At 39.7% G+C, this 70967-nt stretch overlaps 4 protein-coding genes across 6 annotated transcripts in view; 2 read left to right on the forward strand and 2 right to left on the reverse strand.

Annotated features, from left to right (window-relative positions):
* Positions 1–3405: 3405 nt before the first annotated feature.
* LOC113990940 lies at positions 3406–27606 on the reverse strand. Of its 2 annotated transcripts, none has more exons than XM_039386587.1 (8): positions 27502–27606; positions 16703–16824; positions 15518–15656; positions 14542–14663; positions 12711–12821; positions 8121–8227; positions 6691–6781; positions 3406–4835 (listed from the first exon to the last, which is right to left on the reverse strand). In XM_039386587.1, the coding sequence occupies exons 1-8, from the start codon at positions 27596–27598 to the stop codon at positions 4719–4721; spliced, it is 906 nt and encodes a 301-aa protein (XP_039242521.1). In that variant the 5' UTR covers positions 27599–27606; the 3' UTR covers positions 3406–4718. The 2 variants fall into 2 exon arrangements, with proteins under 2 accessions (XP_039242521.1, XP_039242524.1); XM_039386590.1 differs by lacking the exon at positions 27502–27606 and adding an exon at positions 26902–27221.
* A 346-nt stretch (positions 27607–27952) lies between these two features.
* Positions 27953–44096, forward strand: SRP54 (signal recognition particle 54). 2 transcript variants are annotated; one of them, XM_027726843.2, is made up of 16 exons: positions 27953–28080; positions 30931–31039; positions 32369–32460; positions 33035–33119; positions 34041–34145; positions 36920–36986; positions 37073–37130; positions 37832–37982; positions 38860–39008; positions 40346–40446; positions 40555–40641; positions 41059–41132; positions 41380–41488; positions 42236–42406; positions 42903–42998; positions 43633–44096. In XM_027726843.2, exons 2-16 carry the CDS (start codon positions 30962–30964, stop codon positions 43722–43724), a joined length of 1515 nt encoding a protein of 504 aa, XP_027582644.1. In that variant the 5' UTR covers positions 27953–28080; positions 30931–30961; the 3' UTR covers positions 43725–44096. The 2 variants fall into 2 exon arrangements, with proteins under 2 accessions (XP_027582644.1, XP_027582645.1); XM_027726844.2 differs by lacking the exon at positions 27953–28080 and adding an exon at positions 28130–28571 and having other exon boundaries at positions 43633–43798.
* A 3605-nt stretch (positions 44097–47701) lies between these two features.
* On the forward strand, positions 47702–64255 carry FAM177A1 (family with sequence similarity 177 member A1). Its single transcript, XM_027726846.2, has 5 exons — positions 47702–47859; positions 51898–52074; positions 59037–59103; positions 60780–60877; positions 61722–64255. The coding sequence occupies exons 1-5, from the start codon at positions 47773–47775 to the stop codon at positions 61932–61934; spliced, it is 642 nt and encodes a 213-aa protein (XP_027582647.1). The 5' UTR covers positions 47702–47772; the 3' UTR covers positions 61935–64255.
* Positions 64256–64777: 522 nt separating this feature from the next.
* The window catches only part of PPP2R3C (protein phosphatase 2 regulatory subunit B''gamma), a 15200-nt gene continuing 9010 nt past the window's right edge, over positions 64778–70967 (reverse strand). Inside the window, exons 11-14 of the mRNA XM_027726832.1 lie at positions 70211–70347; positions 68446–68583; positions 65876–65935; positions 64778–65217 (exon numbers count right to left, since the gene is read on the reverse strand). Of these exons, the coding sequence (XP_027582633.1) occupies positions 65029–65217; positions 65876–65935; positions 68446–68583; positions 70211–70347 (524 nt within the window). The 3' untranslated portion in view covers positions 64778–65028. The remainder of the gene's footprint in view (positions 65218–65875; positions 65936–68445; positions 68584–70210; positions 70348–70967) is intronic.

Here is a 70967-nt window from a genome sequence, read left to right on the forward strand (position 1 = left end):
AGAAGCATGAATGCAAAAATCCTCAGATAGGGTCTAGAGATAAAGCAGTACCATAACTGCAAGAGGGGCTGGGACATCACACAGGCCATGCAGCAGAAATAAAAAAGGGGGGGATGCAAATGCTTAGTAGAAAACACAACTAAGAGTGAACTTCTGGGTTTGGGGTTTTGAGATCTCTTTGTTGGAATTGTGGGGAATGACTCCCACATTCATTCGCATAGGGGACTCCTGCATTACAAGCTACAAGGGACTCTGGAGGTGATCAGCTCTAAGTCTTCAAGCACACCACTACCTTCTTCCTGTCGGAAAAGACTCACCCCTAGGGCTACACAAACATGTCATTTTTTTAAATGATGCAAGCTGCACAGAGTGTCACAAATTTAAAAATATACATATTTAAGCATCATGTTCCATCTCTTTTCCTTCCTCAAAATACTGTGCCACACGAATCTGCTCTCAAATAATGAATAAGTGAAGTACAGACATTTCCAGAAAGAGCATTTAACATGCAGTTGTTGGCCAGGCAGCACTGCCTTCTTCTCCCACTTATTTCTACAAACACTATCCCCTCTACTGCAGAGGGCTTGTGACATCTCAAGGGCACGTGAGAGGCCATTTGTTCAAACGCTGGCAAAGAGCAGTCGCATTGTGTATGCCAACTCCCACTTTTTACTGAGGCAGGGGAGCTGGAGCCTGGGTCTATTGTGAGCTCTCAGTTGAGATGGAACAGGTTCTGCTCATTTCACTGGAGTCCCTACCAAGAATTCCTGGACAGTACAAAGCAGCCCCTTAAAAATGTTTCCATCATTACTCCAGTCTTCCTTGAACCCTAAAAGTTGCTCAACTGAAGTTACCAGTCATGTTCACTATTATTGTCTTCTAGTAACAGAGAAAACATGCAGGCTGAAGCCACGCTCAGGCAGAGCTCCTGCATGCCTCCTGCTGCACCACGGGCCAGTCCTGGCACTGGTAGCAGGGAGAGAGAATATGGCTGAAAAGAGACGAGAGACAGGAGAAACCTAGGAAAGAGAGGAGGCTGATGCCACAGACGGTGAGGAATGAAAGAGTTGGATTTGGTTTTTTTCAAGCTTGCCCCACTGTCAAGTTTTCCCAAGCATATGTCACTAGCTCCTTCCAGTATTGCTTACTGTGAAAACAGACACATGGAAAATTACCTTTGAGAGCCAGGCTGCCTTCACCAGGCATTGGGTGATTTTTTGAAAACACAATCTCAAGCAAAAATATTTGCAAGGTTTCTTGTCTGCAAAGTGAATCTTTCATTCTTCCAGATTGACATTTTTGTGCTACTACAGTGGATCCAGAAAGTCTTCTTTTTTTCTTCTTTTACTACTACAGAAGTAGTTCTCGATCAGTTTGAATTTCAAATAGCTCATTCTGCGGAAGCCAGAGTACTACATGGAAAGTTATGATGCTGGGGAACAGCAGAGCTCTCTTCTGCGTGACAGAAACTCCTAGTGGTTACAAGCACTGCAGATGTGCATCTCCCTCACGTTAATTTGTTCTAACTCAGGCCTACAAATGTGAAATGTTGTGATTTCTGAGTTGTTCATGACCACAGCATTTTGCTGTTGTAGCTGGGGTTAGGACTTCCATCAGGTCATACATAGAGCTGTCTTTCACGTGAGGATGTAGCACACAAGCAGTGCAGCCCCCAGAGCTGTTTGAGGCAGTGAAAAGCTCAGGCTGACAGTTTCCAATAGCCACCATGCCATCTGTAGTAGCTGTCACAGACCTGCCCTGCACACAAACCCAAAAATCTGGAGACCAGTGGGGTTTGTTTCTCCCCTCTCCCCTCATCCCAACATGCATGTCCACCTAACAGCAAGGGCAGTATAAAAACTGAGAGCACTAGGAATTAATTATTTACGCATTTTTAACGCTGTAGTGTGGTTAATCTGTGCTTCCTTTTCAACGCTGTTACATGAAGAAAAGAGCCAGAAAGTATCTCAGAGAGGTACTTCTATTTTCTTTGCCTTTCAGGTCTTTTAAATTAGGTCAGTTTACAAAGAACAGCTCAGCTGTTTAACACTTTTTATATGACAATCTCAAAGCAATTGATAATCAATTAATTCACAGCCTTGCTTTGATTTTGGATTTGTTATTTCTATTTTCACTGTAGACATCAAGGCAGAGAAAAGTTCAATCATCTGCCAAATACCACGCAATTCGGAAGTAGCAGAACCAAGAACAAGGACTCGGCATGCTGGATATACCCTTGGCAGCTTCCTCAAGCTGAACAAGCAAAACCTGAGTTGAGGCAATGCAGCTCACGTCCGAGGCCTTCAGAGAGTGCACAGGGAGGACAGATTTGCCCACTTTCACACAAGGTTTTGCAAACATCATCATACCTTACCTTTGCTACCCTTGTGTGTGGGAATATATAACAGGACTAAAAGCGGCCAGCTGGAAAAGAGACAATTAATACCCTCTTTCACACACTAGTTGTTTCTAGCTTTCCAGTAGATGAGTTAAGCAGCTCATAACATCCTTAAGAATGGCCCTAAAAGCTCTGGCCCTGTGAAGCCAAGTTAGAAAGGGGCTTCTAAAAGGACAGAGGAGTTGTATTTCTGAGCATGAGTTTAACAAACCCAAACTGTATTACCACCACCTCTTCTCTGTGAACATGTTGAGGTGAGGGTTTTAATCAAGAACCCATTAAGGGCAGGAGAGGAAAACACACATTTCAGCAGCTTGAACTCACCTCTTGAGTTTCTCCTGATGTATAAAAAAGACAGGGGGAGCTTCCCTGTTGCACCCTCTGTTGCATATGAGCTCCAGATGTGTGCATGCTATTTCCAGAGTCAGAGGATACAGATGTCATTAAATATGCTGGTGATCTGCTCCAGTCTATTGAAATTTTTTTATCTGAAATCAACACTCAAAAAAAGCATTTGAAGACTCAGCAAGAAGAGGGGAAACAACTGCAATGAAAGTTGTAGTTCCCGTATTACCAAAACAAGGTGCAGGGCACAGATCAAACCCAGTATCATGAGCCCTACGTCCTGACAATTGATTCGGGAGATCTTGCAGGACCTCTGCAAAAAGTAAAAAACATTCCGACACGGTGTTTTCTTCTCACATGGTTGTAGGGTTATGAAATGGTTTTTTATGACCCATTCAGTCTTCCTTTTATAGCAGCCTATTTATACACTCCAATTCAGTCACAGCTTCCACTGTACTGATTACTAGAGTGCTCATTTCCTCATTCTGCCTCGCACACACATTTCTTTTCTCAATTTTTATTCTGTTCTTGTTAGATCTATTAGCCTTGCGTTACCTCCACTCTGTTGGTTAGCCTCTCCTAAGTTTCCTTTCTAGAGGCACTTGTCTCATGGACAGCTAAGTAATCAACAGTTCAGTTATTGTACTTTAATAAAATAAACATTTTAAGAAAAGCTTTCCATCTTTGTTCGTTTTTAAATGCCTGAAGTATAGATTCAACATAGTATTTGGGCAGTGGTTCAGTATCACTCAAGTTAAAACATCCTCTTCCACTTCAAACAGACCATGAAAATAAGACTTCTTACCACTCACTATTCTATCTACAGTGCCATTTACTTACTATGTCAGTGAGTGCCTAAAGGCCACTGATCTTTTTTGCTTACAGCATATATTATTAAGGTCACTGACATGTAAATAATTTGAAGACTGAAATCCAATTTAATGTTTTCCCATTTACACTAGACAGAAGTTGTGCAGCAAACTTTTTAACAGTGCTTCTAAATTCACAATATACTTAGTCCAAAACCCCTGAAGTTAATATTTTTGCACTTGGATTGTTAATGTTTGCTAAAACCCAAAACATTCTTCAGCTGACTAAAAGCTTCACATCCTTAGAACGTAAAATCTAAATATAAATGTGGTGGGCGTATGTGGATCTTTTCTCTCTGAGGAGGCTCTGTTACGAATTTCCAATGTTTTACGCCATCACCAAGCCTCTGCTAAGCCGTGACACCTGTTCAGAATTTTCAGCTTCTTAACCCCTTATTATACTTCCTACCACCCCCAGCAGAAGTGCAGAAGGTGCAAGAGTTCCATTGTCCCAGACTTGCTGTATTAATTCTCAATGGCTCCTTGGTGTCTTTTAGTATTTTATATTAATACCCACCTTAAGGACAACTAACTAAATGGATGAACTTGCTTCTCTCATAACAGATGCCAGTAGACACTCTGGTTACCAAGCAGACCCTGGAAAGAAAACCTACAAATTCCATAGGAGGAACACTAAAGATAATACTGCTGACAGTAAATATTATTACTGATAATAATAAATGGTCTATACCAAAATGAAACAGCACTACAGCTTTTAAGTAACATTATGCTAAATGCATTCTTATCATTCATATTAATAACGATGCACTATTCTTAGGTTTGATATATTTAGCAAACATTGGCAGTGCACAATGCTAGTGATGAAAAATTCTTTTACCATCAGTATGTAGCCACTCTTTCTACCGTTTCTGCAAAAATTAAACCATGAGCATATCTTCTAGTTAAAAGTCAAAATACTCTGTTGAGATAAATGCCTTCATAAGAAAACCTGTTTCCAAAGACTCTTTTTCATTACAAACCACGTGTATGACTCAGATTAATCACAATATAAATTTTGATCTGATTTATTCACACAAATCAATCCAAATTCATTTCAGACCCAAAATATATGATATTATAAGGATACTAGTAAATTTTTCCAGGTACTACAGAATCTTGTATAAATGTATCTGTTCAAGTGCTTCTCTGTCAACATCCTTTTCCATATACACATCATAGTTTAGCTGCATCTCTTCGACCCATTGGCTGAGCTGTACATCTGTCTGAAACAACGAAAACAGATCCTTAAATTAACACCATGTTGAGAAACAGCGGGAGTTTCAAGGTCAGTACAACATTAAGAAAGCAAGACATAATATGAGAGATTAGTCATTCCAAATTATGCAGCAATGATAAATTCATTTCTGGAAATGCCATTTTAACTTATATAGGTGAGAATAAAGACAATTTTAAAAAACTATCTCAGTCAATAGTCTAGATATTTTGCTAGCATATTACAACTGCCTCTCTATATGCATTTGTATAAGCCTCAAACGTCCTGATCAGAGGACAACATTTTGAGGGAGTGCTGAGGGAGCAGCTAACAGTACCATGGAAGAATCACAAGTATTTTCTTGTTTTACACCCAGGAAGTATTGCATTAAGGCTACAGAGGACTTCTCAGCTGCTGCGTGACTATGGCTTGCTCCAAGATAAGGTCAAATGACACCACTGCTGCTCCTGGGGCTGAGGATCTATTTCACACATCAGCATACAGGCAACAATTGATTCAATTTCTTTAAAGCTGACTACTGTGGTGAGCGAGTCCCTTTATAAATAACCTCGTCATGGATGGTCAGTGTTTTGTTTCCTAACTAAAGCCAGGCCACGTAATTTGTGTAGGCATCACACACATTACCAATGACCGATGGTAGAGTGGACAGAGAGCAGAGGTTGGTCCATCAGAAGCAGTTACTACTCAGGGAACAGCAGTAGCACAGGGCATTCAACATCTTTGGAAGATGCACTGTCGTTGTGTCTGTTTCTAACCCCAATTTAAAGCCGATGTCACTGATTCAAGACCCCTGATGGTAATCACTTGGCTAGCTGGGAGACCACATCTCTCCCTAATCTGTACTTCCAACAGCTCATACTGCCATATTATGAGTACTTCTCTATGCTGACAGCAGGTTAAAAAATAGAGTATCCTCAGGGATTGTCCTTCTTTAATATGTCCCTTTCTCTCAGTTTGTCACATTTCAAGGCAATGTGCAAATGCAGAACTAAACAGAGACAAGGTTTTGCCTCTAGAAGTCTCTAAATACCTCTGTATTTCTGAAGTTCTACCCCTATACCTGAAAAAACCCTGATGACAGTGTGCCCAGGTGGCCAGGAAGGCCAATGACATCCTGGCCTGTATCAAAAATAGTGTGGCCAGCAGGACCCTCTGTACTGAGCACTGGTGAGGCTGCACCTCGAGTGCTGTGACCAGTTCTGGGCCCCTCACTACAAGAAAGACATTGAGGTGCTGGATTGTGTCCAGAGAAGGGCAATGGAGCTGGTGAAGGGTCTGGAGCACAAGTCCTGTGAGGTTTTTAGCCTGGAGAAAGAGAGGCTCAAGATTTACCTTACTGCTACCTGAAAGGAGGTTGCAGCAAGGTGGGGGTTGGTCTCTTCTACCAGGCAACCAGTGACAGGACAAGAGGAAATGGCCTCAACTTGTGCCAGGAGAGGTTCAGGCTGAATGTCAGGCAGAATTTCTTCACTGAAAGGGTGATTAAGTATTGGAAGGGGCTGCCCAGGGAAGTGGTAGAGTCACCATCTCTGGAAGTGTTCAAGAGTTTAACCTCACAGCTAAGGTATTTTTTTAATAAAACACATGATAATACAATGATTCATGCAGTGTATTGATATAGGCAGAGATTTTCATTTTACAGGTGAGGACAATCAAAGTACAGGAAGATGTCTTGGTGGTCACCCTGGACATAGAATCCAGAGTCCTATACCTTTTAACCTCTGCACAAAATTAAATATCCTTCCTTACAGCAATACTGGCAAGCAGCTAATCTCAGCTAAAGAACTGCCACTTTGATAGAAAATGACAAAGTGTGTCGGCTAAAACTGGCTGAGGGAACTTACCTGGAGCTTTGAAAGTGATTCTTGAAGACTGGGAACTGTCACTAATAAGGACCCTCTTTTCCTTATATTACAAGCAATAAATTCCCAAGCTCTGAAACATATTTAAAAGTAGGTCACCAATTTTTAGGGGAAAACTCCCCACCTTTGATATAAAATGAATCTAACATAGTTTATTGGGTAGAGGTAGACTAAGCTTAAGGACTTGCCATACATGCTTATCAGTCACTATAATTATCTAAGTAAATATCTTTGCATGAACAAAATCAAGCTTCTTATTAAAAACACAGGGAATATACGGTCTTACAATGTCAGTAGCTTTTTAACTCTGATACATACATGTATGCCATTTGGTATTGTCAACACCATTTTGAACTAGGATTAAACATCGACATTTGGCCCCTTTAAACTTTTGGGTTTGGAGAAAATCCAGTCTCTAAGCACAGTATTCTATTAAGCTTCACGACAAGCTGCTCTTTACATAAATACCTTGCAGTCGTGACAAAGTACTTCTCTTAAGACACTAGTAATCAGAATATTTAAATATAGCCCCCAGCATTCCTTTTTTTCTGATTTTGCAAGTCAGATAATTTCTAACAGCACAGCAATTCAGACTAAAAAGAATTTAATTTCAAGCACTTTTCAAATGTATTTTGTCTTCACACTACTAATGCAACACTAAACCACTATCTCCGAGTTACCACAGAATCAAATGAATTCTCATTCATGTGTCTGGAAATGTATCTCCTTACATTTTGAAACAACCACTGCCCTTCACCCATCCACTCTGTTGACATTACCACCTGGTATCCAGGGCAGTAGGAAAAGCCTTAGCTGAAACTAAGACTTAGCTGGGACAGTGGAAACCCAGGTACTCCTTTTTGACTGCCCATTCTAAAGGAACAGTAACTTCAGATGATCAAGTTATTTACATCTTAAACTGATGCTGCTGGATTAGCAAAAGCTTTTCTGTGAGGGTCTTGTACCTGAAAGAAAACCTTAGCCACGTGTTTGTTTGCTACCACATGCTTATGAAGATATATTAGAAATATTAATAACCATGCATTGCAGTGCATCTATATTAAAGCTCTGACATCTACTAGTCGAGTGACCTGTCTTCTTCTGAAGATTAAGCTTTATGCTGATACACTAATTTCAGATCCTTTAGCAGCAAGATACTTGTTTAACAGATCAGTGCAGAAATTCAGGGCAAGGTCTGGGTAAACAAAGCAGCAGTGTTTAGTGAGTTTAACAATACATACTGCCATTACACCTTAGCAGTGTAACAATTAAGCGTAGGCAGTTTAAAACAATTACCTGATGTAATTTATGTATGTGACTTCAAAAAGCACAACCTTAAGGTTTGCCATAACTCACAAGGTTACACACACATTGCCAAAGAAATAGATAACTTGTCTGGACACAGAGCTTACCTGACCTGTTCCTGTCTGTCAAGAAAATATTCAAAGACATTATTCATTACAACAACATCAGCCTTCTGAAGAAGTGAAGCCTGAGTACAGATGTCTGCATGAACCACCTGAAGGAGAAAATTTTCACAAGGCATAAATTAAGAGACAAATACAGCCTTCATGTAGTCATGAAGCTTGTCAGTGTAACACAGCACCTGCTACCACCATTTTGAACCAGTCACAAAAACGGGCATTTCACTGGCTTCACCGTAGATAAAACTGAAGTAAATAACCAGAATAACCTTTAAAAAATTTTTAAAAAAGATTTATCCAATTAAAACACTTAATCCATTATGTAAAGTGAAATAAAGTACATCTGATTTTTGGTCTGGAACTCTGTGTGCCATGTGATGGCTGTTACATTTAACTTGCCTATATTTTATGAGAAATGTTCACCAATTTCAGGAAAGGAGCTAAGATAGTTGAAGCTATTTTGAGGATATTAAAAGGCATCTCACAGGGTCAGTGGATTACTGAAAGATTATAGCTAGAAAAGACACTACAGACTCAGACTTGACAGATGAATTCTCACAACACATGTTGGGACTGGGAATGCTGGAAAGTCAGGATGCTCAGTGTCACTGGACAACAGCAAATGCTTTACCTTACTAAACAACTACCTCTCCAGTCAGCATAGGAGGAGCTGTTTTGATTTCATCTACCTTCACCTAACAAAAAGGATATTAGCACATCATGTCATTTTTCAAAACAGGTGAGACAGGAAAATATAGATGTTCATTAACATTCTGACAAGATGTGTTTGACTTCCTCTTAAAGACAAAGAAGTATATCAATCTGACTCGATGACCCTCATCCTTGTGGGTCGCTTTCAACTCAGGATATTCTATTATTCTGCATCCCCAATCTGAGGAGAAATATAAATCAGAACAACTTTCGAAGGGATAAGTAGTAATCAGCATGGATTCACTAGAGGTAAACCATGCTTGACCAAACTGATTGAATTCTATGATGAAACAACTACCTGGAGGGGAGAGCAGTGGATATTGTCTACCTCGACTCCAGCAAAGCTTTTGACACTGTCACAACATCCTCATAGGCAAACTCAGGGTTTGTGAACTGGATGAGTGGACAGTGAGGTGAATTCAGAAGTGTCTGAACAGCAGAACCCACAGGGTTGTAATCAGCGGCACAGGGTCTAGCTGGAGGCCTGTCAGTACTGGTGTCCCCCAAGGTTCAATACTGGCCCCAGTATTGCTTAGCTCATTCATCAGTGACTTGGATGGAGAGGCAGATGCCTCCTCAGCAAGTTCACTGAGGACACAAAGCTGGAGGAGTGGTTGATACCCCAGAGGGCTGTGCAGCCCTTCAGAAGGGACCTCAACACGTTGGAGAGACGGGCAGAGAGGAACAGACTGAAATTCAGCAAAGGCAAATGCAGGGTCCTGCACCTGGAGAAGAATAACCCTGGGCACCAGTACAGGCTGGGGGCTGAACTGCTGGAAAGCAGCTCTACAGAGAAGGACCTGGGGGTCCTGGTGGACAGCAAGGTGTCCATGAGCCAGCAGTGAGTCATATGGCCAAGAAGGCCAATGATATCCTGGGGTGCAGCAGGAAGAGCATTGCCAGCAGGTTGAGGGAGGTGATCATGCCCCTCTACTCAGCCCCGGTGAGGCCACATCTGGAGTGGTGTGTTCCATTCCAGGCTCCACAGTACAAGAGCTCCTGAAACTGGTCCAGTGGAGGGCTACAAAGATGATTAAGGGACTGGAGCATCTCTCTTAAAAGGAAAGCCTGAGGGAGTTGGGCCTGTTCAGCCTCAAGAAGAGACAACTGAGAGGGGACCTCATCAATGACTGTAAGAATCCGCAGGGAGGGTGTCAAGAGGATGGAGCCAGGCTCCTCCCGGTGGTGCCAAGCAATAGGACAAGAGGCAACCTGCTAGAAACTGATGTACAGGAAGTTCCACCTGAACATGAAGAAGAACTTCTTTACTGTGTGAGTGACTGAGCACAGGAACAGATTGCCGGAGAGGTTGTGGAGTCTCCCTCTCCCCAGGGGAGACATTCAAGAACCACCTGGATGCAATCTTGTGCCATGTGCTCTGGGATGACCCTGCTTGAGCAAGCAGTTGGACCAGATGACCCAATGTGGTCCTTTCCAACCTGAACCATTCTGTGATTCTGTGATAAGAGGCAGAAAGTCTATCTGAATATTGCATTCCACAAATTTTGTTTGAAAGTGCATCCCTGTATGTTGAAAATTGTCAGAAAATCTGAACAACTTATTTTCTTTCTTGTGTGACCTATTACTAGGTTGAGCTGGGAATACACTAATCTGATGGATTCAACATTTCACATTTTGTCAAATCCTACCGATACTGGAGAGAAAAGCTGAATGTTAGTATAGATTTTTATCAGAACACCTGTTGAAAAACATTTTGCCCACTTAACAATATATCAATACTTGTTCTGAGGGTAAATTATGTATTTCTCCTCCTAACAAACTCTCTTTAATCTCTTATCCTTAAAGGGAAAAAAATAACAAACCCACAGAATTTCTGTATAAAACCCCCCACCTGAGCAGCTGTCCTTTAATCTATACAATGAGTGGTGAACTGTTCCACCAGTGGACTTCTTGCAGCACAAGAAGTCATGATTAGCACTAAATTTTCTTAATGCTCTACTAATGGCATTTCTAATATTTTAAGCCACAATTCAGAAAGATGTTTAAACTACTGGGAAACTGTTAACGTTATGTTGATGTTTCCTTGACTTGAATGATACTTAACTTAAAATTACTCTGCATTTACAGAGTAGGCGACTGAGCTGACCAAAGTCACCTAAGCACCTCATTCTCCACAAACATATCCTCATTCCTGTTGGGGAATGTGGGACCACATAAGCATGTGTGGCTGCACCATGAGCCAGACCAGGTACTGCTCTAGTCAAAACCCCAGTATTGCTGGGTTCTTTTTCAGCTGGACCGGTTCCCTGATCTGCTTGGCTGTGTGCTGGCACAACAGAGGAACCAGCAACTGATTTTAAAACTACCCTGTTGCCCCATGGAATACACATCAAGCCTTTCACAATTACAGGCAATTTCTGAATTGAGGTCTCAAGTTTCCTAAGATCTGTTGAACTGTTTACTTTCCTCACAGTATTTAAATGTTTGCTCAAATGGCAAAAGATGCTGAGCAACCTTCTATGTACTTTAACAAACCAAGTGTTGACCAATGAAACCCAAGGTTCACTCAGAGATTTAGCCACTAAAAATATCATTTCACTTTGCTGTCCTTTGAGAACACGGTCTAATAAAAATTCAGAATATCTTGAAAACAACAATTGCTATTTAAGAAGGGTCTCCTAAAAGTTTTTCAAATGTGTGTCATAAATTATTATCAGCAATGGGATTCTCACTGTTTTTCAAGCTGGTATTCTCTCTGGAGAGGATTCATTTGGGGGTGAAATAAAAATCTAAGATTGAAATGTTCAAAGCAGTGTGATAACAGGAGTCACATGACCAATTCAGTCTAATGAGACTCAAATAGCTAAGTCCTCAGGCACTGCTTTGAAAACATATTATCTTCTTATCTTTATGCTCCAAAATGAATACTTCAGCAGAATTACAAGGTGTGAAGGAAAACCAAAAAAACCTATAATGAAGAACATATAAGGTTATGAAAAGTATACTTACAGGTCTCCAGCTCCACTGAATTAACTTGACAGAGTTCCTAACTGTACTTTCAGTTTCATCACAATAAGGTGTTATGAACACAAAACATATGCAAAAGCCAAAGGTTCTGGATCAACTGTCAGCAACTGGGATTGAATTGAGCAACCTAATGATACGGCTTACCCTGTGTTAAATATTTTACATTTATTATTTATTTCTAGTTTAAAATTCTTTGATTCCCAAGAAATTACTATACTCGGCAATTTGTGTGAATTCTTTCAAGAGCACATGCATACAAAACTGGATTAAAGCCAGTATTATACCCAGCATATTCTACTTACCAACTTTTGCTGGTAACAAAATAACTGGTATTCTCCAGAAAGGAATTTTTTTCCTCATTAAAATATTAGTAGTTATTCCCATAATGGGACTAGGGACATGGTTCCCATAATGATATCACATTGTTTGAAACACATTTTGTTTGTGGAAGGTACATATACACTGACATTCTATATAAGGCAATACCAATAGCTCTAAGTCCTACAAACATCCTTCTGCTGACAACAGCAAATCACAGACGTTTAGTTGTGTATTAGTAACAGAAATTCTTCATACACTCAGTTTCACAGAAGTGAGTGGCAATAATGTCATTGATTTCACTGGGAGAAACAGATATATATGTTTTGTGTGAGCCAACGGGTAAGTCCATTCAGGAAAAAGGCTAAGTGAATCATATTTTGATAATTTCCCTCTTCTGCTATGAGATTTTTTTTTCCCTAATGCAAAGCCTTTGTTTCAGACCAGAACAAGCAAAGGCAGAAACTTCTAAGATTGCTGATTTACCAGCCATTCACATAAACAGAATACCCAGTACATGGTGATTAAAGGTACATAAACTAAAACATTATATTTACTTACCTTTATTCTGTCAATGAACTCATATTTTGTAATCATAAGTTCTTGCAACTTGCAAAAGTCTGCATTCATTTCTACTCCATACAGCTGGGATGCTGAGCTATAAAGATAACCCTACATTAGGAAAAGGAAATTTAGTAACTGCAATGCCTTTAAAACAAGTTCAAAATTTTCAATTAAAAAGAAAAGAATAAAACACAAGTTAAGATTAAAAAAACATTTTAAAACAGGAAGTTGAGAAATGTCTTTCAGTGGACGCGATGTATTTTTCAGAGCTAAGCCCCTGATTTGGCAATTCCCACTTACATCTCTTAAATTTTAGTAAGAGATCCAAAATGACACATCAAAATAATAAAAAGAAGAGGAAAGTTCCAACTTCACTTTAATTGCAAAAGAGTTGGAAAACAATCTAAGAAGGAAAAAAGCTGTACAAAACAAGTTATAAAAATAGTGCAAAAGGAAAAGAATGCATAATTTTGTTTCTTGGGAGAACGGAAGAAGAAAATAGCACGAAAAAAAGAAAACAAAAACATGAGACATAACATATAGTCAAAATGAGTGAAAATAGAGGACAACGTACATGGGGTATTTTGATCCAAAGTCTTTGTCAGCACCTCTAAGTTATTGTATTACTAACATTTTCAGATGCTTCATAGAGGTATATATGGGGGAAAAAAAGCTAAATTATGCCTTAATAATAAGCCCCCCCCAAAATAGCTTCGGTTTTGGACTGAGATTTTGGAAAGTTGTTGGAGATGTTAGGGAAAGAAAAGTACAAATACTTGAGCATACAGGGCCCTAAAGAAGACTCTGCTTTAAGTGCCACTGTCTCCACCGAACATAATAATTACACTTTGCCAACAATGGCAAAGACAAGCAAACAATGCTGAAGATACAGAGTATCTGAGATACCCATGTACTACAACTTAATTATTAATGTTTTCTGAAACCACTCAACTCAGAGAGTAGAAAAGCAACCTGCGAAGGTGAAGTCACCCCTCCTCCATGGCAAGAACATATTATAAAGGAGAACTCTTTTTTAAAAGAGCGCTTTATTTGAGAATATCTTCTACTATAACAATACAAGCATTTAAGTACTTCAAAACAAATTCAGCCTAGCAAAAGTGTTACCATTTAAGGACCCAATGCTGCAAATATTTACAAATGGGAGTAACTTTCCTCATTTGAGTAGTCCCAAAATTAGATTATTCAGATGAGTAGAATTACATGCTCAAGTGTTTCCAAGACTGAGCCCTAAACAGCCACTGACTTTTTAAAGAAAATAGTAATGTGTGTTTTGCATTGCTGTTGGCCATATGTTGCACCAGCCATGCCAAAAGCAATCAAAATTGCACTCAAGTTTCTCAATGAAGTATTTTATGTGCATTTTAAAACACAGAGCAGGACAATATGTTTTTGCAGACAAGTTCATATCAAAGTCTTCCTTTGTACAATTTAACAGTTTGTCAGCTTCATAAAGGAATTTAACATAATGAATCTATATATAGGCATGGTCAAGATATTAGAGGACAAACTTACTTATGAAAGAGACAGCAGGAACTAGCAAAAGAGCAGCATGTGTGACAGCAATATGCTATTCTGTTGGACAACAGACTTTTCCTCTCCGTAAGCAAGATCATTTGTATTCCCTCTTGTGAGGAACACAGGAAGAACTGAAATTGCTAGTAAACAGCACCTTATACTACGCAGAGAGTCAGATCAGAGGTGCCTCTCAGAATGACCCATCCAAGATGGAGTAAAAGAGTAGGCAGTCAGAGAAGAGGGAAAATATTTGTCACAGTAATAAAATATGAATTCCTGTGCTGGAAGTTACCGCAAATAGCACTGCACCAAGCCTGGAGCCAACGTCAACCACTACCTTTCCTGTCAGGTCAGGCAGTACATGTTGATAAAGAAACTTCAGTTCCATGAGGGAAAAGGAATGCGAAATAAACTCTGGGAAATAAGAACAGAACAAAGGTGTTGGGTGGGCAGTACTAACTACTGTGTTATTAACCAATGAAATAATAACCTGAGGAGTTATCATCACTGAAAACGCGCATGGTTTTCCTGTCTGAACTAGTGCTGGGGACCCTGGAACACCAGGGTTTGCAGATCAGAGGTAGCCTGCCAAGTAATCTGTCCCAAGTCTAGGGATTCCTTGCCTTACATGGAGAATTTTGAAATCCTTCACGAAACTGAACTACCTTTTTCTGCAAGTGATATATGTTAAAGAATACAAAAAAAGTAACTTGGAACTGTTTAACTGGAAAAGGAAACATGGTACCTAAGGCCTAACACAATTCATGCAAAAATTTTTATGAGCATACTAATAGCTTTAAATTTCAACTCCAAGGTTTTAAGGAACAGAAGGTTCTTCATATAAACCATTCCTTCAATGCCTGTGCTATACTGGCAACAGCACTGATCTGTACCACACCACACACAAGCTTTAAGACAGATGGTGCTTTCTACTGTTTTTCAGCATGTGAGGCCAGGCCAAGGTTACTGCGTGGACTCCTACAGTATTGTCTTCCTCTCGCGTCTTCCTTTCCAGTGGTACGTAGCCCTGCCTCTTACATGTCCAGTTTTTGTGGGCAACTAGCATCACTCACATACTGCAAATTAATTCCACTTACGTTTGCAGGAGTCTCCTTCCACTGGTTATGGGAAATAATTCTGGCCTCTGTACTGCACCGGTCTGGACAAAGCCCTCCATCAGCCAGATGTTGTGTTGTCCAGCTGAGTCACTGCACAAACCAGTTTAGTTAAACTGAACTTGTTTCTCGTGTTCCCGAAAGAGCACTTACCTAAAGATGCAGTTTTGTATGAGCCACACTCTGTGCAGTAGCTCCTACTCATTTTCCCTTCCTCACACAATGAATCAACAACATCATCATCATAAAGGAATGCATCAACATGAATCATGGGCAGTGGATGCTGGTGTATCTGAGAAGAGGAACACAATCTTAGAAAGGCATAACCAAGTCTCTTAATTTCACTTACACTGTCACATGGTTAACTGCCCCACCATCCTACCTTTCCCAAAATCCCCAAGATCCATGTTTTTCCCTATGCAGAAGTTACAAATCAAAATTAAACAAATCCTACCTGCAAACTGGATCATCAAATTCCACTGAAATAACCAGTAAGTGGAAGTTGACAGAGGAAAGCAAGCTGGTTTCGATAGCTGGGTAGGGGACCTGACGTGAGTTTGTCTCCCTAGTGCTTACTTGGCCACAGAGGAGGTACAGGGTAAAGGAAGCTTTTTCTCTTCCTCTTTAATGAGGAGAACGTAACTTAAATTTAGGAAAAAGGGCAACTTTGCTTCTCAGCCTCAACTGACTATTCTCATCTTCATGCCTTATGCCTCAATCTAGAAACGTCCCTGATTAACATGGGTGTCACTTTCAATCAAAAGTAGGGATGCTTGCCTTCTCATCACTTCAAGGGGTATAATCTTCATCCAGGCTTGCTGTGTGTGGTCAATCCACTTTTTCCACTGAAAAGCTACACATCACTTCTCTGGGAAATGCACTAACTTTCCTTGTATACTGACAGCTCAAGTAGAAAAGGTGCTCTCGCCTCCCACAGAACTCTCAGCCCACCTCTTTCTGAGCCATCAGAATCTGAAAAAAGCTGGAAATCATCCTGGGCTGCCCACATTATGGCAACAGTGAAACACTGGCCCTGCATTTCTGTTTTCTTTAAGGGTGCTATTAGAGTTTATTATGGAGTTAACATTAGAGAATCACTGTGACAGGTGCCATACCACACAGAATGAAAGCTATGTCAAATAACTTATAATCAAAGTATTAAGAGCTATGAAGCAACTTTCTTGGAGTCAGGCAAACATGCAGAAGCAGACCTGAGAACCAAACTGAGATTTCCTATACCTCAATCCAGTGCTCATTCTCTATTAAGAACAACTACTAAAAATGAAATCAGAATAAATTACGTGGTTCAGCAAAAGCAGACCGTAACAATGAGCTTACTTTCTGAACAGCTTGATGTTCCGAAGTAAACATTGCCTCGATGGGTAAACGATTCCGCAAATCTTCAGCAATATTTTTGAGCACAACATCGTTGTTACTCACCACAAGCTCATCAAAGTCATCTATAAATCAAGACAAACAAAAACAGCTGCACAATCATATGTAGATCATGTGGACTAAGTGATGACCAGTACAATACAGTTGCAAGACATAAACAACACCAGATGGATAAGGTTTTTTTATTCAAATGCATTTTTCAGCCTTTGTTAGCTTTTCCAGCCAATGAGATTTTTGGATTGTAATAACTTTGCCACTTAAAATAAATGTAGTGCTTTTCTGAAATCTCAAATTATTTTCATATTTATAAACTCATAACTTACATATGATGGTCTGGGCTGCCACCAAAGTGATACTGTTTCAGCTTAAGATATAAAAACATCAAAGATGTTTTTGAACTATTGGAGAAATTATAAAACTCATAGTTGCCCAAATGCAGGCTTTTTTTTTTAATATGCAAGTTTCTTTTTATACATACCATCTTTCTAATAAAGTACTTAAAAAAATCAGGGAAAATGCAAGTTCAAAGTTCAACTCACAATACATTCTACATGACTTAAACTATCAAAATATTTCAAATGGGAAAGAATATAGGAATGGATGTAAACCACTACATTTTTCCAAAGCCACATTGTAAATTTTTGCTGTTTTTCTAGGATGTCCCTGCATTACTTCAACACAATTTTTTTAAGACATCTAGAAAAAAGATCGAGAAGGAAACCTTGTGAACTCACTAATCCTTTCTTCCTCCAAGGTTGAATCAATAATAAGTGTCACTACTTCTCCAAACCATTCTTTAAAAAATAATTGTTAATGCTGGAGACTCCACAACCACCCTTAGCAATCTATTATAGTGCTTGACTACCCTTACTATTAGAAAGGAATACTTTTCTTAATTACTAATCTAGATTTCCTCTGCCACTATTTAAACCCAGGACTCTCTGCACTACTAGCAATGAAAAAAGAAAAGTTTGTTCCTCTCCATTATACAGCAACTATTTACTTCTCTGAAGACTTATCATGTGTCATATCAGTCTTCTTTTCTAAGAAGAAACAATATTCACCTATCCAGACCTTTCCTGCATTTTTTTTCTAGAAGTGTGATCATTCTCAACACTTCCCTTTGGATCTTCTGGACTCTCTCATCCTTTATGACCTGCAGTATTGAGAACCAGACACTCCAGCTAAAGGTTTATTTGCAAGAACCAGACTTTTCACATCTTGCAGTCAATATCCTGCTTACACACCCCAGTTTTAATGTTAAGAGTATGATGTTCCTAACTGGCAGTCGGCACGAGATCTGCTGTTCCTTTTCTGTTATGTTTTCCTCAAAAGAAGGACTAGATAAAATTTCTTTTTGTCTGGACATCTCACTGCTCTGAGGATGCTGGATTGGTTCTAAACTAAGGCACATCTCAGGTCAAAACTACATACCTGTAAAAGAAACAAAAAACAACAACAAAAAGCAACCACAAATCTAATCCTGAAAAAATATACCAAACCCATCTATTAATTCTTGTCTAAGAACAGACATATATGTTCTCTCTTTCCCACTCCTTCTGGTTTGTTTCTTGTTCTATTTAGACTGCCACCATGTTGGGCAATGAACGTGCTTTTTACATACCCCTCCATTACTCACAAAAAGAAAATCTGACAGCTTTTACAGGTGTTTTAAAAAAAGATAATGTTTGCTAACATTGCTGTTCCAGGTGGGAACACTAGTACAGAAATGTTTGATGGCAAGCAGGTTCAAAATAAATCTATAGAACATGCTACAAGTTTCTCTGTACTAATATACTTCACCTTTCCTGTGTATCAGGAAATGCTAAAAACAGTGAGAAATTTTAAGGCTAGTATAGGAGAGAGAGACCAGCCAAGCTTTTAACTATGAAATGCTTCTGAAATGCTTTTTGCTTAAGCACTGGAGTGAGAACAATATGATTAAAGAAACCCTCATTCATTGGTGCAAGACACTTTCTTAAGAGTGCAAATGTAAATGTTTTTTTCAACATGTCCCAAAATGAACTCCCCCATAACAAGCACCAGAAACTTTAAATTAACTGTATTCCCTTAAGATATATTTGGTTTATATTTTATGTAATATACAGCAGTAATGCTCCAAGGCCCTGATGGGCCATTACCATTGGCAGTTGTTATACGACAGGAAGACAATTCACTGTTCCAAAGCACTCACAGCTAAATTCTCCAGAATCTGACCTCCTACACAGACACAGACTTTGCACTGAGAAAGGGATAGAGACACAACAGGTGCAATGCAACATCTCCAACTTGTCAGCATTTTACTATGAAACCTCTAATGAGCACCCATCCTGGTAAACTCATGGTCATCCAACAACTTACAATTTTGTTATGAACATCCCAGGAGCAGTGAGTGATTTTTGTGATCAGCTCAGGGAAGATTTCTATGGATATGACAAAGCACAGAAAATAAACCCAGATATCATGGGAAGGGAAGGTGGCAAATCTAACTGTAGCTTCACTGGGACCATCAGCACCACAAGACACCCTCAGAGTGCAGAGGCGCCAGTTTGCTGAGGTGGATAACGTCTGAGGAAGCAAAAGGAAAAATCGTGCTACAGACAGAACAAGAGAGTAGAAAGCTGATATTAGCAGCTGTACAGATCAGTGCCTGTGGGCAATAAGCCCCTACATCTGGTGCTTGCTTTAAAACAATACTATTACTATGCAAGAGAGCTCATCCAGCTGTTATACTGCCTGTTAAGAGTATCAAATTCATATATAGCGTTTAATGAAATGCAGAAAGTGTTCCTAGACCACCAGGCCTGCCATATCACACTGGATGAATGCAGAACTTCAGCTCTCTTCCTCCCAGAGCTGGTGCCTCAATAGGATCTGCTCCCTCATGGTCTATGTGACCTTTCCTGGTCAACATTAGTGGCAGACAGCTCTCCAGACTATTCAGTGTCCCAGCTCTACAGTAGAGAAATGGATACCTTCAGTGGGAGACAGGTAGCACATTCATCTTCCTCAAATCCAGAATACTCCTTCCCTGCCTTGACTTTGGTTTATGCAATACCTGTCACAACACTGACCATCGTACATGGGGCCCTCTGAGCTCTTCCTATGAAACAAAGTATGACATACACAAGTTCTTGTATGTTCTGTATGACACAGGTCCTAGGGAAAATCTTACAACACATATGCAGCTCAAAAAACTGTTGAAACACTGACACTGACAAACAAATGACAAATGGAAATGCTCCTTTCCAACTTTCAGTTAATACTGTAAAGTGTAACATGTAGGAACAAAAAAGGAGAAGGAGGTCTGAACACACTCCTTCTGAGATGACAAAATGGCAGCTGCAGCAGAAGCTGCATATGCAACACTCCACACTTGCGTGTAGAGTCTGTGAGTGAACTCTGAGGCAGAGTTGCCTCGTTCCTGTCAAAGCAAGAAATAGCAACAGCTACCACAATAACTCATTTACTTTTGCAGTATGTAAATATTTGTAGATTGCCATCAAGTAGGAAACACGGGTGCCAAATATGAAAATACACATCTCTGCCTCTGCTGCTACAGTTTTATCAACTCCACCCCTGTGCTTAGCAAACTGTTCACTCTTGAGAATCTCAGCATCCCCTTACAAAGAATCTTCAAAGAAGAAACAAAAATAGAAATCTATTTTTGATACCATTTTAATGCCTGTTATATATATGAAATGGAGATTCTGCAAGCCAACCAATGTTCATTGAACAGACAACTAAGCAGGAAATGTGCAGTTCATGAAACACTACAGGATGAATCACAATCATTTGTTTATGGAGGAAGTCTGAGTGCACAGTTTGTATTTTACTTCAAAAACTGGTTCCACTGGATCTATTCGACATGCATTTATAAAATTTAATTAGCACATTGCAAAAAGCCTCATTAACACCCTGGTCCTACTCAGCCTTTCTACACAAGCTAAGAGAATATCACAAAGCCTTACACCAGATACAGCACCGCTATATCAACATCTGAACATCCTGGTACTGCAAAATACATGATTGAAGACGAGTACAATTGCCAAATGACAACAGAAGATTACATGTCATATGGAGAGGATTTAGCAAAGGCAACCATAACAGCAAGCACCTTATGGTCTTCTAGATATATACTCGGACTCACTGAAGTAAAAAGCAAATATTAACACCCATGTAACTTAATACGAGTTTAATTTAATAATTCAGTGTGTTTTAATAATACTGAACAAGTCAGGGAGGAAGTACCACATCTCTAAAGCTCTACTATCGCCTTTTTTGGCTAAACAGTTTGAGAAGTAAAATGTGACCTCAGTATACCAAGTACTTCAGGAACTCTAAATATTATTTCTAACCCTAAGCATACTCAGCTATTGGTAGAAAGTAATTGGTTTTTTGAATAGAAATATAACCAGAACTTATTTCATTAGTTCTCTGAGTCTTTTACATTGATTAATTGAAAGAAGCTTTAAAGTTAAATTTTAAACAAGGTAAGTCACATACCTACTTTAGGATCAATAGTTTTCCCCACCGCTACTAAGTTTCAGTGACTAACAACTTAGAAGTACTTGGTATTCTTGAGACCTCTCTCACATCAGTATAATTTGTCACAACAAAGCAAATGAATGCCTATTCCCAAAGTTGATGATTCACAGGTAACATCCCATTTTACTTTATCAAACAGAATAGTGGAATAATGTGACAACACAATGTTATTTTTATCTCTTCTGAAAGGATATTTTACTTGGATAAATCACTTCTACCAATTTGGATATGAAGGCCTGTACTAAATTGCTTTTTCACAGGCACACACACAAAAAAATAAATACTCAACTTCTCACATTGCAGAACCCCAAGTTTTCATTCTTTTTAAATATACTCATTCCACTTCAGTTTCACTTGCAGTGACAATAGTAAGGAATCATTAAAAGAGGCAAGTTTTTTCTTATACTGTTTCCTCTTCTTTTGTGAAAATATGATTTGATAACTTTACCTAGCAGGTCTGAGAATGTGCTAATGCCTAGATAACAAAGTACATAACTGAAAATGCAGTACAAACTTGGTGTGTTCCTAAAAGTATGATGAGAAGTTTCTTCTCTGTATGCAGAACACTACTAAATCAGCACATCCTCCATAATCCAGTTAGGTTAATTTTGTCAGATACTTCTCCTTCACTGCCTGTTAAAAGCCTGAATCTAAAGCACTGACTGCCCTCAAATTTCAAGTCACAAGACTAAATTGTATGCCAGACTCTTGGTTGCTGTACTGGTTTGCTCCCAGTACAAGTAAATCCACAAGAAAAAACATGATTTGTACTTAATTTTATGTTGTTTCTCCTTAACTTAGATTTGCAATGATTTATTATTCAATTATTATTTTGAGTAATACTTTTGATATTGAATATTTTGAGTACTGTATGAATAATCAGTATTATTCACTGTACATCACTTTAAAATCTTGGCTTGATATTTAAAAGTTTCTAATGAAATGCACAGATTGGAAAAAGTTTGTAAGATTGTTTTATTACACTGTTACATGACTAAAAAAAAAGTCAAAATTTAGTATTAGAACAGTCAGTTTTAGTCCTGCTGAAAAAATATTTCTTAACCTATTTTACATCCCACAACAGAACACAAAAAGCAAAAAGGATCTTGTCACCTTATCTGTGCTTCACTGACATTAGCTCTGTAACAGACAGGCTTTGTAATCTGCATTAAGGTGCTAAGTACAGCAAAGGCGTTCAGTAGTTGCCAATAAACAGAATGGTTTGGTGACTTCAGTCTCAAAATTGAAATTCGTATTCCTTTATTTACTTTCTCTGATTTCCTTTTCTCTGTTCATGTACACAGATCGCTTAATCAATTCTGCTTTCACTGGTTTTCTCCTCCAGCACCCATTTGTACCAAATGCAACCTCTTCTGATACTGAAGATTCTTAAAAGTTTGGGCAGTGGAGGTGCAAATATGACAGTGGGAATATGACTATGCACAAATTCTTACAGAAGCTATACATCAAATGCTGGGACCTTACTGAGGGGGATCTTCAGCGGGGTTTCCCCAAGTGGTTTGAATTAGCTCTTGGGCTTCACCCAGGTTTTCTTAGCCAGAACTTCTGGAACATGGTTATTGCAGAAGGATATTAAGGCATTAATCATCCTATTATAAGAAAGTTAAGACACCAAAGATTCCTGTTCTTCTTTCCAACTCTTATTATTTAATTTGATTTGAGATCTAAGACTAAGTCAAAAGAAAAGCTGGAATACAAGTCACCATGAAATGACGTACATTTCACTGCAGTGTGTGGGAAGAGCTGGCTGATTGTGAAACAGCAAAGCAATGTTGCTAAGCAGCTGCTTTAAAACAGTCTTCTTCCATCACATATAAAGATTTGGAATTTCTAAAATTCACAATACCCCAAAAGAGGGGGAAAAAAAGAAAAAAAAGCAGCATGACTGGTTATTTTATTTTGTATTCATACAAAGAAAAAAATTAATAGAATCTTGAATAAACTTACATTCCTGTAATTACTAAGGAAAGTTTGTCAGAAATCATTGGAATGAGAACGTGTTCAACATTCTCTCTGTTCAAAATATGTAAGAGTCTTTACTTTAGATAAGATAACTCTCTTTATTATTAAAGAATTTGTCTCTTCCATGGAAAAATTTCTCAATAACATTCCATGCATTCAGTGTGCGAGTCAGAAAACAGTAACCAAGTTAAAGGGCTACAAAGATGATTAAGAGACTGGAGCATCTCTATTATGAGGAACACTAATCAAGTAAAAGTGATAAATAAGTCTGTCTTTGCAACAACACCAATCCTAAAGGGCAACCACTTTATACAGAGCTTAACTCTAAGGATGCATGTACACTTTAATTGAGAGACAGGTGTGAGGGAGGAAAAAAAGCCTGACTATAGCTAACACTGGAATCATACTCAGTCCTCCTCAGTTAGAGGTAAAACTATAAGATCAACACTTTGACAGAAACAGGAACAGGATGCAGTAGAGGAAGGGGGGGAACCCTTTTACCACAGGAAAACTATTTGTCTGTGGAGATACCATTTTTGTTTACGTTTATCCTATCCTAGTTTTCATTCAGAATATTATCTCCCCATCCCTACAACTTTTTTTCTTTTGTTCCTCAGAGGTTTGTTTCTTTCCTACATCTGTATTGCCAAAGACTAGGCTTTTATTTTTGTGTGGCACAGAGACCTGGTAACATTTTAACATCTCCCATGAAACAAGTTTTCTCTCTGCACAGAGAGAACACCATATTCCCTAGCTGTATTCAGGGTACAGCAGCAGAAACCCCTACCAGCTCCTCACTATCCTCAGTCCAACCAGTATTAATTATCACAGCACTATCTAGGCGTTATAACGGGCAGTATAATTATTCAAATGCAACAATTCTGAGGGGGGGAAAAACACCCCCTCAGAAAAACACAGTAAAAGTTACTGTCAAGGATGCAGCCAAAGAAGCAGGTCAGAGAAACAATACAAAAAGAAGCATCATCAAGAGTGTTGTGTTGGGAACGTCACCTGAAATATTTGCACCTCTGAGAAAACTGCAGAAAGGCTGAAGGAATGTGACCTGTAGGACAATGCCTCTGCTCACTTACTGTTCAATGCTGTAAGCAAATAAAAGCAGTAAGGGAGAGATATTTCTCTTGTACTCCAGTCCTGCACTCATCAAGGTGACAAAACAGAAAATTGGAAATAAACACAATCATTCAGACAAAGCAGACTGGACAAACAGGAACAGGTTCATGCCCCAAAGAGGCAATGAAACAGATCCTAATTGTTTAATGACGAAAAGTTCTTATAGATAGGCATAAAGCTTTCTAATTCCCTCTCCCCTACCACATACCTATATGTAAACATATATCTGTGTTAGAGAGGGAGACTGCAGCACCTCAAGAGAGCACAAGAATTGGGCAAACATTAATACTTTTCCTTAAAACATCATAATCAATAGGTTCACCAAATGGTAACGTCTACAAGCAGTAGCCTGAGACCAAATTCTATAGACTCTAAATTTCTCCACAAATGTGGCAATCTGGGAAATAAAATTAGCCTAAGTCACATGTCCCAAATGACATACCTGGGAACAAACAGAGTTACCTATAATTTTATACTGCATCAGCACTTCACAAAATACAATCACACAGTGTAAGCAAATGACAAAGATGCAGATGCCTAAAATGCAACTTGATTTCTCAGAATATTAATTAATAGCATCCAGCCAGGATATTGACAGTGAACTTTTTTTTCTGAGAGACAAAATTAGTATAAAATATAATTAGAGCACAAGCCTGTAAACAAAGGATCTTAAAGCAAAAAAGGTTTTTAAGATGGCCTGTCAAGGACACTACAGAGATGAAATTATAATTAGTTCAGCTGCTTGATTCTGATTGCCCTATATATCCTGTCCACTCTGTCCTCTGATCTGCAGAATATGAGTTGAAAAGCCATTGAATGACAACTGCAAAGCTAATTATGTTAGTTAAAGATGATGTGCATAGTGAAGCAGCAGCTATCACTATTGATGCAAACAATGAAAGAAAGAATAGAAGGACACAAGATGTATCACTCACAAAGTAGTTCAAAATTTGGAAGCTGATCTACACTTTAGTTTGTATCTTAATTATGAAGAGTAAATATGAAGCAAAAATATGTTTCCTTTCACTGAAAGACCTAGGCACAGATCTAGATCACTAAAATTCAGAAAAAAACATTTAAGAGATCATGATCTAATAAATGCTAGAAACCATAGCATATTATCTTTCATAGAAACTATGATAAATTTTGGAAGCTACAGCATAAAAAAAAATTTGAAATGTATTCATTGACAAAGGATTTTGGAAAGTTTACATAAACTACATAAACTATGCCATTGGCTAAAAATGCACCATAATAGAATCAAAGCAGACAAAATAATAAGTACTAGATTCCTACCTGAAACAGTTCAGCATTTTCAAGTTTCGCTAGTAAGTTCACATGTGCTTTACTGTATTTGTAAAGGAGTCAGGAAGCTGAGAAAGCCATATGTGCACATCACCCAAACTAATAATAGTTTATAGGAGCTGTGATGATTTTTTAAGTGAAGAAGCAATATGAACAACTGCATATGAAATCCCATGAGATTTTTTATATTGGAACATATTAAATCTCTAACAACATTATTTACAGTAAACCAAGCACTGTTCAGCAAGCAGAGCATGCTATTGCATTCAGACAAGGACTCAAAGATGAAGGGATGAAGTACTGCTTACAGCAGATTGCTCTAGCACTGTGTCTATAAACATAGACATATATAGGTATACATATGTGTGTGCACATCCATACACACAGAAAATAACAATGTTTATTTACAATTAACACTAACTACTTCCATCAAAATTAAGCCTTCAGGTCTTAGGGAGTCTCATCCCTGCTCTAGTCATGAAGGCTGACTCACAGATGCACTGAAACATCTGGCAATGTCTCTGCTAGGAAAGAACCCCTTTGGGTGGGAGGGCAGTGTGCCCATCATGGATGGTAAACGCTTTTCCCAATTGATTCCCTTCCTGTAAATCCAGCAGAGGGCCCACTCCACTCGAGAAGGATCTCTCCTGCCTCTCCACGTGAGTGGCCGTGGGAGCCGCAAATCACAAGGCAACAGTGAGTTTGCAGTTCCAAGTACCTGGACAGCTGGACAACTACTTGGTGTCATAGCTGGCCTTTGTACCACAGTGCCTGTCCGTTTGCTTATGAAGGTGTTTCCCCCCTAAAGTGGAAGTGAGGGAGAAAAAGACCTGAACAGGAAGCATAACCCTAGCATCGCAGGGCATGACTTGGGGAAGTAATGTATCATATGAATATCTCCAACGCATGATCGTCAGGGTTAACTGTCCCAGCAGGCAATAATTAATAAACAGGACACACACATACTGGATGCTTGAGACTGGATCAAAGGACCAGAGGGGCCTTTGATATTCCTATCTGCAATGGCAAAATGCACCTATACTCTGAGACTAAGCAGCATTTAGTCAGTTTATTCAGCATGGCGCTTTGTGCCTATAGCTTTAGTGCGCTGCCTATACTGAGGTTTTCCGTGTCATTGTTTGGTTCAGCAGCAAATTAACAGCTTGTGCACTGACCCACATTTCCCTTCTTCATCTGCCACAAGATGCTTGATTGCAGCACGTCGATGAAATTATATCAAGGCACAAACAAGAAAGCTACCAGAAAGCTGTGTTAATTTCAGATGGCATCAAATGAGGAAAGCAGTGTTTGTAAACGAGCTCAAATCGCTACTTCCAAGCTTGGGAAAGGCTGCTGTGAACACGTGTGGAGCTGAACAAGCCAAGCCCTGTAGGCGCGGCAGAGGCAGGGTGGCTCCGCACGGCCCGTAACGCCGCGGGGCTCGGGGGTCACGCCGGGCCCGCCCCGCAGCGCCGCCGGCCCCTGGCACGGCCCTGGGCACCGCTCGGCACACAGCGGAGGGTGCGGCCGCGGCCCGGCCGCGGGGGCAGCAGCGCCGCAAGCCGGGAGGGGCCGGGCGGGCGCCGCCCCGGCCTCCTCGAGCGCCGCGGCCCGGCCGGTGCCAGCCGGTGTCCCGAGCGTCTCGCGTCCCGGCAGGCCCAGACGCTTGCGCGGGGAGCGGCGCCCCGCCCCGGGCACGGCGCCCCCAGCCCTGGGGCGCTCCGCCCGCCCCCGCCCCGGCAGCCGCCGGGCGCCCCGCCGGGCGCGGCGCTTACGGGAGTGGCGCATCCAGTGCAGCAGGCGGGGCAGGTCGGCCGCGCGCGTGCCCCGCACGGCCGCGAGCACCGCGCGCCGCGCAGCCCCAAGCTCCATGGCCGCGGGGGGGCGACAGCAGCACTGCCAGTGCGCGTGCGCAAGGCGACATCGCCCGGAAAAGGCCTTTCGCGCATGCTCGGTTTGGCCCGTAGGGGGCCCTCCCCCCGCGCGTGCGCCGCTCCAGGCCCCTCCCCCTCTCCCGGCACGCACCACCCCCTTTCTCCCTTAAGGCGGTTCCCGGCAGTGCCGGGGGGCCGTGCCGGGCGCGGTAGGGACGTTTACACGGAGCCACCTTAAGGGGCCCGCGGTGGCGCGCGCCCCGGAAGCGGAAACACGCGCGGCCCGCGAGGTGAGGGCCACTGCTGACGTTTCCCTGCCGGCGGCGGCCGCAGCTCCGCGCGGCTCCAGCGGCGACAGCAGCGTCTCGCGGGGCGGCCTCGCCCCGGCGGCAGCGCCGGGCGGGCCGGGCCGGGCTGGGCTGGGCTGGGCTGGGCTGGGCTGGGCGCGGCTCTGCCCGCGTGCCCCTCTCCGCGCGCACGGTGAGTGCTCGCAGCTGTCTCGTCAGCGGGGACGGAAGGTGGGCATCGGGCCCTCCTGGCCCCGGGACTGGACGGGGGCAGCACGGGCCGCTCAGGACCCTCGGTCCGCCAGAGCTCAGTGGGAGCAGTTCTGGGCCTCCCGGACCAGTCCCCGCTGTCCGAGTCACTGGGACGGGGCTCACCCGGGCGGGGCCTGGTCGCTTTTTGTGGCCAGCCCGGGTGCCCGCGGAGAAGGCAGCGGTCGGGCACGTATCCAAGACTGTTCCTTCGCTTCTCCTTCCTTTCCCTTGAAAACGAGGGCGTTGGGCTTTAAGCGAGACAGCCGGTCCCCGCTGCCGTCCCGGGGGCGCCTTCCCGTCCTTTGCCGGGTAACTTGAAGGTGGAAACTCGTAAGCTAAGGTTGAGTGACGCTGCAGCAGCTCCTGCCACTCGCACCTGTGAAACAGCTGCTGCTCCGTTACGGTATTTGACTTGAGATTGATCTAATCCATGTAAGTGTACATTTAGTGTAACTTTATTATACAGACTTTAAGTAAATGTCCCTTTTACTTGCTATCTTTTAAACAGCTGTTTAAACAGCTCTTGCATTTTAGAGTTTTTCACTTTTTAAAATCCTTTACATAAAAGAGTACTGCTAGATTAGCTAGGCAGATTTATATAGGTTTATGCTGGGAGGCTGAGCAGTGGTAGGCAGTCTGTCCCTTCAGAGTTGCTTCATTGCTGATTTTCTTAGACCTAATAAACCCCCTGCTATTTCTGCTGCCCCTTGGTTCCTGAAATGCCTGTTCCCGGCAGAAGCACAGAGTCCTGGCACTCCATGGAGCAGAAGGATGTCCTGGGAGCTCACTGTGGAGGTGCCCAGGTGGCTCAGACTGTGCAGAGCTGACCTCAGCAGAGACCTGCTTGCTGCAGCCTGGCAAGTCTCTTAGGGGCCCTGCCGGGTTTAACCCTGCTCAGGGTGTTTGTGGGATGCTGCATTAAAGCTCAGCTCTCCAGAACTACGGATGCTCAGCATATCCATGTTCTGCAGTGCAGTCACTGCTAATGCCCTCCTGGCTGCCTGCCCACCCAAGCAGTTGTCGGGAGTGTGGCTCTCGACTGGGATGGACTGTGTGTGACAAGCTCTGTTAATTTCTGTACTTGGCACTCCTTGGTAATTCTGATGGCTTATGATTTCTTAATGTGCTAGCGAGAGCAGTTTATATGAAAATACTTAAACTCATCTCCTTAGCAAAGTATTTGCGTTATTCCTGTTGTAAGGCTGTTGGAAGAAGCTTTTGGAATTCTGCAGAGGAAACATTTGTGTCTTAGGACATAATTAACTTTCTGTATTTAGAGACCCATAGAACTCTGGAAACTAATTTTAAATACTGAGCAGTCACATGGCTTCTGTATGTTGGTCATCCTATCAAATTTCTTAGCTGTTATATCCAAGTATTGTGGTTAAGTTTTGTCTGTGGATGCAGTTTTAGCAGCTCAAAGCTTACTGAGTTGCAATGCTATTTTTAAGGGGTTTTATTTTTGCATTATTATGATTTTCATAGGAAATGAACTTGAAAAATATTTTGAACATCTGTTTTGCTGAGACCCTTTGGTAGATCATATTGATGATAATGGTTTTTTAGAATTATGGTGCAATAATGTGACTTGTATGCCTTGTAAAACTCCAAGGTTTCCTTCCTTACCACTTCAGATAACGTGAAGTCCTCTTTCAGCAATGTAAGAAGGTGGACATCCATACCTGTTAATGTACTGATCTGCAAATACTCTATGTGTAGAGGTCCTTAGGAAGCATAGACTAATTTTTTTAATGAATATCGAGGTGGCATGGTAATGGATATCACTTTGGAATTGCTTGTACATACAATGTACATTAAATCTAAAATGTGTAAATGCATTTATTTGCATCATTTGCAGTACCCAGGTCCTGTATTTACAGTGGATTTATTTATCCTACATCTTTTGAAGCTCCTGAAGACTTTGTTCTGCAGTGTGACGTCAGTATTGTGGGGGGAAGAGGGTTAGGCTGGCAGTTGGTTTTAGGGTTTTGTTGTTGGTTTAACCTGCCAGCTTTGTAACAATAGTAACTCTCAATTAGACAAAGCAATCAGGAGATTGGCTTACATGGGTGACTTGTTTTAGCTCTTTTGGAATATATCTGGAGGGTTATATAGGAGGTGGAGTGGTTTAACATGTTGAACTGAATATTCATACCCTTCAGAAATTAACTTTTTATGGTTTCTTAACTGTAAGTTGTGGTACACTTATATGTGAGATTTGTGTCTGTAGTGAACAAAAACAATCTGTTTTTCCAATAAATCCATTAAAAACTACAATGCGAATTTTGCTGATTAAAATGCAAGCATGTTTGTAGGGTTAGTAAAATGGGAAATTCAGTTTGATTTATTAGAAGCTAGATAAAATGCAACCAGTAAATAATGTTCAATTTTGCTAGCAAAATATCCTGCGTCTGGTCATACTGGCTTTGCAGGATGCAGAGTTTCTAAGCTATCCTGCTTGATTTTATTCTGTCATGTAGCATATTGCTGACAAGAAGATAAAAAGCAGGAAGTGTTCTTTCTGGAAGTCTGTCTGAACTGTTTTTTCCTGGTGAATACAATGCAGTTATTCTACACGGTGAAGTGCTTCCTAATTGAAGTGGGTATCTCTGTTTTTAAGTAGGTCATCAGGATAGCCTAAAATTAGCTTCAGGCCAGTGTTTCCTAAAAATAACTAAAAAGTAAAACTTATGCACTTTCTGGATTGCAAAGCAGGATTCTTTACTTGAAAGTTCCTGGAATAATTAATTTGTGATATTGTAACTTGATTTTTTTTTTAATTGTTTTCCAGATACTTCTGAGTTGTACTTGAAGCCGCCAAAATGGTTCTCGCAGATCTTGGAAGAAAAATAACTTCAGCATTGCGCTCCCTGAGCAATGCTACGATTATCAATGAGGAGGTAACTAGTGTGCAAATGTGATGGCACTAACACTTTAAAAGTTCTGAGAAAAAGTTCTCAGAGGCTGATGAAAAGCTTGAAGTAGGCTGATGTTATCTGGAGGCTCTTTTCTTCCTTCAAGTAAAATTTCTACTGGAAGTTTTAACCCCCTGAGAATACTGCCAGAACTTAAAACTAGATTTATACATGGATAATCACCTCAGACATAGTGGGTCCTGTGGTCAAAGGGTCCTTGAGTGTGGTGGCTGTACTTAGGGAGATTAATGTTCCGTGGAGATAATGCCAGAGGAGGCACGTACCAAAGGTTGGGCGGAAGGTAGGCACCTGCTCTGATTTATGGCTGTATGTGCAGCCAGACTATGCAGATGTGAACTAGGCTGGTAGAAGCTGAAATGTGGAAGAACAAATAGCTTTCAATGTAAGCTGTGCTGTCTGAAATGTGAGGAGTGTGTTGTTTGCTGCCTTTATATTCAAGCCAGTGTGTGATTCTGGACGTTTGTTTCAGTTAGTATAGTCTGTATTTTTTGTAATTAAGAGTTTGAAATTATAGCTAGGTGTATTCTGTTATAGGACTGAAAAGCAAGATGGCAAACTAACTAATGTGATGGTTTAAATGTGCCTCTGAGTAAATAAATTGTCAGAAACTGTTTTCAGATGGACAAACATGTGGCTTTAAGTAACTAAAAAGTAGGCTTATTGAGAGCCGTAGGGTTGGAACTTGTGCATAGAGGAAGGGTTTTACCATATTGGCAGCTGGGAGACAACAAATCCTTAACTGAATCAAATACTGCCCAGTATGTAGCAGTAGACACTTTTATCCTCCAAGAGCTCAAGATGTGCAAATGAGGCCATTTATGCAGCTGTTACTTTCAAAAAAAATCTTTCTGTTCAAGACTTTTCACTTTGAAAAATCTTACAACTAATAAACCAGGTTACTAACCAAGGCACCTGCTTGCCTGGAAGAAATACAACCATAGCAGCAGTCCAGTTTCTGAAAATGCAGATAGCAGGGTGTCCATCTTTCATTTAAGAATACTTGTATATACAGAGCTGGTGGTGTGATATGAGATTTTTTGGTGTACTCTCTGAGTACCCATAGGAAAGTTTAGAAAGTCTTGCTACCATATAAGCGGCTGTTGGCCTTAAAGCAATAGGAAGTGTTCTGTTGTTACTGTGTTATATAGTGTGCAGTTGTTACAATTGAGAATCCTTCTCTTCCATTATTACCTTTCACATTTAAATTTTATTTATGTAGGAACAAATGCACAGACTTTTTTTGTGGTGGTCAATCCTGTGTATTGTAAAACAATTTTTTTTTATACTCCAAAGGTTTTAAATGCTATGTTAAAAGAAGTATGTACAGCATTACTGGAAGCTGATGTTAATATCAAACTTGTGAAGCAACTTAGAGAAAATGTCAAGTAAGTGAAATAATCAGAATTTATATGTCTTGACGTTTGTAAAAGTTGTAATTTGAGGTTACAGAAGAACTTTATATTTTTTTAGACACACCCACTTTACCTTTAACAGGAAAATGCAGTTTGCACTAAACATTTAGCCAGTTTCATTAAAAGAATTTTCATCAGGTTTAGCCATTTACTGCTGTTACAGGCTTTTTTCAAAAAACTGTTGCTCTCATCAGCTGAGTTGTCTGATAAACAAGTTCTTCATTACTTCCTAGACACTTCATCTTCACGTGTTCTGTGCTGCCTATAAATAGATCTGTGTATGTGACTGGTACTGTTACCTTGCCTGTTTTCAGATGTGTAATTCAAGTAAATGCAAGTCTGAAAGATGCAAGTATTTTAGAAACTTGTTTTTATCCTCTGTAGAGAAGCGTCTCCAGTGCATGTCACTTAAGTACATCTTATCTGACAGCTCATCAGGATGATGCTGCAGTTGCAAAAACTTTGTTTATTACAAAAACTTTGTTTATTACTAGGTTTAAGCAATGCTTTAAGTTATGCTAGTGTTTCATGGTTTTCTTAAATTCAGGTCTGCAATTGATCTTGAAGAAATGGCATCTGGCCTTAACAAAAGGAAAATGATTCAGCATGCAGTCTTTAAGGAGCTTGTTAAGGTAGGACTTCAAAATTCTGCATTGTGTTACTTTTCTTGTACAGCCCGGGCTATGGAAGCAGTCCAGTAGCAAGCCAAGCTTTTAGGTGGTTATGTGCTACCTGCAGTTATGCTTTCTGTTGAAAGGCTTCTTCCTATTGCAAACAGTAGTCTAATGGAAACTACTTTCTGGACAGTTCTCAAGCTAACTTCAGTTTAAGCTTTAAGTTCACATGTTCTTAGTCTTCAATTGAAATGTGAAGACAAAGGAAGAATAAAGTACTGCTAGCTTCTGGGCTGTCTTTGGTTGTCCCAGAACACACCTTTGCTACCCTAATGAAGATTTGTTCAGACTACTTATAAACCTTTGAAAAAGTGTTAAGTGACAACCTAGCAGTTCATGGCAACATTTCTCATTAATTTACCTACTTGGTCAAATCAGCACCTGAGTATCAGTTTTCTACCCTCCTTCCAGTTAGCAGTGTAATCTTTTGTTCTGTTATTCTGTGCCCAGCCATAGCTCTCAGGAATGTATGTACCTTCTACTCATTTCAGAAGTGAGGCAGCAATCCTAAAAAGCCTTCTGCGCTGTGGGATTCTCACCTGAAGAAGCTCATCCTGAGCAGTGACGGTGGGGTGGAGATCATGTTTCTGTGTTGATTGTTACACTTGTGCCACCTACACAGGCCACCCTGGCTGTAGGGCTTGGTGGTAGAAAAAAATTAACACTGTTACTCTTGCAGAATTACTATGCATAACAATAGATATCTTCCGTGGGCTGTTGCTGTTCACTGTAAATCAGCAAGAACCTGAGCAAAATTAAGACTAAATATGCAAAAATTGTTTTGCCCCACTGAATATGAAACCAGGCACCTAGCATGATACCAGCTCTCTGTGCTTTCAACATTTGGTTTTGCTACATATGTTAAACTTTGTTCTTTAGCTTGTAGATCCTGGAGTCAAAGCATGGACACCTACCAAAGGAAAACAGAATATTATAATGTTTGTTGGTTTGCAAGGAAGCGGTAAAACAACAACTTGTTCAAAGGTAATGTGCAGTGAATCTCTTTGCATGGGTTTGGGGTTTTTTGTTTAGTTGTTTTGGTTTTGGTTTGTGGTTGGTTGGTTGGTTGGTTTGGTTTTTTCCTTGGGGAAGGTGGTGGTCATTGGACTCCTTAGGTAGGGTTTGCTTGTGATCTATGTTATTTCTATTAGTAGCAAAATGCTAACTCACTAAAAGGTAGAGATATTTTTGCAGAAGGGTTCCTGAGATGAGAGGAATGGACAAAGTAATATTCTTTTGGGACAAATAGCTTGTAGGACTTCTTTCAAAAATTTTTGAACTAAACCCTTGATGAAACAATACTGTGTATGGATAAGAAAGATTCTTTCTATTTTTCCTCATTTAGTTGCCATCTGGAGTTAAACAATGACACTATAGTTCGCTTTCTAGGTCAAAGACTAGTACTATGAATGGAACCTATCTCACTCCATTAACTATTTAGGCAAGCCACTGGAATTTGACTTTTGTATTAGATATCTCAGTTAAGTATCAGTGTGTGGTGTGAAACTTCTTCCAGCCCCAGATTCATTGAGGAAATTTACATTTGTATTTTTTTAAGGCTAAAAAAGAATGCTATGAATCAACACATCATAGAATAGGTAGGAGTGGAAGGGACCACAGTGGGTCATCCGGTTCAATCTCCCTGCTCAGGGAGATCATCTTAAAGCACATAGCACAGCATTGTGTGCAGACGGTTCTTGAATATCTCAAGTGATGGAGACTCCACAACCTCTCTGGGCAATCTGTTCCTGTGCTCAGTCACCCATACAGTAAAGAAGTTATTCCTTATGTTCAGGTGGAACTTCCTGTACATCAGTTTCTAGCAGGTTGCCTCTTGTCCTATTGCTTGGCACCACTGGGAGGAGCCTGGCTCCATCCTCTTGACACCCTCCCTGCAGATTCTTACAGTCATTGATGAGGTCCCCTCTCAGTTGTCTCTTGAGGCTGAACAGGCCCAACTCCCTCAGGCTTTCCTTTTAAGAGAGACAATCCAGTCCCTTAATCACCTTCATGGCCCTCTGCTGAACCAGGAGCTCCATGTCTCTCACAATGAGGAGCCCAGAACTGGATACAGCATTCCAGATGTGGCCTCACCAGGGCTGAGTAGAGGGGCATGATCACCTCCCTCGACCTGCTGGCAATGCTCTTCCTGCTGCACCCCAGGATATCATTGGCCTTCTTGGACACACTGCTGGGCACACATGGCACACTGCTGGCTCATAGACAGCTTGTTGTCCTTTTGTTATCCTCTTGTTACCCTTGATATTCTTGGCCAGATTTAATTCCAGATGAACCTTGTCCTTCCTTGTCTCATTTCTACTTACTCTGACAGCTTCTATATTCATTCCAACTGGCCTGACCCCACTTCCTTCTCCTATGTAGTTCCTGCTTATGCTTGAGTAATGACAGTTCTTTGTTCATCCATGCAGCTCTCTTGCCCCCTTTGCCTGATTTCTTGCTCATTGGGATGCATCCTTCAGCGTGGAGGAAGTGATCCTTTAATATCAACCAAATCTCTTGGACCTCTCTTCCCTGCAGGGCCCATTCCCATGGGATTCTTTCTTCCAAGAAGATCCCTGAAGAGGTGAAAATTACCTTTCTTGAAGTCCATGGTTGTAATCTTACCCACTACCCTGCTTCCTCCTTGCCCAATACTGAACTCCACAATCTCACTGTCTCTACAGCCAAGGCTGCCCCCAGCCTTCACATCTCCAACACTTGTTCGTTGGTGTAAGGTCGAGCAGCACACCATTCCTTGTGGGATCCTCCACTACTTGTGACAGGATGTTGTCATCCATGCTTTCCAGGAACCTTCTGGACTCTGTTTCACTGTGCTGCTGCTCCAGCAGATGTCAGGGTAGTTAAAGTCCCCCCCAAGTGCCTGTGACTCCAAGGCTGCTTCATCTCCAAGGTACTTCATCCACTTGTTCCTTGTGATCAGGCGGCCTGTAGCAGACATCCACAACATCATCCTTACTGGTCTGCCCTTTTATCCTAAACCATAAGCTCTCAACTTGCTCATCATCCACCCCAAGACAGAGCTCAGTACATTCCAAACTGGAAGGAAAAATTATTCTGTGGAAAAAAGATGCATCTATCTTGCTTTTTTTGTCATCTGCTTTTGAGGTTCACATGTAGGCTATACTGAATATACGAATTCCTCCGATTTCAGAAGACTTTCCTAGTGCTTCTGTAGGTGAACTTTATTTTGGAAGTTTGTCTTTGGTCAGTCAAGTGTTTTGTGAACGTACATTGTACCAATGAAGGTGAGTGTTACAAGAAAGTTAAGGATTCTATTCATCACTCTAAAATATGTCCTTGCAAATAGAAATATCTTTGTACAGAAGTACAGAAACCACTAGCTGTGCAAGTTGTAGCCAGTATGGTACTTGATATTGAAGATTTACTGTTTTGGGTAGTTCCTAAATGCTAGTCCAATTTGCAGTATTAACAGCAGAATCCAAGAGTCTGTAAAATGGGAACTTGAGTTATTTGTAGTCATTCCTAAGTCAGAAACTGAAATTAGAAGCAGAGTCAAGCTGCTGTTTTCATCTTGCCATTAATAATTATTTATAACATACTTTTCTAAATAATGGCCATGCTAACATTTGATACTTGTAGTCAGTGGCCTCAGTTATAGGAAGGCTGGCTTGCCTTTGTGTCTTCTGTGTGTGTACTTCAGTGACTCACAAGCTGCTACACAGTGTCATGTCAGTGGACCTTTGGTGTAACTGCTTGTTTTGGATTTTTTTTCACAGTTAGCATACTTTTATCAGAGGAAAGGCTGGAAGACCTGTTTGATATGTGCAGACACGTATAGAGCAGGTAATACAGACTTTAATGATGTGGTTCTCTATCTGTAATATTTAGAGATTTTCTTAAGTAGTCCCTTGACTATACCTGTCTTACAGGTGCTTTTGACCAGTTAAAGCAGAATGCCACAAAAGCAAGAATTCCCTTTTATGGGAGGTAAGCATCTTTCAGAATCAGTTTGGAGGACAATTTAACTCCAATGATGTATTGTTCCGTATTGAAGGTCTTGCACTAAGCCCCATCCAGTACATAAATTAGGTTTTAGTAATATATTCTATTTTCTCTAATCATATGAAAATTCTGCCTAATTCTGTATACTGCCAGGATTAGCAGGTAGGGATAGTGTAAGAAGAGATCAGGCATCCAGGAATAATTCGCTACTTTGTGTATAGCAGTTCATAGACATCTACCAGACATATTCACATTTTCAGGAATTATCTTACAGATCAAAGGATATTATTTTTTGAGGCTTAATTTTTTTTGTCAAGTAGAAGCAGAGGTGGACTAAAATAGCTTTTATAAAGCAGTAAATAACTTTCCTCTAAGCTTCACTGGAGGTGTACTGTCTAGGTGCTCAGTTAAATTGTATTTCAGGAAAGGGGTAGTAGAACTTAGTGCAGCTTCCAGCAAGTGAGACAGACAGTCCTTTGCACTTCAGTTCACTATGTAGTAGGGATAAATGGCTTAGGAAGGCATATTTTTAACCAAATTTTGCTTGACATAAGAGAAATTTCTTCTTGAAATCTAGATACATTTATAGTTAACAAGTTTATAGTCAGGTGATGAAATTTTAAATTAGTTTCTTTGGGAATAAAAAATTGCACCTATAACTACTAGATGTTTCTCTTTTTGATCAGTTACACAGAAATGGATCCTGTAATTATTGCCTCAGAAGGTGTTGAGAAATTTAAGAATGAAAACTTTGAAATAATCATTGTTGATACAAGCGGACGTCACAAACAAGAAGATTCGTTGTTTGAAGAGATGTTACAAGTTGCTAATGCCATAGTGAGTAGTTTTGAGAAATATAGTAACTTCTGTCATAGTCATTTGACTGCAATTGATTTATCTTTATGTCCAAATGTTCTGTGTAGATTTTGCTTTAATTACTAGATTATATTAGAAATTACAAACAGGTATGAATGAGCAAAGGTTGAATGACGAGTACTTGATAATTTTTTCAGTTTGAATTCTCCTATCTGTAATTCAAGGACACTTGCATATAACTAGACTGCCATTCTTGCTTTAACTTTTCAGTTTCTTTGCGTGGAAAAACTAGATGAAAGAACCAGTCTGATCTGGTTTCCTGTAACTATGAATACAAAACTTTCTGTGATTGTCACAAATAATTGTCTTAAAACAGAGATGATTGGATAACTTTCAACAGTTTTGATATGTAAATGAAGCTGGTGTTTCTTGTATGGGTTTAAAAAGTCTGGCTACTTGTTTGATTCTGTGGTCTTGCATGACAATATGACACTTCCCACAGAATTCCTGCTAATGGCTAACTTGTTTTCAGAGGAATGATGTCTTAAATCTCTTAATGTAAAACTGAATGGACAATTTGAGCCATTAATTGCTTGTAGATACTAATTAGCTCATTGGCTCAAGATACTGGCTAAAATCACTTGAAACACAACTAATAAGCACAAACCTATTAAATTGTAATGTTCTGTCTTGTAGATAAATCTTTCATGTAGTAATACAGTATCAGTTTTTCAAATGGTCCTTAGATAATATTGTTCATAAAATGTCCTGTTTTAAACTGCACAGCCCTTACATACTGTTACTGCAGCAAGTTCTGCTACTGAATGCATGAACATAATGCATGAACACTTTTTACTAAAGCAGGAAATTATTATTTTGTGTATCTCATTTCTCCTAGCAACCAGATAACATTGTCTATGTGATGGATGCTTCCATTGGCCAAGCTTGTGAAGCTCAAGCTAAGGCTTTCAAAGATAAAGTAGATGTAGCTTCTGTTATTGTTACAAAGCTCGATGGACACGCAAAAGGAGGTGGAGCTCTTAGTGCGTAAGTATTGTGGTATAACAGTGACCAACATCTGGCTATGCACAGCCAGCCATGCAAATGCCTTATTGTCTCACAGAAACCTGTTCTGGGAAAGTCACTGTCACATTGCACAGAATCTGAGATTTAAGTCGGTAACACTTAGATGCTTACCCTTCTTCTGATTGATAGGATCACCAGTTGATATTTAACATCAGAATCAGATATTATGATATATTTTGAATATAGTAGTGCATATTGTTACGTCAGACTTCTGTCTTCTGAAAACAGCATCAAGCAATATTCATTCCATATTTCCCAAAAAGATCCATTGGGGTTTAATAGATATAGCTTACCTGAAGAGTTTTGCTTCTTATTTAATGCCTGAGAGTTTTTTCCAAAGGGGGAAAACCTCTACCTAGTCATATCTAGTAGCCTTAAAACTGTGATGCAAATCAAACTTCTGGATTGCCAGTGTCCAGCAACTTGGTAAAAAGTTGTCTGCAGTCATACTTACCTGAATTCCATTCTCACTGGACTTGCCACGTGCTGTATCTTGGCAGATTATTGACTAGACTATGCTACATTTTATCTTCAGCCTTGTATGATTGTTCCAGCTGCGTTTCAATGACACAGCTTGTACTGAGCTGAGATGTGTCAAAACAGTCAATGTTAACTGACACTGACTTACTGCATCACTGTCTGACTTCGATATGAAGTGTTACAGTTCTTGAGCTGCCATATGTATTTTGTTTTATTTATAGCGTAGTGATAGAAACCTAAAGCTTTTGGTATCTTTATTTTGCTCTTGTTTTAGTTGTCAGGCATTAAGTTGGCTGTATTTGCTCTGTACTGTCTGTGGACTGGAAGCTGAGTTTCATCTAAAAGCTAGTGCCAGTAATTGACTGGTGAAAAGGTTCTGAGTTTTCTTATGGCTAAGCTTTTTTCCTGTGTTGAAAACAAGACTGTCTGTTGTTTGAGGTACCTTGAAGAAAATGTAATCAATGCCTGTGTCATATGACCTCCCAATATTAGGATAAACTGGAGATGATGTATTTTTATTTCTTTCCTCTCAAGTTTCGTAAACTCAGCAATGAAGATAAACAACTTCTATTTCTGTTGATGATTTTTTCCAAGCAGAGTTTGTATTTTACAAAGTACTAATTAGAGAAAAATCTTTTTAACTACTGTCAGCTATACATCCAAATGCTGGATGTTTTTTTCATTAATAATAATCGAGGAGTAAGATACTTCAGAAAGGATGCATAGTGTTGAGGATGCCTAGCTGATTATGTTAATAGATGGTACAAAACATGGATGGTTTTTTGAGAGACCATTTCATAAAATGTATTTTACTGCAGAGTTGCTGCCACAAAGAGTCCTATTATTTTTATTGGAACTGGAGAACACATAGATGACTTTGAACCCTTTAAAACACAGCCTTTCATCAGCAAGCTGCTCGGTATGTATGTACTATGTACAACTATACTTAAGACACTTTGAATTGGATAATGGAAAGTCAAAGTGTAATTTTTTTAATGTTAATTTCAGAGCTGTTTTCCTTTTCCAGGTATGGGTGATATTGAAGGATTGATAGATAAAGTAAATGAGTTAAAGTTGGATGACAATGAAGCGCTCATAGAAAAGCTAAAACATGGTAAGTTATTCCCAGGGCCTGAATAGTGGATGTGTTACAGTGATGTAATGGTGACAGGTTCTCTGTGACAGAGACAACTGAGTTTAATTTGTGTTATGTGTAGACATAAAAATCTTGCTCATGTGCACAGTGAAGAATAGCTATTCTTTCTCTAGTACACGTGGCAGGCAAGTAAACTGAGTTGTGTTTTTTGAGTGATGTCTGTCAGCCTGTAACTGCAGAATAACGAGCTTAACGGTTCAGCATGTGCCATCTTAAACTGCTTATCCATGTGAGCAGTGAAGAGGTTTGTTTATCCATTTATCTATGCCGTATAGTATTTACCTTGTAAAAATGAAGAATAATTGAGAAAGGAGAGTAAGACCAAAATGCTAGTGTGACTTCTGCTAACTTTTTTTTTTTGTTGTTGTACTTTAGGTCAATTTACGTTAAGAGATATGTATGAACAATTCCAAAACATCATGAAAATGGGACCATTCAGTCAGATCTTGGTTAGTTATCCCCAAAATCATTTTATTTTGTCAGATTTTCACTGATATTTGACCAACTTCTGTAAACTTAGAACTTTTCATTGAAACTGGTGTTATAGTCTGTGCTATATGTTTTTCAAAAGGTGAAATTTGTCTACTGCAATGCATAACTACTGAACTAAAAGTTGCTCTCTATATTTTTGGCTGCTTAATTAAAGTTAGCTTTGCCTATTCTGATACAGCTTTTGTTTTTCACTTTTGAAACAAGGGCATGATCCCTGGTTTTGGAACTGACTTCATGAGTAAAGGCAATGAACAGGAATCAATGGCAAGGCTAAAGAAATTGATGACTATAATGGACAGTATGAATGATCAAGGTAAAACAAATGTCCTGGGCTATTTTTCTTTCTCCATTGTTGAACAAGCTTATTTAGAGATCTTTTTGGAAACAAAAAGACGTTGCAGCATCTACTGTGACAGAAAATGATGAGAAATAATTAAGACTCTTAGAAATGGCAAGGAGTATGCATGTCTCCAACTATCTGAATAAGTCTAAATATTTAGAGATACCTTGATGACTGCCAGTTGCTGCTCTGTCTTGTGTAGGGTAGGTGGGATTTTGAAGCATTCTATTGGAAATTCATGTATTTTTATTTTTCATATTGTAACTGTTCTTAAATTATTAATGCCACACTTGCAAATTAAAAAGCTATCTTAATTTTTAAACTGGCATTACTGTCTTTTTTCCTACCCACCATCAGATTTACTTGGTGATATAGCCTGGTCTCTGGAATCCACCCATAACTCCTGCAGAAGTATGCTCTTACCCTTGCACTAAACACATTAATATGGCTTAAGACCAAGTATGCTGAGAACATAATTTATTCAGACAATTTTTTCTATCATGGTGATTAACATATGAAGATAACAGCTTTTTTAGTATTACTTCCTAGAATGTTATGTCTCATTTATGTAAAATTCTGCATTGTCACTTCTAAAACTAGGTTTTTTGTTCTCTGGCTAAAAACTAAATTCTCAAGTAGGAGAACAGGTTTGCTACCAGCTGTAACAGTTGTTAATGTCAGTAACTCAATATATCTTTCTTTTCCACATTCTAATTGCAGAACTTGACAGTACAGATGGTGCCAAAGTTTTCAGTAAGCAGCCAGGAAGAATCCAAAGAGTAGCAAGAGGTTCAGGTGTTTCTACCAGAGATGTTCAGGAGCTTTTGACCCAATACACTAAGTTTGCACAGATGGTGAAAAAGATGGGAGGCATCAAAGGGCTTTTCAAAGGTAAGAAAAACCCAACACCACAAAACCAACCAAGCAACCAAACCAAAAGTAAACAAACCAATCCCCCCCCCCAAAAAAAAAAACCCAAACAAAAACTAAAATTTATTAACTTGCTGGGGACATTACTTCATGTGTGAACACAGAGGAAATGTGAAAACATTGAGTAGGGAGAGGAGAAAGTGAGTTGTAGCTCACTCATTTTCATGATGTTTGAAAACTTTATGTAACTGGTAAGGTCTGCACTGTTCTTCATGCCACTAATGTGTAACTTAGCAGGGAAAGCCACTGTATTTCTATGAATGTAGGCTTGATTAGTACCACAATACTAACACTGCAATCTGTTATATGGGGTGTAGGGACTGTTGATCCTTAAAGTAACTTTAAGTGGCTGATGTAGTAACTTTTGATAATGGACTCATGGATTTGAATTTAGAATTAGAAGGTAACATTCAAATTTATTTCTAGCCCCATATGCTAATCCACTTTTTTTTTTTAGGTGGTGATATGTCAAAGAATGTAAATCCATCTCAGCTGGCCAAACTGAACCAACAGATGGCAAAGATGATGGATCCAAGAGTTCTTCATCATATGGGTATGTGCTGACTTTTTATAGCTTCAAGAGAGGACAGTTATGGTGGAGCATTTGAAATAGAGAAGTGAGGAATGTCATATGGGAATATCTGCGTTATATATCAGTATTAAGTATTTCTAAAACTTTCTAACAAGAATGAGAAAGTTTAGTCCAAATGCTTTGCACTTACCGGTGCTTAATCTAGCCTTTTCGTTTGGATTCAGCTCTCAAAATGAGCAATTGGAATGGTGTCTGGGAACAGTGATGACTTGAGGAATGACTGTGGTAAAGCAAATCTGCCTAAACTTCCCTTCCCTTCCAAGCTTTGCTTCAAGTAATTAAATTTGATAAGAGCAGCTTTAAATAAAGACTTCCATACCAGAACCTTACTAATTGATACTGGTCATTCCTTCAAGGTTTTTTCTTTAGTTCATAATGCACAGGTCATCGTAAAACCTACTTTAAGCCTGGTGTTTTGCAGGCCTTTCTATAATTAGTCATTCAGTTTTTTACTTTCAACAGCTGTTTAAGCCTATTTCGACAGTCTTGGGCTTCTGTGTTTGTATATGACTGAAATATTGTGTGTACTTTAATGAGGCCTCGAGAAGGAGAGCTGGGCTTCAGAGTTAACACATTATGTTCTCACTTTCTGCAGGTGGCATGGCAGGTTTGCAGTCAATGATGAGACAATTTCAACAAGGTGCTGCTGGCAATATGAAAGGCATGATGGGATTCAATAATATGTAAAGAAGCCTTAATACAAATGGACTTGGTTGACTCATCATTGCAACTTCAGTGAAAGAATTTGCTTTCTTCCTTTTTACAGTGATGAGGGAGTGGTCTTTTGAAATCTTATCCAAGCTTCTCAGTTTCTACATCTAATTTCTGGAAACTATTTTTGCTTAAATTAGTTCCTCTCCACTAATAACTGATGGCACAAAGAGTAATTCAATTTAATGAAATAAGATCATGATGTAAAATTTTAATATTCAGAGACACTTTTTAATTGTTTACATCAAATGGCAGCCATTATATTTGTAAACAACCCTGATCTTTGGTTATAGTAACATAAAATGTCACAAATATACTGTAAAATAAAATGTAAGTGGTTATAAACAAGGGAATGGCCCATTTCTTCAGTTGTTTCTAACTGCCCTTTATCAGTATGTAATGAGATTACTTCCTTATTTTGATTTGTTTCTAAAGAGTATTGCAGCTCATGTTTGGCATAGATACTGTAAGAATAGTTCAGTATCTGAAAATCTGCTGTTGGTGCTCAGGTGTGGACCATTTCTGAAGGGGGATGCGCTGTGCTCACGTTTGTACAAGACTTTGTTCTACAGAATTATATCATTCTGTCCCTGTACACGAGGAATGAAGTATATCTGGGTATGCAGATATCATGCTGAAGAAAATCTTCATATTGGGATGCTAATTAAGCATTCTTTTGTTAAGGAGATAATTTCTGATGCATCCTAGGTGGAATTCTGTGCTAGTACTGAATTTTAACACAGAGATAGCTGTATCTAACAGAGCATATTGCTCAGCTACAATCTAGTCTTAATTTCTTATAGCATTTCTTTAGTATTTCAGTTTACTGTGTTGGTCTCAAAAGGGTAGAATCTACAAGCACAGTTCAGAAACTAGGTGTAGACTAAATGAAACTTGAAATCTTGGCAAATATCTTTTACCCTTAAAGTAGGAGGGTGTATTATGAACCTCAATATACTGCAGAGTGCTTGGTTTGTAAATGGACACCCAATGTTATTGCTTATATAAGATAAAAGCTAAATGTAGAAATTAAAACAAGTGGGTCCATTTGTCAGCCAGTTCTTTGAAAAGGTGGCAGCAAACAGTGAATATCTTATATAGGAAGTTATGCTCTTGTGGTAATATAAGGTATGCTGTAACTTAGTTTATAATGTGAAACTGTCTTCTACTTGATTAGTGGTACTTGTGTTCAATGCATGAAGGATGCTGAAAAATCTTCAGGTATGCCATTTACCTAATGCATAGCATTAGTCTGTAAAAGGATCAGTTAAGTTGGATCTGAATATTTTAAATATAACTAAAGAGTCCTTGCATATCACCAGCTTTTAGGGGACCTGTCCTCAGCTACTGAAGTGGTGTGTGTTTACTAAAAACTGATTTTTTTTTTTTTAATAGTAGTTTTAGTTCTTGAGCAGTACAAACCAATGAACTGTACAAAACAAAGCAGAAAAGAGTATCAAATCTTGGTTTGGAATGCAGTTGTAGGGGAGAATGGATAGTTAAATGCATTTGGTGGAAATCAAACATGAATAGGCATATTGAGGATGAACACTGAAGCACTGTGCTTCAGGACAGGCTCAGTCAGACTGTCAAGTTACCAACAATTAACCCTCTATTTTCAATTTATTGCATACATTTAGTTTTAGCTTTTAGTTCACCATTTCCAAACTAACTGTTACCAGATAGGAAGAGAGCTGTCACTAGCTGAGCGTTGGCAGAGGCAAGTTCAGAATACATTTCCTTTAAAGTATAAGATACATGCTTGAATGAACAAAGTGTGTATTTTCTTACCTTAGTGAGCCAGGTAGAAAATACTTTGGAAAATACTTAGAAAAGTTGCCTGAGTATCTCAAGTCTGAAAAAAAAAAATCATGTATGTTGGAGGCACCAAGAAGGAGAGTTCAACTGTAGAGCAGCACTTACAAAATTCTCTCCTAACTTTGTAAGAGAACAGTTTTAGAGACTGGGATATAATTTTTATGTTTATGGATCCTGCATAGCACAATGTGTGGAAGAAAATGCTAAAGTTGTTGCAGGAGAACAGAATGTTCTATATGGCCTCTCAAAGCTTGATGCAAATAAAACACTGTTGGCAAGTGTGTAATAACTCCCCTAGCACCATTTTCTTCCATTAGGGTTTTTGTACTCATCCTCCACAGGATCTCAGAAAAGTCTACAGAAAAGTTTTCTCTGGCATACAAGAACCCTGAAGAGCTAGAGGCAAGCGAAATTTGCTGGAAATACTTAGATGAGACTGAGGTCTGTCTTCCTGTGTGTATCTTGCTGAAAGCTGTTGCTGCTGTCAGACAAGCTTTTGTCTGAGCTGTTTGAGCTCAGTCTGTTGCTGAGCAGTCTACTAAGAGGAAACAGTTATGATGGTCAAGATAGCTGTGTGATTGGAGCTGGACAATTAACTATTAGCACACACAAATAGCTATAGGTTTATTTGTGAACAGTCTTTACTTTTACATAGGATTTTCAATATTGTCATGTGCTAAGTTTATTAAAATTGTCTCAGTTGCAAATGCCAGTTGTTCTGGGAGGTTAAAGATTAAGTTTAGTACTACTGTATGGCTGCTATAATCACAGTAGAGGCAAAGGAAAGCAAGTTGTTTGGTTGATGACTTAAAGCTGTTCTTTAGGAGCTGTTACCCTATTTCAACCAGTCCTTACTAAATAGAATGTAGACTCTACTGTGGATAAGAGGTATTTATGTATCCTAACATTAATTTGTTTCTTTGCAACTTTAAGTAATACAGATTTTTAATACCTAAAGCAGATAGTCAGCCCAGTAGTGTCTAAAATAATACTGTAGTCTTTAATTCATGTGTTTCTGTAATCATATATTCAATATAATACATTCTGTGTTGTCAGCCCTTTTCACAAAGCAACATTTTATGCCTTATGGTAGTATAATTGTGTGATACATCTGTGCTTTACCTGGGCTTTTAATTTGTTACAGGATGTAATTAACACTTTAATATGACTAAGAAAGTGTCTGAGAGCCCATATGTGCTATACACTAATTTTTTGGAAGCTATTCTTAATGATGCAGGATTGAAGGATGGCTCTTGCCATGTAAGTGCATTTTACAGCCACTGGTTCCAACTTAAAAAAAAATAATTAAAACTACTTCCTCCTTAGTCCCATGAAAAGGATGCTTCAAATGCTTCCACCTCCAGCTGTTTTCACTAGTAGTTGGCATTGGCTAATGTACCTTTTGCCAGGGTCAGCCCTGGTTCTCTGTTTAGGCTGGGCCATCACCTGCAGCACAGAGGCCTCGGTACAGGCTAGGGAGAGAAGTACTCCTAGCTCTGCTGGAGCAGCTGAGCAAACCTATTACGTGGCAAACACTTTTCCCTGCCTGCTGGGACTGCGTGTTATTTTCCCACCCAAACGAAGCTCAGGAGCCAGTGCACCCTTGGTTTGCATTTCTTTCTTATCCAGGGGTTGCTCCTTTACAAAGTGCTGAGTTGCCTGAGAAACGTAGGTAGAGCCTTCCTAAATCTTTGTTCGCGAAGCCTAGCCACGATCATGATGATGAGTTGCCTGAGCCAACGCTGGAAGGCTGAGCAAGGGTGGCCCTGGGAGAGGAGGATCCCTAAATCCTGTCAAGGATCTTCATGTATTTGTTAAACTATTCTTCTGTTATTTTGCACGTTTTTACAATATTTTGGGAAAAACCTAGGGTTTTCCCTCAGAGCAGGTATGCTTCCTCCTGGGTTGGAGGTACGGCTGTGCCTGGCAGCCCGGCTGCCTCCGCCCTCTCCCCCGATTCCCCCTGGATCCGGTGGATGCCCGGCTGGGGCGAGAAGAGAAAGGCCAGAGGCGCCCTCAGTCTCTCCCAGGTGGATCCCGGCTCCTGCGCGCCGCCAGCCCCAGCGGGGCGCGGGCGGTGGCGCGGCAGGCCCCAAGCGCCGCCCCGGCGGGCGGTGTGACGGGCGGCACCGCCCGGCCTCTCTCGCCTACCCGGGCCGCGGCGGCCCCGCTGCCGCCCTCCCCCGGCGCCGCGGCGGGCGGGAGGATGGAGCAGGGGCTGTCCGCCATCAGCCTCTACTGCGCGCCCGCCGCCGGCCCCGCGCCCGCCGTCGGCGCCATGGAGCCCGAGCAGGTGAGCGGAGCGGCGGGACCCGGCCCCTCCGGGCGAGCAGCGGGGCCCGGGCGCTGCCGCTTCCGCAGCGGGGCGAGGCCGCGGGGGGTCCGGCCGGGGGTGGGTGGCGGCTGCGGCCTGACCCCGCGGGTGTGCGGGGCGGGGAAAGCCCCCTGTTCGTCGCCGGGGCGCGGGGGCCCGGCCGCGGGAGAAGAGGCCGATGTGTCGCCGGTCTGCGCTCCCGTCCAGCGCGCTGTAATTACAGCCAGCACGGCGGGCGCGCGTGTCTCCGGTGTCTCCTGTTCTCCGAGGACAATGCCTCTGACAAATGAGCCTGATGAATATTAAAGCGAGACAGGTTTCCACTTCCCTCCGCGCTGTGAAGTTGGCGAAGGCGTGGGAGATGGTGAGGGACAGCAGCTGTTAATTACACCCCAGCCCGGAGCTCGCCTGTCCTGCCGCGCCTGCCCCTGCACCGGCCGCGGCTTCGCCCTGGGTGTTACAGGCGCTGCCGCCTCACTGGTTATGGTGCTTTTCCAAGGCTTGTTTATTCCGAGGGTGTCTTACAATCGTCCTCTGACTCTGTAATTTTGTTGTCTTCTGTTTGAGAAAGACTCATGCTGTTTAATTTGAAACACAAGGGTGGAAAGCCAGGCAAGCATTAAAAAACACCCTCACTCAAACCTAAACAAACTCCCCCCAAAACCCTAGGCAGAAAAACTAACACAAATTAAATCAGTAAGGTAGCCAAGATAGCATGGTAGAAATACTTTTCATTAACTAATACCAGCCTTCTGGGGATTAGCAGTATCAGACCAGTAGATCTGTGCAAATTGAATTGCTCATCTTTTTGAGCAAAAGTGGACATCACACACTTTGGCATTTTTGGTCATAATTTCTCTCAAGAATTCCTTCATTCGATGGGTTAAAAGATGCAAAAAGGAATAATGCAGTCTCCCTATTGCTTTTTGCTTTTCTTCTTCCTCTCCTTTGTGAAACTTTATATTATTGCATCACCTAATATTAGTTGTGTCAGCTCTCCTAGCTTACCTGCAAGTGTCCAGGCACACCTTATCCTTAATTGTAGTTTATTTATTTTGACATTTTAGACGTAGACTGAAATTCTGTTGTGCTGATTATTGTACCAACACTGTCGAAAGATGCCCTGCTCTCTCTCTATTTCTGGCCAAAGGGTGAGATAAGAGGGTGGGTGTAAAGAGAGTAAACAAGGAACAGCAGTTTCAGATGCTGACTTCCTGACAGGCAAGGTTTTCATGTGTGCCATAAAGCCAAGAAAAATTCCAAGAGGACATTTAAAAGAAAGAGGAAGTTGCTTTATAGTGTTTACCAAGGACCTTAAGAATGTCAGCTAGCGTGGTGAAAGCAGAAGAGTGACAGGCCTTCATGTCAAACAGATACCAAAGTAGATACTTCTTTGATGTGGGGTTAAGACAAATGCTGAGTCTTTCAAGACCATATAATGTGTTAGAGAAGGAGAGGCCAGTGGAAAAAAAAATGTGGTCACAAACTTGACTAAAGCCATGTACTGAAAGAATGATCTTTGTAAAAACTTCCTGAATTGGAAAAGAAGATCAAATTCGTGAAGGAAGATCAAAACAGGAAAGATCTCAAACAGGAAATACTGTAACATTTGAGCTATAAAGTGAGTCTAGCTGACAGCTCTAGAATAGATCTGCATTGCCACTGTTTTGGAAAGGTAAATAAATTCACTGATGCTGAACTTTCTGCTTGTAACTGGGAGAGTTGGCTTTTACTGACAGGTAAAAAAGAAAAGGATAAATGCTGCGGTGATAACTAAAACCTACACACGTTTGTTGACTAGGTAATAACCAAAGCAACAGCTGATATTTATTATTTTATTTAATAATTTACGAATTGGAACCAGATTTGTTGTTCCTTGATGTATTCTTATTGTCTTGAATTGCTGCATTTGTCTGAAATGTTGTAGCAGTACCAGCTGCGCAGAGCTGCTTATTGTGAGTAGTGTAAGTGAAGTGTGGGATGGGTGTGCAGGGAATTAAGGGCTGCTTTTTCAACTTTGAAACATGAACCATTATTTTTTTCTAAGTTAAAATATTTGAAGCATTTGCATTAAACAAGCCAAAATGAGATGAAGAGACTGTGCCTTTAGAAGAGCTCTAAGGAGGGACTCATGTTACTTGCTGTTATTAATCACAGTGATATTTATAATGTTGTGTTAGCAAAAAATAGTGCTCTGCAGTACTGTGACTAAACATGAAAAACAGCGTCATTGTATGATGCCAATAAAGGAGCACGAAATGTTCATAAAAAGCTGGTTCTGTGCTGCTTTTTGCACCAAAAAATACCAAACTGAGTCACAGTAAGTGGTACCCACTTTTATAGTGGCAGCACGGAGTGCTCCTTATGCTTAGGTTGCTTCACTGTTTTCAGCATTCATATTTGTGTAGCTTTTCTCTGTTCCTAAGACTGATAGACAGCAGAGTGCACTGAGCTCCAGATAGTTTTGTCTTTCTACATGAAAATCTGAATCTGCATGAAAATACCATGCTGTTTCAGCTGAATTACCCCAGTGAAGACTTGCTACTGAATTCTGCTCTGCTCCTCCAGGAAAATGCCTGAAATGTGCCACTGTTGCTAAAGAAATGCTGGGTGGGGGAAGCTGAGATGACTTGCAGTTTTGAGGAGCCATGGTACGAGGGCTTGGAGAGATGATGAATTGGTGTGGTTCTCGTCCACACTGTAGAGCTCTGCACGTGATCTTTCCCTCCCTCTTCTCTGTGGGCATGAGAAAAATCTGTGCTTGGAATGAAGAAAGCCATTCGGCTCCCTGCGGCCCCCGCCTGCCTCTCTCTCCCGTGCCCACTGTCTTTCCCAGCTAACTAAGCCCGTTTGCATTGCAAAGCTGTTTTATGTAGTAGTCTAGCATGAGAGATGGGAGTGGTGATGCTGCGCTTGCAGTGATTAAGGGATGTTTCACAACTATGTGATAAAATGTATTTTTTTATTTATAGTTTTGATTTGTGCTTTGTGTAGATCATTAAGTTTTGCATAGGGAAGTCAGAATTTGAAATATACCCATTTTATGTAACCTGGATTCTGTATGTACTTACACACGTCATTCCTTACGATACAGTTCCAAATTACACGAGCTCATGCATTTTTAAAAACCTTCATGGTACATTAAAAACATGTGGCTGGCATTTCCTGACCTCTGTGGCCTTCTCTACATGACAGAAATGTTTTCAGAACAGTTTTGTGCATTTGATACAGTAGTGTCTAAAAACTCTACCGAGACAAAGGCTCTGTTTTGATAGCTACAATACAAAACCTACTAAATACTAAAATTCTCTTGCTGTAGGAGTTACTAGCCTAAAGTGTTCTTGATTGGCCTTTGAACTAGAAGTATATATTTTTAATGCTTGTGACCCAAAGACTGCACTGTAGTATTCAGCAACTGGAAGAACAAAAACAGGTATTGTACTTCTCATTTTATATGTCCTTAGCCACAGAACTGAGCGTTGTCCTTTTAGCATGGTCCCTTGTACTAATTGTGGTTGATGATGAAAGCCCGCAGGGGTAGATTCCTTGATGCATCTTTTTAAAGCTTGAGCCTGGCTGCTTAGTTATTCAGTTCTCTTTTGTGCTAGAGGTGCCTGCCTGAGCTCACAAAGGTGGCTACAGCCTACGAACTATTTTATTAATTTCATTAGATATTAATTTCAAAACCAACAATACTTTTCAATATTAAAACTTATATGCTTACCAAATTATTTAAAGAAACGCCCCCCCTCGAAGCTCCTATATAATGCCGTGGTTTTTTGGAATAGATGTTTTTAATACCAGCTTTCATGCTGAAGTAAAGGCACTTACCTTTTTGTTCCTTTTAGAGAAGAGATCAGTTTTTACATATCTGCACACAAAATTGTGTGAGTCTTATTTTTTATGTACAGCCAAGCTCTTTCAAATGTTCACTGCATATGCTAATTAATCTGAAATAGGGAAAATTTCCAGTTTCAGAAGCATCTATTTAGATAATGATTTTTTTTTTCTTTATAGCAACTTGCAAAGGGAGATGGTGTCTTTGAGAATGTGGAGCTGGGTGTCATAGGAAAGAAGAAGAAAATTCCAAGGAGAGTTATTCATTTTGCAAGTGGAGAAACAATGGAAGAATATAGCACAGATGAAGAGGAAGATGAACAAGAGAAAAAAGACCTGTTGCCACCTGTAGATCCTGTAAGTATTTTGATTGATACATTGCTACTTCTGGTTTACCGGGTAACTATCAACATTTTATACTTCATTTTTTATGTTACAAATCTGATTTAGTATTCAGTATTAAAGATTCCATTGATATGTTTGGCTTCAGGAACTCAGAAACCTGTGAGAAGTATTCTTGGGAATTTTTGTCCTAGACTTCTCCTCCACTAAAATAGCCCTATTAATTAGAAGTGGGTTTGATTTCTTCACTGTTCCAGTTTGTCCTTTCCAGCATTTCCCTCTCTAATAGTATTTGCTTGGTATCTCATTTGTTTAAAAAAAAAATAAAAATGCAGGGGGACATTTGTTTGCTTGTGTTTGTTGACAGTCGAGAGTTGAACCTGTAATTTAGACTTACCATACCAGCACTTTGATATAATTAAAAGAGCATAGAAGGGAAAGAAACAGATGACTTGCAGAAATAAAGGAAAACTGGTGTAATTCATGATGTATAAAAAACAGGTTCTAAAGGACCTGCCTAGTCCATGTAGGTAATGTTCAGCTGTCTTGTAAGATGTTGAGATGTTGCTCAGCTTGTGAATGGAGTTTCCTTTGTTGGTCCAGATTCAAGTGGAGTCTCAACAATTAAAGCTGTTGCCATAGTGTGTATTGTAGCTGCTAAAATACATTTTTCTTTTTTCTCAATGATTCTGGTTCTATACTTGGAGGTAAAATGAAACATATAATCTGTTTTATTCTGTTGGCCTGTTAAATAAATTATTTTGTGGTGATAGTGTGATTGCAGAGCTCACAGCTGTATGTGCTAACACTGGCAGCAGCAGCTCCCCACCCTCTAGCAGTCAGTCCCAAAGAAGATACACATCCTTCTCATCATCTGTCCATGTGACCAGTCTCATGTTTCTTTCATGACAGTCCCAGAAAGTGGTGTCCCAACTGCCTCTTTACCCTCCTACAACAATTCTTACCCCAGTAAATTGGGTCTGCAGTCCTATTCCCTTTCTGCTGACAGGGCTCCTTTCCTGGCCCTCTCTGGGCTTGGATGCCTGTACTGAGCTGGAGACTCTAAAATTGGGTCCTTCCTGATGTGCTGGAGTGTGGTCAGACATCCAGGAGTCATGGCTTTGTGCAGCAGCCTGTCTTGCCTGGTTGCATGCTGGAGGCAGATGCTGGTGTAGAGCTGTTTGTTCCCGCACTTGAAAGAAGAGTCCTTGCACGCACAGAAACCGGTGCACTGCTTTCTACTTGACATTGTTGTTGAAAGGACTTCTGCACCATCATTTGGCAATCCATAATTAAGAAGTGTTGTGGTTGAAGATTTCTATTTAAAGTAGTAGACCCTGTATTTATTTATATGTGCATCCATCCTGGGAGAGCTTGGCTTTGTTGAAGGGACTGAAGTGAAGCGTTTGATTTTCTGCTCATGCTCTTCTGAAGAAGTGGTGAACCATAAGAGGTTTGTTTTGGGGAGGACTCTTTTCCCCTCTGTGAAATGAATTTATCTTGGAGGAAAAAAGAAGGGGGGTTGAGGACTAAGCTGCAGTAAGACTATGGGAATTTAGCTGGGACTGGGGTTTCTAGTGATTCACAGATGAAGCTGTTGCAGTGCATCTTGTATAGAGTGATGGCAGCATTCTTGTTCTTGCTAGGCAGTTCTTGTATACAACAAAAAGTAATATTAGCCTGAGAGCAGGTGGGATATCATCAGTATAAAACATATGAAGTTTATAGTCTGAAAAGAAATGTCTTATAGTCACAAACAATGAGTAAGATGTTAAGGTGCTTTGCTGCGTGCTGGGGTTTTTTTCCTCCTTAAGGATCTTCTCAAAGAAATTAAAGAACTGTGAAATTTACTGCATATTATGGTTAACGTTCAGGTATCTTCTGAGTCAGATCTCTTCCCCACTATGCGGGTCATGGCAGATATCCATGGATGTCTAAGAGATATTTTCCCCAGTTATAATGAGCAGGGGACCAGATGTGTATAATTTTTTGGCGCCATTTCCTCGCAGTAGAAGAGTTCTGCTGTGGTGCAGCGATGGAAGGCTCACGAGCCTTGGTGTACATGTTGTGAGGGCAGAGACGTGCATGCTGCTGTGCAAATGGACACTTAACTAAAGAGCCCTCAAGTGTGCACAACAGCCAGGAATGCTGCGTGATTGTTCCCCTACTTTCCTAATACAGATTTCTTTTTCTGAATACCAAAAAGTATATTGTATGGCAGAGTTAAGATTGCTCTATTCTCCTTTTATAGTTTATTAAATCCTTAATTTTTATTACACTTTTTAATAAAAGGACTCCCCAAACCAGAATAGTTTATTGTGGAGCACAGTATGCCTTATTATGTATTGCTTCTTACCTTGACAGAGTGAACTTGATTAGAGCAGGAGTTGCCATTAAGTGAGGTTTACTTTATCTGCTGCATGCTTCGTGTATCCCAGCTGAGCCAGACAATTGAAGAAATGTTAGTCCAAGCTGAGCTTTGATGTTTTAGCCAACAGCTGCTTTAAAAATGTTTTTAATGTAGGATTTCTATAGAAGCAATTAAATAGTCTGTTTGCTGAGACCAGCATGTCTAAAACTTATCTCAGTTGGGACGCAAAAAAGTATGTTGCAAGTAATAGCTGTTTCTGGTCCAGTTTATTTTTAGAAAAAGCACATTTAATACTTTGAATAGAAACTTTGCATCGTGAAATTTCAAAGCTCAGCTGGTATTGGCTTCCTGGCAGCTTTTGAATGAGTTTAAGGGAAACAAATATTTTGCTGTGTTGTAAAGAAATGTCTTCAGTATATACCTTGCTTTGATTGTGTTTAGAGCTAAGCAGGCAATGACAATGTCTTTCTTACTAAGCAAAGTAGTATGTATATATCCTGATAATATGATAACCAAGCACTTGGTGTGGTGGACTGCTACCACTCAGAAAAAAACAAATTCTCAAAAAGAACTGGATTTTAAATTTTACTTTGAAACAGCTTCTGATACTTTTGTAGGTCAGCACTCAGTTCATTAGTATTGTTGAGTGGAGTGTCCATTCTGTAGTTTTTTGGTTTTTTGAATCCAGAGCACAGGGTATTCTTATTTTTTAGATAATAGCTTTCAGTATTATCTGAATGTTCTCAAGTTGAAATTGAAATGCTTTTATAGCATAAATGTTTTGAGTCTTCTATCTTAAAATTTATATGTTTGCACTTTATATGTAAATTTCCTTTTGCTTTTGTCTACCAAAACTTTATTCTGTATTGATTAAATTTCTCTGGCCTGTTCTAGAAGATAATCCTTTCGTTTATCCCTGGAGGGACACTTGGTATAAGCTCTTTGTTGTATTTGCAGAGGAACTGTAAGCAATATAACTGTTGGTGTGATAAACCTAGAATTCATCCTGAGAAACAGAGCAACAAAGCTCCAGAAGAGATTTAATTTTTTTAACCTTCAATGCTCAGAAAGATTGAAACACATCCTTGCAGGCAGATTATCTTGATATCCTGTAGTTAAAAGGCCCATAACTTTAAATAGCAAAAAATCCTCTCGAGGACCATTGAACTCTCTTTTTCTTTCAAGAATTTGGGATGAAGGAGAAAAATAAGTAATAATTACTCATGATATGGTAGAAACTCTTGATGAAGGATGGTGTGTGTGTTTCTGATCTTGTTTTCACTGGCTTGTCTTAGATGCCACAGTTTTATATGATACATTTACTGAAGGACCTATTATAGCAATGAACAGTCAATAATTAAACTAATTTAAAACCTATCTTGGCATAGTAAACAATGGAAAAGCATCTATTTGGTGGTGTATATTAACTATTATATACATGATTTCGTTTTTCTTAAATCAGGAAATTATTATTTTTCCCATTTTGCCATTTTCTCTGACAAAAAGAAACGCTACGTACTTCGGAAAGTGTAAGTGTTAGTAAGAACTGAAATCTGCCAAAAATAGACACAGATGTGGATTGTTTAGGAACATGGTGCAGTTGGAAGTTCAAGGGACCATGTGTGCTCCCTTCGGCAGCCCCATACTAGGAAACAAAATCATGTTCTGTTGTTGAACCAGAGGCCCCTTGGTTTTATCAGTGGTTGAATCCATTATGTTAATTCCTATTTAAATTAAAATTGTACATTAAGATTTTTTGTAATTTAAAAATCAGTTGTCATAACCATTGTGTTTTCCATTGTAAACGACTAAAGTCGGGATAGCTGCATAATATAATTAAGCATTGTAGAAACATATACTTAAGAGACTGATGGCAGCAGAAATACAATAAACCAGTGTACTGTGTTTCATACTGCTGCCCCTTGTTTCCATTCAAGAAATACAGTATTACTGTGTCCTTGAGTTGATTAAAGAGTGAACAGGAAGGCTTCTCTGGCTGGCCAGAGGAGGTTGATATATCTGAGTATATTGTTCTACAGGTCTGTAGGACCTGACTTGGGTATGGTTTTCCAGTTTTCAGCTCAGTGCATTAAAGCTACTTCACAAACTAGGATTAGTTTGTACTGAGCCGTTGCTTAACAGCCCAGTTCATATCACTCGAATGGTTCTGGTTCCTGCAGTACCAGTTCTTGCCTCACATTTGCCATTTCTGTTTCCATCTCCGAGGTGCTCTGGGAAGCCACCCAGATTTCCCCTGAGGAAGTAAGTGGGGGATGGGTGGAAAAAGAAGATGATTGCTTGAATGCATTCCCTTGTTCCTGGCTGTTCCTGGTGGTTTACTCTCCAAGCCATCCCCTTTCTCCTTTTGAATTTGTGTGAAGTAGCTTCTCTCATGGTTTTATATTATCTTTTGAGACCCTGGAAAGAATGTTTCTTTTTAAATTGAGGAGATTGGCAAAGCCTCGCTTGGCAGGGGTGAAGAAGTGTCTGGTTGGGCTTTGTCAGAAAGCAGAGATTCCCATGAAGCTGAACTTAAAAATGCTTTTAATGTACCAAACTGATTTTTAACTGTGGTAGGGAAAGAGTAGAAATACACAGAACCTCTGTATCTGCTGAGCCTCAGATGTTCCCTACGTTTGTGTCTCCACAAAGTTGTTAGAATGGTCTGGGTTCAAATTACTTCTGTCACATTGAAGTTCAGCCTGTCTTTTTACTCTTAAATGTTAAGGGGGTTCTTGTAGCTTCTTTCTTACAGGGCACAGCAGGCCTGTGTTTGTCCTGCACACTGTGTGAATGCTTTTTAACCCTGTCACCTCATCATGAAGGATTGTACAGAGCCCTGTCAATGCCATTATTTGCACCTGTGGCAACAAGCTTTTCCAGCACTTTTTTTGACTTCTTCAACTGAACAAACTCCTTGTTAGCCTGTCTGCCAACTGAGCACATAATCAACAAGCTGGAGGTGCTTTTGTGCAAGCAGGATAGCAGCTGGTTTTGCTTACACTTTTACCTTGGCAGGACATTTTCCATACCCACTGCCAAAAAGATAGAGCATCTGGCTTTTTTTCAGCTTGCCAACTTGAGTTTCTGGCTTGAAAGACAATTTATTGCTGCACTGATTTGTAGTGACTGTGCTTGGAAAGCACGGAAGTCTAGTAGCTTCTGTACATGCATACTGAGGCTATACCAACTAGTCTCTCTAGCTGTATTATTTACAGTAATATTGGTTGTCCTGTAGAGATATCTATTAAATAATATCACAGAAAAAAGTTATTATCAAAGAGTTCTTAGCAGCACGTTATAAATATTTATGTAACTGAGAGAGCTAATGTGTTTTATTTAATAAAAGCTGACACTTTTAATTGCTACTTTCCACAAGAAAAGTACTTCTACAGAGATCTTTTCTGGGGGATACATACATAACAAAGAGCTTGCCTGAATACAACATCCTGTTAACTATAAATATGTTTTAGTTCAATATGAAATTTGAGTTTGCCTTTTCACAAAAGTGAAAGCCTACAGTTTTTTTGCCGTTAGCTTGGAATCTGCTTTTCCCCTTTTTGCTTTTTATTACACAGCTTGTTGTTTTGTTTTTTTTTTTAAGAGATACAGCCTCTTTCTTTAGTGAAAAGCATAGCCTGAGTATGCCCGTTATTTTGTAATTAGTTAAATTTAATTGCTAAACTTTCTTTAAGTTACTATGTGTAAATATATCAGTTTGTCTGGAGGCTGCGGTATTTTCTATGTGACCGTGAATATACCATAGTCACGCAAAGGGCAATTCCTCCTCTTTGTCTTCCTGGCCTGCCCTTCCTAAAGAGTCTGTATTCCTCCAGTGCAGCCCTCCAGTCCATTCACTGCATCTCTGGGGTCCCAATAAGATCTGCATACAGATCTCTAATTTCTTATGTTTATGTCCCATGTTGTGTGTCTTAGTGTTCAGGCACTGCAGAGACACTTCCTCATGTACATGCAAATTCTTGAGGTGACCCCACTTGAGCCCTGTTTTATTCATTTTGTGTTCCTCCTTGTTTATATCACCCCAGGTGCTTTGCTTGTCAGCCTGTCCATCTCTCCCTCAGAGCTGCAGTAACTCTCTCCCTCCCTCATGGCTCTTGGTGTTATTTTTGAGGTGCAATTTCAAGGATAATTCATATCTGGTTTGTAAAGTTTGGAAGCAGCCTCTTGCTCACAGGTTTGAAGGTTTGGTTTGGTTTTAAAGAGTCTTTTGCAGTTCACTCATCATTGTAATGAGGAACTACTTGGCTACCTCACCTCACTTCTTGGCCTGATGGGATTCAGAACATTATGGAAAGCTCTTTATAGTTACAGGGACTGAGTTGGATGCTTGTCATTTCCCAAGTCTGGGAGTGGGAAACAAAAACCACGGAAACAGATTTTCCCAGAGGTAAACCATGGTTATATTTAGATCTTATGGTGATACTTTGCTTTATCTGTCTGGTCTAGAGTTATTTTAAAGCAAAAATATTGTGGCAGCTGGCAAACAGGAAACACTGCAAATCTTTCCTCTTAAGCTGTTTTGCATGTATTATTTTGTGCCATGAACATACAGCTATATGTATTCATACTACTCTTGTTCCTACAGACAACGCTCACGTGGGGACCCTACTTGTGGTTTCACATGCTGCGAGTCGCAACATCAACTTTATCAGGTATTGCTTTATTTACTGGTAAACCAGTAATGGAATATTGAAAGTCACAGAGTTACCATGGCATACTGTAAGTCGTCTTTGGGCTCTACTTGCTGTTTTTTCAAAAGTGTAAATCAACTCTATTTAATCTGTGGAGACGTACTGTCTTACCTCAGACACTGTTTAAAAAATTTTTTACTATCAATCATCAACTCCTGCATGGAAGAATGAACAGAAAATACCCTTTTGATCAAAACTTTTCCCCTTTTTCTTCATATGAAGATATGTTGGTGTTGGCAACTTTCTATTAGGTTTTGTATGGAACCATTTTGTGTGATGTTATCTGGAAAGAATGCTGTCTGGAATAATTAAACTGACAGTTTTTCTGAAAAAGACAACTAGAGATTATCCCAAGAACACATCTAATGTGCCATACAACGAACATCTGAGGTTACAAAATAAACAAGACTATTGTCAAGGGTCTTAAACTTTGCTTAGAAATTCATTTGACTCGTGGACCTCATAAAATTTTGCTCAGTTTTAAAAATGCTTATCCTTGTCTGTCTTTTTTCCAAGGTGTAAAGTACCTTTATTGGGTTTTTTTGACAAATATTATGGAGTTTCTGTCATTGTACACCTAGTTTTGAATATTTCTAAAAACTATTGGCAGTCTGTTTTTATTAATTAACCTATCCTTATTTTGAGAAACACTTTAATGTACAGTGTAATTCTATTCCTTGACGCATCTGTTCTTCATACGCAAAGGTAGATGCTGCTTTCCTTTTTTCAGAAGTGTTTTATGAATTTGAAGATTACTACTTTCTTCTTCCCACTTCAGTTTTGGCTCTTATATTTGTAATTTGAACTAGTCTTTTGCACAAAAATGGGGATGCCAGGATATCTGTAAGATTAGTTATTGTGAATATTCATTGAAGCAGTCAATTGCTAACTTCTGACTTTTTTTCCCCTGAAGATGACTAACTCATTTGCTTCCTTAGGGCAGATTTACAATTGGAAGTGCAGTACTTTTGACTTCTTGCTTGCCTTTACTCAAGAACCAGTGCTGTAGCCATCACCATGGTAAAGAGACTGACTGACACAAGCCCTCCCTGTTCCATACTTATGACTGTGCACTACCTGCTTTAGCACAGTAGTGCTGCATGTAGCCTACAGCTTGAAAATTGAGACAGCTGAAACCTAAATATTTTATTAATCCATTAGTATGCAACACAGAGCATTGTTAAAACTGACTTGACATATGCACATATCAATAAATAACTGTCTAGTTTCTAGTACCACTAGACTGAACTAATACAGCTGATACCCATGTATTGTCTAACATTAATTTTCAGTTAAAATTCAGTTAAAGGTTTATCCTTTAACTGATTCTTAGCAAAATGAACTTAGATTCAAAGCTAAAACTAGCAGAATAGAAACACAACCACCATCTAGATTTTCACTGAACTTCATTTTCTTCTCCTTTTATTCATTTTCTATCTTAAAGAACAATTATTAGTATATTCAGCTAATAATTACCTATAAGTAGATTAGCCTTGCACATTTTGGTTTTATCTTTTCAGTGAAGTAGGACTACGGAAAACCATTCAGGAAAGATAGTGAGACTTTTAAAAATAAAATGGTGCTTAAGAATTTTCTTCTAGATACTAATCATATGTAAATCTCTTTTTACTTTTTAGTATGTGACTTCCTTGGGGAAAAGATTGCATCTGTTCTGGGGATAAGCACACCAAAATACCAATATGCAATTGATGAGTATTACAGAATGAAGAGAGAGGTATGTGTGTGAGATAGGGTTCTTGCACTCCTTTTCTCCCAACTTGCCTTCCCTGGTATTTTAAAAAAATAATAGTTGTATTCTAGCATTTAAATGAAGTTTAAGACCCCCAATTTCAGCTTGCCTTCAGTTTTCATTTGATGCATGGTTAGTGCTTACTTAGCCATCAGCCTTTTCTCTCCGGCTTATCAGTCCTAGATGGCTGAGTCCTGACCACTGCTCTGTTTGTTTCTCTTGTACAATGCATTTGCAAGTCAACAGTGTGGGAAAGTTGGATGGACAGTTTTGCTGAACACTATAAGGAGGTGGCTGCTAGCAGTATACTTTGCAGCTCTAAAACTTGTTCAACACGGTGTCAAGGGTAAATTGAACAGTTATGCTACCACCATAACTGGACATGACTGAAAAGTAGCCAGTGCTTTAGGCAAAAAATCCCAAACCCTTAGTAATCTTCATTTGGAAGAGGTGGAAAACATATTTAAAGCTTTATTACTTATTTTTTGATAGCTGTTATTGAGAGCTGGAAAAACTTTAGAGAAGGTAGACCTATCCCTATTGCCATTAACTAAAAACTGCTTATCTAGATATATGTCTTTTTTTGGTTTGTTTAAAATGGTTTGGTTTTTTGTTCGTTTAACATGGTTTAATCCTTCACTTGTGGTGATTTTTTTTCCATGATGGAAGTTCTGGAATATACCTCATCTTATGATCAGGTAATGACTGTTTTCTAGGAGAACTAATGCCCTTGCCTTGTAATAGGAACTGGTACGCTCTTATGGAAAGACTTCCAAGTTAATGTAAATAAGTGGTAAATAGTAGCATATGAATCTGGTTATCTCTCTAGGAGGAAGAGGAGGAACAGGAAAACAAGATGTCAGAAGAAGCAGAAAGACAGCATCAGGAACAGCAGAACAAGCCACAAGCTGAAGCTCCTGTCCAGACAGACCAGCCTGAAGCAACAGCGTGCTCTTCATTCGTGAATGTAAACTTTGAAAATGAAGGAGATTGCCCGTCCATTGGGAAAAATAAACAAGATGTAGTTCCCGTCCCTCCTTAAGTGTAAAGCTCTGTATAATGTAGGAAATAAGAACTGTCAGGTGTCACAATCTGGCTATAAACAGGAAAATAGGATTATACTTGTTCAGTGAAATACAACTCCTACCATTCTTATTGATCAGGAGAGAGCTAGGCGATGTCAGTTCTGTCTGCCTAATAAAGGCTGAGGCATTCTGCCAAATTGGCACTTCAGTTAAAATGAAAATTGCACTACAAACATTTGGTCTAAAATTGAATGTGTGAGCTAATTTCTGTGTAAAGCAAGTAAAAATGTCTTTTCTTTGAATTGCTGTGTCTCTAACACCTGTGGATTGCAGAGGCAGTGCTGTTTCCTACTTCTAAACACCTGTTTCTGATTTGCACATTGTTTGCAACTCAGCTCTCTATGAATAGATTAATAGGAATTAATATCCTGTAACTCACAATAATAAGAGTCTGATTTCCCCTATTTATTGTCGCTACTGTATGCATGTATTTTTTTCTGTTGTTAACATAAGAGAAACTGTTAGATTTAATGTTAATTAGATTTAAGGGTCCATTGACTTTTTTTATTTAAAAAAAAAACTTTCCAGGGGGCTATAAACACCCTTAAGAACTTAGTAACAAGTACCAGCACTCTTGGAGGCTGATAGTGCTCAGCTGCTCCATTCAATGCTGTAGCAAAGTACAGAACTATTTTAAGTGTAAGACATTCCCACTATAAGTCCAAGAATTAAGAAACCCACGTGCTTGAATGCGTGTTCTCAATGGTCCTGGGAAAGAAACTAAAGTCTTGCTAAATTATATTGAGTGCACTGGACACTCTGTATGGTACCAGTCTAGAACTATGAAAACTTTTTCAGACATAGATTACTCAAGTCCATGTACTTGAGCGACCTAAACAAATTATGTGTTTAATGGTAAATTACTAGTAAGGGATGTGCCATTGCAGGTATTTTTCTCCCCTCTAGCACAGAATACTAAATAACGAGAAACCACAAAACAAACTTGTGACTCTTTCCTTCTCTTAAATAAACACAGTGTGTTCTGATATGGCACATGCAGCAACAGTAATTTTTATTTTTGTCCCAAGTGAAGTGCAGGTAGCTCCAAATCAAATACCGATTAAGGCGATTTTACTGAAATGACTGTTGTACCTGTAGCTGGTAAAAGGTGAATGGTTTACTTTGCAACAACCAGATGTCAGTGCCCTAGGCATTTTCTGTGGAGAACTGTTGTGGGCAAAGGAGCAGAGAACCTGCACTAGGTATAGGTACCATGGTACCTATATAGACATATACCTATATATACATATGTATATATATATACATATACATATATATATATACACATTCCTATAGGTACCATTACTTCTGTCCTTGAGATTTCCAAAAAAAATTTTAAAAACAGTCCAGTGTTGCATTGGGTATCATCACATGTTCCTGGCCTTGCTTTCACTGCCAACTAACTAAGGAGCCTGATGCAACACCACAGGCCAGGTAACTTGGCTATTAGTTTCCAGAGTTTTGTATATCAGACACCCCTCGGCCTGAACTAGTGTCCTGGGCAGCACAAACTCCTCCTCTCATCTATCTGTAGCATTCCATCACTACAGAAAATGTGAGGAAGAGGATTCAATCATCATCTCTTCTGTTTTGATACTTTGCCTCTTTTTGAATTTTAAGATAGAGGGTACTGACCACAGTGTAAAATCATTCCTTAGCCCTGAACATGTGCAAAGGAGAGCTTGGTTCAACACCTGGGGAATACAAAGAAAACCAACTTGTTGAGAGTTCTTATACTGTCAGAGATAGAAAGCCTCACGTTGCTTGAGTAATACCTTGACAGCTGAAGGATGCTTTGCTTTTCTTCCAAGAAATTAATGTCAGTTGGTTTTTTTACCTTCTCTCCCTAGTATTTGTTGCATCAGAAATACTCTCACTGCCTTGGGTTTAAACTTCTTTGTATAAAATACTCTTATTACTCACTGTGCCTTAACTTAATCCTTCCTTCAGTTTTTTGCAAACTGTATGAAAGTTGTTACTTTCATATTGGTTTAATTTTTCTGTAAATGCATTAATTGGTTATTTTATATTTAATATAATTTTTGAACTGGAAGTTGGTTATGGCTTTTCTTTTACAACTGGGTGGTCTTTGAAACTTTATGCCTGTACACAGGTGGCTGTTCACTGTTTACATCTTTACTAAGTCACACATCCTGGTTGAATATTCAGGCACCGGAATTCAAAATATCGTTCTACCCCACCCCTTCCTTAAGAGTCCCATGTAGTACTCTGTGTGTTCAGCACTACCTCAAACTAATAAATAATGCAAGACTGCAAACACTTCTGGCCTGGAGCTATTGTAATCCTACCTGAAAGTTGAAACATTTCTACAGCTCTCTTAAAGAGTTTCACAGCTCAGCTGTACAATTAGGTTAGATTACATAAAATACTTGCACGGGAGGTTAAGTTGGTGAAAGCCTCAATACAGGTGTTTGGATTAGTTTTAACTAGGCCTAAAGCTACTGCAGTTTTATTTCTGTTAATAAACCTCTTAAAAGTCAGGTAACTATTCAGTCAGTTCAATGATTTATTTATCCTTTCTGTTAAGCCACTTAGAGCTGGATATGTATAGAAGAAAAAGGCCTAAATTATTATTCTCCTACTGAAGACTGCTTTCACAACAGAGTACTCAACAGTGCTGTCATTAGAGGAAGCCATACAGAATGCAGTGGGAGGCTTGGAATGGCTGAAGACACCAAGACACCAGTGCTGAAGACACCAAGAACCACATCCTTACTTTCAGGGTAATTCACACTTAGAATAGCATATTTAAAAAAGAATAGGGCCTATTACACATGAAAAAAGTCAAAAAATATTTATTTAAAAAAAAAGATAATTTTTGCCTCTTAACACTTGCTTTTTCTGGTTTCAGAAATTATTTCTGTGATTCCTGCGCGTACCGCATTTTACATCATACGTGGGGGCAAGGTGGGAAGGGGAGGGAAGTGAAATGGAAGAGGAATTGATTCAAGTAATGAATGTTTCCAGCTCCCAACAGTTGGGGCATTAGATTAAGATATCTCTATGGATACAGTCTGCTCCAGTTCGAAGTCACGCATCATCAACATCAGCAGTGTTGTCATTATCACTTGCCACAAGGACCTCTCTGTTCTCGTATGTCCAGAACCCATTCAGGTCAATTAGAATGCTGGTAACAGTGTCTCCTTGACTGCTATTGATCAAGTCTTGAAGGGAGATTTTGTAAGGGTCCTTAGGCTTCACCATATCAAAGATTTCATCCTATGAAAGAAAAGTCAAAATTGGGAGAAACCCCCCCCCCATATTAATGAGCAGAATAATGGCTATTTCATACTGTATGATCTTTGGGTAACTAGTGCCACCCACACCAATTTACAAAAAAGCAGCTAGTAAGTCCCAAAGCACTTATGATACAAAGCACACTAACTGGCTACAGTTAGGGGCAGTGTGCTCAGCTCCCACCTCTCAAATAAGAATTTTCCTTACTGAGGAGGCTTTGGCCTCAAAGTGGCAATAGGAAAAACTCTGTTCACTTGTATAAGCTAACTTTTGTAGAAGCTCTTGTACTTTTTTTTTAAGTACTAAAACTGCTAAATATAAAGTAGACAGTAATAAAGACAGTTTTATAAGCTGCTTTTTAAGTCACCAGTCTGCCCCCCCCACTCCCAAGGGATGATCCTGAACTGTAAAATGGACTTAGCAAGTTCCTTCAGGTGTGAGAAAAAGCAACATGTGTTTAACAAGTATCTTACAGAGCAACAGCTGAATAGAAAGACATTTTCAAACCTATGAGTAGGACAAGCCAGTTCATCTCTACTACTCTGCAAGTAGTTATACAAAACCTAGAAACTACGATGTAATTAAATTACAAAATGCTTATTCAAAGATTTCATGTAATACTTTATTCAGTAAAGCTAACCTTGACATCCTGAAAAGAAACTGGTTCTTGTCCATGAATTTTCATTTGTTCCTGAATAGCCTAGAAAAAAAAGAAGTTATGAATGGCTAGTGCAGTATATACTGACACTGTGTGAAAATTTTTAATGCTTCTGCATCTTAAGCTGTATTTCCCTGTAACAAAGCATTCATGGTACAGCTTGCAATCATTTTTCTTCCATAGGTAAGGCAGGGGTGAGTTAAGGCATTATCAATGATACACATCTCAGGTTCACACTTCTTAATGTGTATGATAAGAATCCCACTTTCATTATGACCAGCGTTTAAGCACTCTGCAAATGGGAAATTCAGACACTTGAATATTATCCCTCAACACTCAAAACTTCAGGTACTAATACACCCTAACCAGAAGGTTACATTTTCTGACAAAGTATGAAATACAGGGTAGGAAAAGAGAGAAGGGAAAAGACCAATCAGCAGAAAGACAAATTAATTCTTTTAATGTGGTACTATTTAAACACCTGCATCACCAAACCTATGTCTTCAAGGAACAACTGTAAACAAAAACGCTTCACTAGCACAAGGGGCGCAGCCTTGTCAGCATAGTTGTATCAGCACAGCCTCTGCAGGTGCTGACCTGTTCACACACAACACTAACAGGAAAGCAACTATTCAGAGCCAAAAGGAACTGTTCTGATTTCAAGGAAAACTTACAACATTCCATGTCCAAAACTTGAAAGGAGAGACACATTTTGGAGTACGATCAAGTATCTGCTGTAGTGAAGGAGCTTTTTCAATAACTAAGCCATAGAGTAGTATGTAACTGAAGACATGCACAAAACCAGCTACGCCACCATAACTAATGCAAAATTACCTTGTTAAATTGCTGTCATATTAGAATCACTTATGTACTATGACAACACTAAAGTTCATGTTTTTGTAAAATGTAAACCTGTAAATTAACAGCCTTTATTAAAATGAGAGACAGTTGATATGGCCCCTGGCCTCCCTGAATCCTATATCCACATGAACGGAACCGGAGCAAGCGCTGGGAAAACAGTGAGCAGTAAAAGCAGGGAGGGAAGACAAGTCATTGCCTTGTTTCCCTAGGATGCTTAGTATTGCCAAGCCATCATCTGACAGCTGCCCATGAAGCATGTAAGGCAGCTACAACTACTAAACGAAGTTCATGATGAAGTTCAAAAGGCACCCACAGAACTCCTGCCTGGTCCTGCAGCAGAATGACTCCATGCAGCAGAATGCTCCTTGGGCCAGCTGGCTGGAGCAGCTTGGAAGGAAAGGTGCTGGAGGTCTCGGTCCACAGGAAGTTGAATAGGAATTTGCAGGGTGACCTTGTAGTGATGAAGGCAGATAAATACTGGGCTGCATTAGTACAAGCACACCTAGCAGGTTCAGGGAAATGATTGTTCCTCCTGACAACATTTGGCACAGTACTCCAAATTCAGCCTCACAGCTCTGGGCTCCCCTTTATGAGACACTGACAACCCAGTGGGAACCTAGTATAGGGCTATCAGCATGCTTTGGGGGCTACAGCACAGCCAAGAGGAGAGGTTTGAGATGGGGATTAATTCCCCTGAAGAGCAGGTGAGGAAAATCTAATTACTACCTTCAACTACCTAGCAGGTGGTTAGAGACAACATAGCAAGACTGTCTTGGAGACACACAGTGAAAGGGTGAGAGGCAGTGCACACTGACTGCAGCAAGAGGCAGTCCAACTAGACAAAAGTGGGAGGGGTAAGGGGAAAACTCTTCTCAGCCAGGGTAGTCAAAAACCAGAATGCACTGACTACCCAAACAGGTTACAGAGTCTCCCTCTCTGGAGAGATTCAAAATTTGCCTGGGCAAGGCTCTGAGCAACTCAACCTAGCGATGAAGCTGGGCCTGCTCTGAGCAGACGGAGCAGGTGACCTCCAAAGGTCCATTCCACATAATTTATTAGGTGGTTCCAAGGCACTAAAAGAAAAAAAGTTGGCTTTTGTTTTTCCTTTTTTTGTCTATTTGGTTTGTTGGGGGTTTTTTTGTGTGGGGCTGGGGTGGGTGGTGTTTGTTTGCTAAACAAAACAAAACTTTCCTATAAAATCGATTTAAAATCAATTCTGGAAACAACAGGTAAAAATGCAGAAGCTTTTTGCAAGCAATACAGTGAATGAAAAATCCCCCAGCTGTACTGGTCCATCACTGCATTTCATTATTTTCGTTTCTTCTACTGAATTTTAGGATTACAGTGGAAATTAAAACCAATGGCAATAACCAATTAGAACCGTCATAAAAGATTTTAATAGGTAATTATTAGGCAATTTTAGGACAATTTCAATTAAAAAACAAACCCAAATCAATAGAAAATACTTTTCCTAACCGAAATCAGTTAATTTCAACTGCAGATAAACTGCTAAAAATACCTTTTGAAATCTTTCCAATTTTTTTTTTTTAATTTTAAATCTTAAAAGTCATTACTAGCCTCCCTGTGGCTATTGGTAATTTAAAGTGATTTCCTGCAGATCTGCATGCAGAAGTACATAGGCTATAACACTATAAACACAGAAAATGGCCTACTTGTATAAAGAGACTTACCCTAAAGAAATAGTTAAGGGAAAAGACATTCAGGTGTCCTTTGTTCTCTATATCAAGCAGTTTGAAAACATATTGCAGAGCTGCAGGCTCCTTTCTGTTTTCTAATGCAAGCACAAAGTCCAGGTAGGTTTTATAGTCCTAGAAGTAGATACAATCATGTTTATTACAGTCTTCTTTCTAAATTGATTTTGCAAGCAGGAACTCTATAATTGGCAGCTATTTCATTGTAGGGGGCCCAGTCTATTTTCTGAAAAAGACAACATGAAATAGAAAATGGCTGCCACCACTAATGTGAACAGAAAAGTCAGTTTTTAATGACTGATGATGATAGGAAATCCTGTTATTTTAGAAGCAAAATAGGATTCCAAGCATAAATCGAAATTAAACATGCTATAGATACACTTTTAGACAATGTTTAATATATCTCTAGACTGCTGAACATACCCAACTAGTGAAGAAAAACCATATAAAAGGTTTTAATTACAAATTAAATGTGTGGTGGCAGTAAGCCTACTGTTACCCAACAGTGAACTATATGGCCAATTAAGTATATAATCCTTAGACCAGAGTTGGTGGTTTGGCAAATCACATGGTATAAAAACATAAGTAAACATTACAAATAAGTATCCCACTTTTCTTTTTCATTAGTACTGATTCTTGGTTTCCCAATGAAGATAAAGTTGTGACAAGGACAGAAATCCTTCAGTATATAACAGCCCTGTTCACCTTAACACCAGAGGGTTGTGCTGCCATTCAGAGGGAGTTTGACAGGCTGGAAACAGGGGCTAACAGGAGCCTCATCAAGCTCAACAGAGCAACACACATGCAAAATCCTGCATTCGGGGAGGAATAACCCCATGTACCTGTACGTGCTGGGGGCTGACTAGTCAGAAAGCAGCTTTGCAACAGGCCCTTGCAGTAAAGGGTGCTGACAGCATCCTCAGCTGCATTAGGAAAAAACTTTGCTAGCAAGATGAGGAGGGTGATCCTTCTCTACTCAGCACTGCTTAGACTACATATGAGCACTGGTCCTGCTCTGGTCTCTCCCATACAAGAGAGAGATGAACCTACTGTTACAAGTCCAGAAAAGGGCAATTAAGAGATCCCTAATGACCTCAATGATTATGTTTCTACTAAACAACTGCTACGGTGGCAGAAGGGCTGTATATAGAATTTGTAATTTATTGCTTTACATTTCAGTCATCTGAATGCAAACAACAATTAAGTTGTTTTAAGGCTGAACATTAAGTAAAGCTTTAAAAAAATATAGATAAGAAGGTGTTATTTTAACTCTAAGTTAGAATTCTCATTTTTCACAGCTACGGAAAGCTTACAATGAAAAACACTGTTGTCTCCATGAAGAAGTGGACAGGTTAGCTCACTTGCACTAGTTTCAGGTGTGCCACTTGTCTTTGGTTCTTTTTAAAGAATCGTGTAACTAAAAAGCACTCCTACAGCTATACTTTTTTTCAACATGCACTTTTGTTACTGAATCTACAAGAGACTTTATCCTAAGATGTCTTGATTCTGTATCATCTCTGCTTTTTGAAACAAGCAACTTACCTTTAAGTCACACTGCACTCACCTTGCTGTTAAGAAAATTAATTTTCTAATATGCTGCGTGGTCATTTGTGTGCACAATGATAAACCAAAGTTCTTTTACCTCAAGCTATGCTTTATTTCCAAAGATACTGATTGTTAGACATTTCCCAACTCAACAAGCCAAAGCTTTCATGTTGTGAACAAAGTGAAAATATGTGATTACCATTTCACCATCATAAGTTAAGCATTCCTGAAAGACACGATCCAAAAATATGTTGGTCAGAGTCCCTGTTCCATATCGGGACAGTTCTTCTTTGCTGAGCATGCCATTGTGATCTTTATCAAGGTTTAAGTACTGACCTAGGGAGGAGATATTGAGAGCAAACCATAATATACCTCTATCAACAAAGAACTGTTTCAACGGAGAAAGAAAAGTTATCATTTCAACAGTTATTTAATTTCCATAATAAAATTAATGCAGCTAAGTGGGAATATGCTAGATTCACAATAATATTCATAAAGCATCACAAATGAGCATAGATTATGGCAGGAGAGGAAGTGTGATTCCCATAATGAGGTGTTAGTAGTTCTAATCTAGGTAATAGCTGGGTATACAGAAAAAAGAGCAGAAGGCTAAGAGCATATTACTTTAAACAGAGTATATTATTTTTAAGCATGAAAAAAGAGCTAAAGATGATGCAAAAGCATGAACAGAACAGTCAAAAGAGAAGGTTACAGAGGAATCTTGCATCTTGTGCAACAAGCACAAGGTGACATTATAAAACTGTGATAAAAAGCAATAGCGGAGAACTGAAACTGTGAACAAGGTCAGGAAGATACACTGAAAGGATGGCTACAGGATTTGAAAAGACAAGTTAGCACGAGGATTTAACATGACAAAAACAGAGGAAAAAAATAACACTTATAATGTGAGTAAGTCATACAAGGTAGAGAGGAGAGAAGAAAAGCATTCACATGTA

The sequence above is a fragment of the Pipra filicauda genome, unplaced genomic scaffold (genome assembly GCF_003945595.2).
Source record: "Pipra filicauda isolate LSUMZ 115617 unplaced genomic scaffold, ASM394559v2 scaffold11_size5308982_pilon, whole genome shotgun sequence".
Taxonomy (NCBI): domain Eukaryota; kingdom Metazoa; phylum Chordata; class Aves; order Passeriformes; family Pipridae; genus Pipra; species Pipra filicauda.

Coding starts and splice junctions, on each gene's coding strand:
- SRP54 (XM_027726843.2), top strand. CDS start 30,962: ATGGTTCTCGCAGATCTTGGAAGAAAAATAACTTCAGCATTGCGCTCC. Junction 31,040..32,368: donor CTACGATTATCAATGAGGAG/GTAACTAGTGTG, acceptor TATACTCCAAAG/GTTTTAAATGCTATGTTAAA. Junction 40,447..40,554: donor TTTCATCAGCAAGCTGCTCG/GTATGTATGTAC, acceptor TTCCTTTTCCAG/GTATGGGTGATATTGAAGGA.
- LOC113990940 (XM_039386587.1), bottom strand. CDS start 27,598: ATGGAGCTTGGGGCTGCGCGGCGCGCGGTGCTCGCGGCCGTGCGGGGC. Junction 15,657..16,702: donor AACATCAAGCTGTTCAGAAA/GTAAGCTCATTG, acceptor TCCTCTTCTCAG/ATACACCAGCATCCACTGCC. Junction 12,822..14,541: donor TTGGTGCAGTGCTATTTGCG/GTAACTTCCAGC, acceptor TTCCTAATGTAG/GGTTATCTTTATAGCTCAGC.
- FAM177A1 (XM_027726846.2), top strand. CDS start 47,773: ATGGAGCAGGGGCTGTCCGCCATCAGCCTCTACTGCGCGCCCGCCGCC. Junction 52,075..59,036: donor TGTTGCCACCTGTAGATCCT/GTAAGTATTTTG, acceptor TTGTTCCTACAG/ACAACGCTCACGTGGGGACC. Junction 59,104..60,779: donor CGCAACATCAACTTTATCAG/GTATTGCTTTAT, acceptor TTTACTTTTTAG/TATGTGACTTCCTTGGGGAA.